This window comes from Chiloscyllium plagiosum, unplaced genomic scaffold, assembly GCF_037043375.1.
Source record: "Chiloscyllium plagiosum isolate Xiang-an unplaced genomic scaffold, Cpla_swu_hap1 HiC_scaffold_31, whole genome shotgun sequence".
NCBI classification, from domain to species: domain Eukaryota; kingdom Metazoa; phylum Chordata; class Chondrichthyes; order Orectolobiformes; family Hemiscylliidae; genus Chiloscyllium; species Chiloscyllium plagiosum.
Genome location: NW_028270169.1, coordinates 74,213,487 through 74,285,575, shown reverse-complemented (window position 1 = coordinate 74,285,575; position 72,089 = coordinate 74,213,487). Strand labels below are relative to the sequence as shown.

Genomic DNA, 72,089 nt, shown 5'->3' with positions numbered 1-72,089 from the left:
TGTTTTCAACCTCCGTCCTGTTGTATATATGTATGGTCGTAATAGCCGCTTTCCAGTCTGCAGGATCCTTTACAGAATATAAAGAGCTTTAACCACGCTCATATAATTAAGGAAAAGTCAGGAGAGAAGGACGCTATTGACCCATTCTGTCTGCACCAGCTCCGAAAAGAGTTATCCAGCAAGCTCAGTTCTCCAACCCTATCGTTGTAGCCCTCTAAATTCATCACTCCTCTGTTCCAGCAGCTTACCAACCTTCAACACAATGAGTTTTTCCAGGACTTCAGCTTTACTAATTCTAAACTTCCTGAAGTTCCTCGCTTTCGCAGTCACCCTGTTCTCTAGTATTTCCAAACAGATTTTCTCTTGCTTCTTCTGTTTGGACAGAACAAATGTATTCACCTCACCGAACAGAAATGGCCTCTGTCACCTCGTGAATACGTGAGAGGATGGGACTCAGACATAATGGATATGTCCCCATTCCTGCCTGTAAAGTTCCAAAATCAAAATGGTTGATGGGCAGTTTGAGTGCAGCCCTCTCTCTGGTGTGAGAATGCACAGCTCTGTGACCTCCTCATTGTTCAAATAAACTGGCTTTACTCTTTGCACCTGGGAAAGGTATACCATTGGGAAATAGTTGTGGAAATCATAGAGAAAATAGTGCAGTGCCCTGCTCCTCCCTACCCAGTCTCCGCAGACCCAGATACACTGTAAAATATATCCCAATACCTTGCACAGAGTAGGTACACCAGGCCCTCTAGTCTCCCTGAATGAATGCAGATGCTGACAACACAAATCCAAGGAAACCATCCAGAGAACCTACACTGACGTTCCAATGCCTGGAGCAAGTCAATACGTACATATATGGCACACGAACTCAGTGTTGAAGATGCCTACCTCTCCTCTGTTTCTATCCCTGGCTGATAAACTGTTGCATTTCAGTGCAATCCCTGAAATATGAATAGTTCTGCTCTCCATGGAAATAGTTGACAAATTAACTGCGCAATTTTCAGTACCTCAGTTACGATAACAGCAACACCGCTATTGATGGTGAAGATGCAAGGGAAGGTGATGGTCTAACAGCATTTTCTCTAGACTATAAATTCTGATATCTCCACAAATATTTCCCAATTGTATACCTTTCCCAGGTGATGACGCAAACCTGGACTTCAATCCCGCCACAGCAGATGGTGAAATTTGAATTCAATAAAGTATTTAGAATTAACTATCTAATAAAACTTTGATGGTTGTCAGAACTAAGAACATCTGGCACACTAGTGCCCTTCACGGAAGGGAATTTTCTATGTTCACTGGTCTGGCATACATGTGATTTCAGACGTCAGCAGTGGTAGACTCTCAAATGCTCTTTGCAATGGCCAAGTCTGATATTCAGTTATACACTACAAGGTCTCAAAGAAGTGAAACCAGACAGACCTGAGCACGGCCAGTCTACAGCACGTAGAAGTGCAGTGGTTCAGAGATGCAGTTCTCCAGCACTTTCTGAAATCAACTCGGAAAGAGAAATAAATGCTGGCCCAGCCAACAACACCCATGTCCCATTAAAAAGAAAAGAAGATGACCACACCCAGCATGGACAGATAGAGGGGACAGACCTCCCTTGAAACAGGGACTTGGATATATATATCTACATGGGCATGGGAAAAGGTGAAAAACAAGTGAAAACGATCTCTCAATTTATTTCCATACTAGCTGATTATTCACAGTTCCTTTGTTTTTTTTTCTGTCTCTATTTCTCCATATATCCAACTCAATCCACCAACACATATTACACTATTTCCCAGCTGATTTCATGACTGATGCATGGTGAGTGGACTCAAAAAGCTAACTCTGTTTTTCTCTCAACAGAGACTGTCAAACCTATTCCATTTCCTCAGCACTCTGTTTCCTTTTGGTTTAGAACCCCAGCATCTTTCTTTGTTTGATTTAACCTTTATTTTTCTTATTATATTGGACATTAGCCCATCAAGTCCACACTGACCCTTTGCAGAGCATTGCACCCAGACCCACCTCATACCCCATTCTTGCATTTCCCATGGCTTACACGACTTCTAACCCTGTCCCTGCGTCTCGCACAGCTGACACACCTAACTGCGCATGATGGGTAATTTAGTATGGTCTATCTACTGAACCTGTGTGCACTGTGGGAGGAAACTGAACCTAACAGAGGTGAATAGGAGCATGAGAGGCATGAGCAGAGTGAACAGACAGCAGCTGTTCCCTTTAGTCAAAGGGTCAAAAATAAGGAGGATCACGTTTAAAATGAAAGACAAGGCATGAAGAGAGGATTTGTGGAATCTGTTTTGAACCCAGGCGATGGTTTGTGTCTAGAATGCATTGCCTGAGAAGGCGGATAAGAAAGGAAACCTCACAAACTTTATAAAGCACTTGTATGGGCATTGGATGGTGCAGACTCGATGGGCCTTTTCTTTAATACAAGATTTCATGTGGTGGCAGCCATGAAAGCTCTGATATATCCTGAAGCAGCAACCAATGAGACCTTTTGGTTTGTCCCATCGAACTGTGCTCAGTAAATGGTGAGATTACAAACCAGAATCATCCCATAGAGTATCAGTATTTACTCAACCTAGGACTGCCCAGCCATCTCTGAAAACATCCATGTTAATCCACATGCTCAGTACAAGAATCGTCCAACGATAGCATCAGCATTATTTCAGCTGTTTGACACCATTATTTTAAGGACACCAATAACATAGAAACAGACTTAGCTTCATTATTATGCAGACTTCTCGTGTAAGGTTGTTATTTCTCTGAAGAATAATAAATTCCTTCTCATATATTCGCATTGTCAAAGATTTCGTTTTCCTGCGAGCGGTTTGTGTAACACTCCATCCATCAGCAGTAATATTTACTCCCAGTTAAACCAGTACATAAGGTGTACAGCTGGCACTCCCTCTCAACAGCCACTTGAATGGACCAACACCAACTGCACCATTAAAATCCCAAATGAACTAAAAAGACAATTCGATTTTCTAATACTTATTAAACAACGAGGAAATCTTATTGATCCAATGAGTGTGTCGCTGTCGTTGAAGTTGTGTGATCTATTTCCGTGAAACCATTTCGTGCATAAATTGAAAGAATAAAAGCTCAGGTCACATATACACGGTAATGCAACATTTAAACACAAGATGCCAGGGAATAGTAGGCTACAGATCTTCAGGAAAATGGAAATAATGTAGTTTGGTGTTTTCTGGCTGATGTAGTTGCATTGGGCTGAAGGGTCGGTTTGTATGCTGTATGACTGTCACTTTAGTAGTTGGAAACACAAAATGAAATCTCACTATTTCCATAGCTTGTGAGCATCAAACAGTGAGGAATACAATCTCCAAGGAAACACAGGATTTGAAGATATATCATTCTCCCTTCACTATCAAATTGTTAAGAACCCCGTTTCTCTCTTTGTAACATACCTGTTAGTGTTCCTGCACCACAAGAACCCCTGGCGTCAATCACCATATTCTAAATAGAAATTAAACACAGGCAACAGACTGCTGGCCTTGGTAATGAAACCCACCTCACAAGAACAACTGAAAGGAATCTGTTGTATTAAAGTTATCCATTCGACCCAATCTGATTTATAAAGCAGTTTCAAGCGAGGCTTTCCCTTTGCCCTATGCTCCTGACCTCTCTACATCATGAACCTTTCCTGAGTGGTTTAGAGTGCCGTTTAAAAGACACATATTGAAAGCTGTGCCCAATAATCTGAAAGGGAAAGTCTTCATGTTCATGAGAAACGTGTCGTAATTTTTTCAGTATCTAAAAACAACAGAAATGTAGAAACTAGCATCAGGAGTAAGGAATCAAAACAGCACCGTTATGCGATAAGGTCGTGGTTGATCTGATTGTGGCCTCAATCACACATTCCTCATTTGCCCTTACAATGTTAGTGCGTTATTCTTAGTCAATAGTCTGCCTGCCTCTGCTTTAGGAATATTCAATGTCTTATTCTCCAACGCTATCTGGGAAGAGAATTCCACAAAGACACAACACAATGAGATGATTACTCCAAATCACCAACTTCTTAACAGAGACATTTTTCAGTTTTATAATCCATCCACTCATGGTAATCTCTCACACAAGCTGAAACATTGTTTCAGTATTCAACTTAAAAGACTACTTGGAATATTCTGGGATTAAACAAGATCACATGTCATTCGCCTAAAGCTCAGCAGATCCAAGGCCAGTCAATTCAAGATTTCCTCCTAAAATATGCGCTCCTCCCAGGAGTCAGCTGTGTGAATCTTCTATGGATTGCATTTCATATCATTGTGGCCATCGCTCTGTTGATGTGCTTACACCACTACCTTGTAGATCTGTAGAAAATCGCCGCTACTTTTAAATGTATTCTGTTTCAGAAAGTTTCAACATTTATCTTAACTCCCTAAAACTTTGATGTGCATGTAACGTTTTTATTTTGTAACCCAGGTGCCTGGTTCCTCTGTGCCTAAAGCCAATCTCTCCACTGAAATAATACATTACGTTTCCATTCAACCCGCCAATATCTTTGAGCACAGACACATTTTTCCTACTATGTTCCATACACCAATATTTGCTTGATCACTTGGCCCAACCTATATCTCTTCATGGACTCATGTCCTCTTCATATCTTTTTTCTCCAACAGTTTCAACAATTTGTATTCTTCCCTAATACAGACAGAATATTTGGCCAAAGAAACATACTGTGGCGACATTTCAAAGTAATTTGAAATGAAATATTTTTACTCCATGTCTAAAGTAAAAATTTAGAACAAAGCTAAAGTGTGCTGCAGTCCTATCACTCAGTTCCCATTACTCAATGTAGGGTCAGATGGTGTGGAATGTGTGTGGGTAGAATTGAGGAACCACAAATGTGTAAAACCATAGTTGGAGTAATGTACAGGCCTTTGAATCATAGTCAGGAGCTGGAGCGCATGATAGACCAGGAGATAGAAAATATATGTAGGAAAGGCAAAGTTACAGTGTGTGGGGTGATTTCAATATGCAGGTGGGTTGGGAAAGTCAGACTGGTAGTGGTTTGCAAGGAAAGGGATTTGTGGAATGTCTACAAGATGGCTTTTTGGAGCAGTTTATGGTGCAGGCAACAAGGGAATGGCAATACTGGATTTAGTGTTGTGCAGTGAGTCAGACGTGAGAAGGAAGCTTAAGGTGAAGAAACCCTTCGGAGGTAGTGATCGTAATATGATTGAACCTAAACCTCAATTTGAGAGGGAGAAAGTAGAATCGGAGTTAATATTACAGCTGAATAAAGGCACCTACAAAGACATGAGGGAGGAGCTGGGTAGAATTGACTGGGAGAGGAGCCGAGCAGGAAACACAGTGGAAGAGTAATGGACGGAGTCTCTCCGAGCAATTTAGGAGTCACAGCAGAGATTCATCCCGAGGTAATATATGTATTGTACAGGGAATGCATGGCTAGGGTAAAAACAAAAGAGAAAGCAGTTAACATGGCAAATGGCAATGGGAAACCAGAGGATTGGGAAGCTTACAAAGAGGAACAGAGGGCAACAAAATAAGAAATAAGGAGGGGGAAGATTAAATATGAAGTTAGGCTATCCAGTGATAGAAAGGATGACTGCAAGAGCCTCTTTAGATATATTAAGGGCAAAAACAGGAAGAAGAAGTGGATATTGGGACACTGGAAAATGACGCGGGAGTGATAGTAGTGTGGAACAAATAATAGATGAGAAACTGAATAATTATTTCACGTCTGATTTCACGGCGGAAGACATGAATGATATCCGAAAAATTAAAGAGAGTGGGGAGGCAGAACTGATTAGGAGAAGTTGCTCGAAAAACTAAATGTATAAATAAACTGGATGGAGACATTAATGGTGATATTCCAGAAATCTTTGGAATCAGGGAGGTTCCCAGAAGACGAAAAAATTACGAACGTGACACCCTGTTTGTTTTTAATAAAAAGAATATTTTTGATTTTTTTTTACAAAATTACAAAAAATAGTACAAACTAGTGTATTCTGTTTTACAATATAATAACAACCCCAATATAAAATTTAAAAACAAACTACTAATCTATTCTCTAAACTAGCAAACCATAAAATAGGATATACCACATTACTAAAACTAAACAAAAGGAGGAAATAAAATAAATAAGTGAATAAATAACTAGATGCATATGTTTTAAAAATTATATTAAGTCATAACAGAACCCGTATTGATTCAGGAGTCCTCCCCACAGGAGCCCCCAAACCAGCCAGAACCATCCCCACGGCGAAGCAATAGCACTGAACAATTTGGCTGATATATCTGTGTCAATGTAGTTCATGAAGATCTGCCATGTTCTATAAAATAATTCCGTCTTTTGGTTCACCATATTTGTAAGGATGTCAAGTGGGATATATTCCATGACTATCCTGTGCCAATTTGAAAGCCCTGGGGCACCTTCGGATATCCAATTCACTAAAATGTTTTTGCCCGGACAAAAGAAAAGGATAATGAATAATTTCCTCTCGTATACATCCAAAGAAGGGAAATTTGGAGAGGCCAAAAGTAGGGGCACTGGGTCCCACCCAATCTCAGTACACAAAATCTTTGCCAAGGCATTCGCTACTCTGTCCCAATACACGCGGATCTTACGGCATGTCCTCAGACAATGGGTGAGAGTACTAACTTCTATGTTGCATGTAGGATACATTGGCGATGCTCCTGCCTTGAACTTTGCAAGTCACTCAGGTGCCATGTGAGCCCAATGAAGTATCTTCAATTGGATAGCCTGAGTTCTGTTACAGATAGACAACTTCCTGACTTTTCCAGGACGTCCTCCCGCATCTCTAAGCAGATTTCCATCCCCAATTCTTGACTCTAGGTTTTATACAACCGTTCCATGTCCTTTGATACCTTATTAAATAGTTTATGGTAGAGACTACTGACCACGGGCGGACCCATCGGCCGAATCACTCTCGTTCCCCTATCCGATTTATAAGGGTCAATTATCAACATGGTCTTTTTTTGTATAAAGTCTCCCATTTGAACATATCGAAAAAGATCTTTGCTATGCAGCCGAAAGTTCTGACGCAGCTGTTTGAAGGACATCATGACATCCCCATCGAACAGGTCTCCCAAACATGAGATACCTCTGAACTCCCAGGTTCTGAATACAGTATCATTCAGTCCTGGCTGGAATCCCAATATTCCCACTATAGGGGTATAGGGGGAGGATTTTTGTAGGTTACCCTCATCCTGTCGCATTATCGTCCAGGCTTTGATTGTATTTAATACAATAGGATTTTTACAATGTTACGTAATAACTTTCACCTTGCCCGTAAATAGTAGATTGAAGAGGGGATATTTTGCTTGGGAGGCCTCAATATCTAACCAGATTTATTGTGGGTCAAAAGAGACCCAATCAGCTACGTAGGATAATAGAGATAATAATTGGTACCTCCTCAATTCTGGAAAATCCAGCCCACCGCTTACTTGTGGAAACTGTAGCTTTTCTAATTTAATAAGGGGCCGTCTATGAATCCAAATAAAGGAGCCGAGCCAACCATAAAGCGTACGCAGCACCTGTCTCAGCAGCATCCAGGGGAGCATTCTCATAGCATATTAAAGGAGAGGTAGGATATGCATGTTGAACAAAGTTATTCTACTCAGGAGATATTCCCAGCGTTGAAGGTCCTATCATGATTTCGCCAATAAATGTGTATATTTGACTTTATATAGCTGACCAAATGCCTGAGTATTAAAATGTAAAGAAAAACCTCCAGTGACCACCGAAAACAAAATGGAATCCTGAAGAAGGGCTTATGCCCGAAACGTCGATTCTCCTGTTCCCTGGATGCTGCCTAACCTGCTGCGCTATTCCAGCAACACATTTTCAGCTCTGATCTCCAGCATCTGCAGACCTCACTTTAACCTGAGAACATGCCAAATAATTTAACCACTTGAATTAAGCGGGGCACAGATGTCAATGGAGAACTGAAGAAAAGGAGGACATCAACTGCATAGAGAGTAATTTTGTGCTTACCCGAGCCAACCTCCGGAGCCATTATATTAAGGTCAGCTCGTACAGATTCTGCCAACGGCTCAATCACTAGCGTAAATAATAATGGTGAGAGAGGGCATTCCTGACGAAAATCTCTGCCAACGCGAAAGCAATCTGAACTTAAACTGTTGGTGATCACCGCTGCTCTGGGATCATTATATAATACTGTAACCCATTTAGTAAAGACCTCTCCAACACCAAACCAGTCCAGCATATAAACGGGATATGGCCATTCTACCCGATCAAATGCCTTCCCTGCCTCGAGGGAGACAACTAATCCCGGTATCGCTCCCTGCTGGCAGGTTTGTACCATATTTAAGACTCTTCTAATGTTATGAGATGATTTGCGACCCTTTATAACCCCCATCTGGCCTTCTCTAATAATGAATGGCAAAACCCTCTGCAGTCTTAATGACAACACTTTTGAGAGAATTTAAAATCCACATTCAGCAAGGATATAGGTCGAAATGAAGAGCAGTCATCTGGGGCCTTTTCCTTGATAAGAATGAGACAAATATTTGCTTCTCTCAGAGAAGGCGAGAGGCAGCCCTGACTATGTGAATAATTATATATATATATATATATATATATATATAATGTGTGTGTGTGTGTGTGACCCGACTAATTCCCCAATCAATTCTTTATAGAACTCAGCAAAGAATCCATCTGGTGCTGGCGCTGTGCCACTCTGGAGCTGCCTCACTGCCACCTGTATTTCCTAGGTTGCTAGGGGGGCATTCAAGAACAACACCTGCTACCAGGTTAGGCCCGGGAGGGCAAGGTTTTTTTTAAGCAAAGACTCTATCTTCCTTGTTCTATCCTCACAGCCCTGTGACCTATACAATTCGAAATAGAATATTCTAAAGGTTGCATTGATCTTTTTACGATCACAAGTCAGGGTACCAGCACTCTTTCTGAAGACGTAATGGCTTGGGGAGCCTTTTTCTTTCTGGCAGCAAGGTATGCTAGATACCTGCCAGGCTTGTCGCTATATTCAAATAATCTCTGCTTCACAAGTAATAGCTCCCTCTTTGCTTTTTGAGTAAGTGTGGGATTCAAAGTTGCTCTAAGGGCTGTGATCCACTGTAGTTTAGCAATGGAGGGCCTATCCACATACGCTGCCTCAGCCGTCTTCAGGCGAGCTTCGAGCAGACCCTGTTGTTCTCCCTTTTTGTCTTTTCCGGGTCACAGAATATGAGATAACCAAGCCTCATCCATAGGCCTTACCAGTTTCCCAATCACCGAAGGCTTACTGGCCGTGTTGGAGTTGATATCCCAAAAGGTTTTAAACTCCTGCCAGAAATATTTTATGAACTTACTACCCTTCAATAGGAAAGGGTCCATACGCCAATGTCGGGAAGCTAGCTCATCATTACTAGTCTTAGCCTCCACATATACTGCGGCATGGTCGGAAATAGTTATATTACCTACTTTACAAAACAATATTGAGTTCAAAAGTGTCGACGGGACAGATGCATATCGATTCTGGTATGGTATTTTTGTGGATTAGAATAAAAAGTAAAGTCTTTACCCTCAGGGTGAACACCTCCACGTATCTACCAGCCCCAACTCCCTACTCAGATCCGCCAACTGCCTAGGTCTCATACATATGTCCGCAGAGATCTTAGTATTCTGTCCAGCCCTGGGTTGATGAAACAATTACAATCTCTCCCTATAATTGTGTGGTGCACCCCGAGAGCCATTAACTTGGAGAACGCTTCCAACACAAACTTAAAAGGGTGCGCTGGGGGAGCAATAGAGATTCAAAATCCCATATTCATCTCCATATGTTAGGGTTTTAATTATTGTATACCATACAGACTCATCTTTTATTGGCTTAGCATTTGGAAGGGAAGATTCGTCTGGATAAGAATGGCTACTCCTCTACTTTTTGAGCTGAAAGATGAAAAGAACACCAGGCCAAATCCACCCTGTTTCAGCCTCGAATTCTCCTTAACAAGTAAATGTGTCTCATGTAGAAGGGCTGCATCCACCCTTTCTTTTTTAAGACTTGATAATATCTTTTTCCTTTTGATTGCTGAGTGGCTCTCCTTGACATTCCAGGTGCACCACCTAAACGAATGACTAGCCATGATCGTCCAAGCAAGACCGAGACCCCCCAGGAGGGAGAACCCCACCCAAAAGACATTGAATAAAAACCAAAAATGATTCACACATAAAACACTCTATAAAACAGCGAAATCAAAACAGCTGAGAACTACTCCGAAAAACAAATTGCATAAAACATACTTAAAAGAAGACTTTCTCCCTTGTTCACAAGGGGCACTACCAGCTTCCAATAATCCCGTCATAACATCTCCCAGCCAGAACCATGCCCTCGGCTCAGGCATTACAAAGTCGAGCAAATAAATTCCAATATCTTTTTAGACAGACTTGAAAAGGGTGGGAGCTAAACACTACCCCCCACCCCGCCCCACACACACCATCTTCGCCTCATCAAATGCCTTCCTCTTTCGGACCACATATTCTGGAGCACTTGTATATCATGACATGGGGATTCTTTCCCAACACTCTGGAGGACTCGAGCAGCATATGTTTTTCCCTGTAATGTTGAAGTTGAACTAGGACTGGGCGGGGTCGCTGATCCAACCCGGGCTGACGCACAGCAACCCGTTGTTCCTGTTCAACCCGCACCTGGCCCAGCTCCGACTCCAGTTTCAGCAGCTGTGGGAGCCATTGCTTCAGGAAAGCAAAACGCTGGGCTTCCTCCTCCCGTTCGGGAAGGCCCAGCAACCGAATATTTTCCGGATGACCTCGATTTTTGAGGTTGTCAATATGTTCCTCTAAGGTCGGGACTCGATATCCCAGAGCCCAAGCCTGACCCATGGATAACTCAGCAGTGGTGTCGGAGGCCGTGGTCCATTGCTGTGCATCTCTGACACGCTGCCCGAGTTTCTCGATCTCTCTGTCATGTTTCTGCAGCATGACCGAGATTGACTCCCACCTGGACTGGGTCTCTTCAATGGAAGCATCAATCTTCTCTCGGAGTGTAACAAGCTCCGAGATCAGGCTCGCCCCTGCAGTTGAGTCCCCAAGGGCGGCCGCAGACTTCTGCCTTGCTGCCAGGTGGGGGTGGGGGGTGGGAGAGGGGTCCCTGCCTGTTGGGAACTGTGGGAGCCTTTGTCTTTGGGCATTTTAAAAAGCATCAAATTCTAAAGTTTGATGTAGAATGGCCAAGGCTGCTGGGCAAAAACTATTTTAAACAATTTAACAGGTGAGGTGAGGGTGGGTACCCCACTTTGACTGAGTCTTGGGCAGAGCTGTGCAGACTCATACCTACTGGGTCGCCGCCATCTTGGATCTCACTGACACCCAGCTTAAAAAGGGAATAAGGCAAAAGACAGAAAATTACAAACTGATCAGCCTAACCCCGGTTGTGGGTAAGTTCCTGGAATCCATTGTGAAGGATGGAATTTCTGAATAGTTGCCAGTGCGTGGTAAAGTATGGCGAGGTCAGTATGTTTTCGTCAAGGGGAGATCGTGGTAATGAATCTGTTAGAATTGTTTGAGGATGTAACAAGCAAGTTAGACCAAGGAGAGCTAATGGATGTTATCTATCTGCACTTCAAGAAGGACGTTGACAAGGTGCCTCACAGGAGGGTGCTGAGTAAGATAAGGGCCCATGGTGTCAGATACAAGGTACTAGTGTGTACAGAAACTTGACTATCTGGCAGAAAGTAGAGAGTAGGAATAAAAGGATTCTTCTCTGGATAGCAGCCGATGTCAACTGGTGTTCAGCAAGGGAACCAAAACTTTTTACTTTGTACATTAACAATCTAGATGAAGGAACTGAGGGCACTCCGGCGAGACTTTTAGATGATGGAAAGGTAAGTAGTGGGACAGGTATCATTGAGGAGACAGGGAGGCTGCAGAAAGGTTTAAACAGGGGAGGAGAGCGGACAAACAAGTGGCAGATGGAGTACAACCTGAGAAAGTGTGCGGTGATGCACTTTAGTAGGAAGAAGAGAGGCATGGACTATTTTATACCTGGGGAGAAAATTCAGAAGTCTGAAGTACAAAGAGTGTTGCGAGTTCCAGTCCAGGATTGTCTCAAGGTAATCGAGCAAGTTGAGTCAGTAGTTAGGAAGGTGGTGTATCTGTCCCACAATGTGCTTGAAATCTTATATTCATCAAAAGAACTGAGTCAACTCTTACAAACAATAATATTCGTTTATTGAACATAATTAATATTAGAACAATAAAACGTATTATAACGTAATGTAAAACACTACAAGTTATCTTATGGTTTAACTTAACTTTGGATGATCACATACCACCCATGAGAAGTTGACCGCATTCCACGTGGTGAAGTCTTCTTGTTCTTCTGATAGTCTTGGAGGTGTCTTCTCTTTCATTGGTTATTCTCGAGTTACCACTCTCTGAGGGGTTTTGCGGTGATTCTTATCCTTCCAAGTCTTCACTCCTTTTGGGAGGGTGTGGAGGATCTGCCAATGAAATGAACAGGTACATTAAATTGATCAATCAGACTCAACCAGGTGTTGTCACATTGATGGCCCTAGGGCGACATTCCATTATCCTGTTCAGGTCCAACTTCAGGTGTGTATTACATGGTCTGTTGCTTCAGGTTTCTTTGCAACCATCTGTGGGTAGCTGCAGCCTGTCTGGATTCTGCAGAATATGGATGAGCACATAGACTTTGGTCAAGGCTGGGTTCTACTTCCCAGCATGCTTTAATCATTGTTCGTTTTTGTAACTCCATGGTAAATTTATTATTGTCCATTGTAAGATTATTATTTCAGGTGGTCAATCTGGTCAGAAAGGCAAATACAGTGATGGCATTTATTTTGAGGAGACTTGAATATTACAGCAGCGATGGATTTCTGAGGCTCTATAAGACTCTGGTCAGAACACATTTGGTGTATTGTGTACCATTTTCGGCCTCATAGCTCAGTAAGGACGTACTGCCCAGAGCATGTTCAGAGGGGCTTCATAAGAATGGAATGAAAAGCTTAACATATGAGATCTCTGGGTCTATACTCGCTGGAGTTTATAAGGATGAAGGTGGATCTGATTGAAGCATACAGAATACTGGTTGACTTGTCAGAGTAGATGTTGGAAAGATGCTTCCACGGCTAGGAGAGAAAGGACTCAAGGACATAGCCTGAGAGTCAAGAGAAAATCTTTAGAACCCAGGTCACTCGAACATTATCTGGGTTTATCGCATCAGAATTCAGTGATAACACCACGAGACCACTGACTTGCCCAATCCTCCACAGTGTGACTAACATGTGCAGTACGATATGTACTGGGATTTGCCTTCATGTTATCCTTGACTTCCTTATCAAGATATGGATGATTTTTCTCCGAAATGAAATTCCTCTTCGGTCTTTAGTATCTCCCTAATTGTTTGCCAAATTTCTTCAGCTGTCCTGCCTTTGACTGTTCTTTTCTCCCCCCAGACCACCACAGCCAAATGCTTCCTTAGGCCAGTATAATTATCATTACCTAACACTAAAACTCTCATGTATGACTCAGTCTTCACTCTTTCAATCTGAATGTGAAACTCCAGCATGTTGTGGTTATTCCAAGGCAAATCTCATCCACCAATCCTTCCTTTTTACATAATATCAAATCTAAATTTGATGAGATGCCCTACAGTATGGAAACAGGCCCTTTGGCCCAACAAGTCCACACCAACCCTCCAAAGAGTAACCCACCCATTCCCATTTCCCTCTGAGTAATGTACCTAACTCTATGAGCAATTTAGCATAGCCAATTCACCTGACCTGCACATCTTTGGACTGTGGGAAGAAACCCACGCAGACAGTCCCCCGAGGCTGGAATCGAACCTGGAGGCCTGGTGTTGTGCTAACCACCGAACTACCGTGCCACCCCATTCTCTGGTTGTTTCCATGACATTCTGCTCTCAGAAATAATCTCTCATACACTCTATGGATGTTTATTCAAGGATATCACTGTCAAGTTGATTAATTGAGCCAATTTGCATGTTCAAACCACCCATAGTTACTGTTGTGCCCTGGTTACAAACCCTCACTCTTTTCGACCTCAGAAGTACTTTGGGGGGACAGTGGCTGAAAATTACTCTTTTCAAGCGGTTTCTTCTCTTGCTTTTTATTTGAACTGAGACGGATTTCAAATTTTTTTGGCACAAAACACTTTGCAAAGGTCTGAGTTCCCATTCGCACGAACAAATGTTTATTTTCTTTTCACGAGTTACATTTCACAGTAAATATCGATGATTTAAGAGGACTAAAAGTAGTCATGAGATATTGATAGCAAACAGGGTTGAGGAAAATCCGAAAGAATTATTTTCATATATAAGGAGCGAGGGTAACTAGAGAAATGTTTGGTCCACACAAGGACAAAGGAAGAAAGTTATGCATGGAGTCAGAGAAAATGGGTGAGATTCTTAGCGAATACTTTGCATCTGTATTCACCAAGGAAAGGGACTTGACAGATGTTGAGGTTAGGGATAGATCTCTGAGTACTCTGGTCCAAGTCGACATAAAGAGGGAGGAAGTTTTGAATACTCTAAAAGGTATTAAGGTAGTCAAACCCCAAGTCCGGATGGGATCAACCACAGGTTACTGAGGGATGTGAGTGTGGAAATAACTGGGGCTTTAACATATATCTTTGCAAGATGATTGAACATGGGTGAGGTCCCGGAGGACTGAAGAATTGCTAATATTGTCCCCTAGTTTAAGAAGGATAGCGGGGATAATCCAGGTAATTGTAGACCGGCGAACCTGACATCAGTGATAGGGAAGCTGCTGGAGAAGATACTGAGGAACTTGAGGAAGGCGTTTTATTAGGTTCCCCATGGTCGGCTGATGGAGAAGGTGAAGTCACATGGGGTCCAGGGTGTTCTATCTAGATGGATAGAGAACTGGCTGGGCAACAGGAGACAGAGAGTAATAGTGGAAGGGGATTTCTCAAAATGGAGACCTATGCCAGCAACAGCAATCTGTGCTGGGACCACTGTTGTTTATGATATATATATCAATGATTTAGAAGAAGGTATCAGTTTCCTGATGAGCAAGTTTGCAGATGACACTAAGATTTTTGGAGTAGCAGATAGTGAAGGGGACTGTCAGCTAATACAGCAGAACATGGATAGATTGGTGAGATGGGCACAGAAGTGGCAGATGGAGTTCAATCTGTGAAAATGCGAGGTGATGCATTTTGAAAGAACCAGTTCAAGAGTTAACAGCATAGTAAACAGAAAAGTCCTGGGGAAAATTGACTTACAGCGAGATCTGAGTGTTTGGGTCCATTGTTTCCTGAAGGTGTCAACACAGGTCATAAAGGGTCAAAGCAGCATATGCCATGCTTTCCTTCATTGGATCAGGTGTTGAATACAAGCGCTGGCAGGTCAAGTTACAGTTGCATAGGACTTTGGTTTGGCCACATTTGGAATACTGCATATAGTTCGGGTCAACACATTAACAAAAGGATGTGGATGCTTTGAATAGGGTACAGAGTAGGTTCACCAGGATGCTGCCTGGGTTGGACGGTGCTGGTTATGAAGAAAGATTGAGTAGATTAGGACTATTTTCATTACAAAGTCGAAGGTTGAGGTCTACAAAATCAAGACAGATATACACAAGGTGAATAGCAAGAAGCTTTTTCCCCAGATTGTGGAACTCAATTACTCGGGGTCATGAGTTCAAAGTAAGAGGGAAAAGGTTTAGGGCAGATATATGTGGGATGTTCTTTACACATAGGGCAGATGCAGCCTGGAACTTGTGGCCAGCGGAGGTGGTAGGGGCAGGAACGATAGCGTTATCTAAGATGTACTTAGACAGAAACATGAATGAGCAGGGAGCAGAGGGATACAGACCCTTAGAAAATAGGTGGCAGGTTTAGAAAATAGGAGGATCTGGATCAGCACAGGTTAGGAGGGCCGAAGGATCTGTTCCTGTGTTGAAATGTTCTTTGTTCTTTATCAGTCATTCTAAAAATAGCAAGTTTTCAACTTATTGTATGCTACAATTTAATAATGTAAATGATTTATTTATTTGATAGTGCATATCAAATTATTGTCATTTCTAAATTACAGTCACAGGGTCAAAATGATGTACAGCATGGAAACAGACCCTTCGGTCCAACTTGTGCATGCCGATCAGATATCCCAACCCAATCTAGTCGCACCTGCCAGCACTCAGCCCATATCCCTCTCAACACTTTCTATTCATATACCCATCCAGACGCCATCTGAATGTTGCAATTGGACTAACCACCACCACTTCCTCTGGCAGTTCACTCCACGCACGGACAACCCTCTGAGTGAAGAAAATGCCCCTTACATCTCTTTTACATTTTTCCCTTCCTAACCGAAACCTATGCCCGCTAGTTCTGGACTCCCCACCCCAGGGAAAAGACCTTGTCTATTTACCCTATCCATGTCTCTCATGATTATTTAAACCTCTATAAGGTCATCCCTCAATCTCCAGCGTTCCCGGGAAAACAGCCCCAGCCTGTTCAACCTCCAGCTATAGCTCAAACCCTCCAACCTTGGCAACGTGCACGTAAATCTTTTCTGAACCCTTTCAAGTTTCAACTGATCGATCAGGTCCTGGGGATTTTTGCATCTTCATGTTTTTCAAGACATCCAGCACTTCTTCCTCTGTAATATGGACATTTTTCATGATATCACCATCTATTTATCCGTATATCTACATCTCCCATCTCCTTTTCCTGAGTATACACTGATACAAAATGCTCGTTTAGTATCTCTCCCATCTCCTGCGGCTCCACACAAAGGCCACCTTGCTGATCTTTGATGGCTCTTTTCTCTCCCTGTTTACCCTTGTGTTCTCAATGTATTTGTAAAATCTCATGTCCCTTTTTTGCCTTTCTGATTTCCCTCTTTAGAATACTCCTCCTGCCTTTATACTCTTCTAAGGATTCACTCGATCTATCCTGTTTGTACCTGTCATATCCTTCTTATTCTTAACCAGCCCCTCAATGTCTTTAGTCATTCAGCACTCTCTATACCTACCAGCCTTTCCTTTTACCATAACAAGAATATACTGTCTCTGGACTCCGGCTATCTAATTTCTGAAGGCTTCCCATTTTCTAGCCGTCTGCTTACCTGTGATCATTTGCCGCCAACAGCTTTTGAAAGATTTTGCCTAACACCGTCAAAATTGACCTTCCTCCAATTTAGAACTTCAACGTTTAGATCTAGTCTATCCTTTTCCATCATTGTTTTAAAACTAATAGAATTGTTGGCAAATAACTGAAGCTGACACATTTCAGGTGAGAAATTAAATCGATTGATTATATTTAAATGTTATAATTCTATTTGATTGTTCAATCAAATGCTCACTCTGAATATTCAATCTGTCAGATGTCAACTATTTTGCAAATGATAGCGCGACAATATAGGCATTTGAATACTGAGATTCAATGTGTAATTGTGATCACCAGCATAGTCAGACAACATGTTCTTTTTCGATACAAAACAAAATGTGCATTCTTTACTTTTGGATAATAAAAGGTCATTCGGTGTTTATATTTTAATTCCATCAACATAGAATCAATTTTATTGTTTTCAGAGATGATGCAGATATTGTTCAGTTGAATAATTGTATTTCATACCTTATTATTGCACAATTCACAAACATGGGAAACTCCTGATTATTGTGCAGGTCAGTAAACCCATCACTTTGCATCATGACCGGCATTAAATGTGGATTCCAAAAGGGTGAATTCGTGTACAGTGATCCTGGACCTCACAGCTGCATGTAGCACTCAGAGAGACACTGGCCTGGCCCTGAATCTGTGAAGAGAGTTTCCAACTTGGGTCAGGGCAGTCATTCAAACATTCCCTCACAGAGAATCATTTGGAATCCACCTTGAGCAGGAGGAAACTAGCCAAGAGGCTATCACTGATCTCAGTGTAGGTATAAATACTGTCTAAATTAGATACTAATGACTGACCAGGAACCATGCCTCTTAAATTCAACCTCAGTCAGAGCCTGGCCCAGGGAGCAGATGTATGGACATGGAGTGTCAGAATCACATCGCACACGTTACTTATGGTGATGACATCTGGTATGTCCCCCAGACTCCATACATCTGCACCCTGGACCAGACACTGGGTGAAAACGTTCACAATTGACAGTCTATTGCAGCATTTTGTGTCTCACAGTGATCCCTCTGAAACTATATCCAATAAATGTACCTTCACATTCAACAGTATCAAAATAAAATTATACATGCCTGTGGATACTCAGATACTAAATCATAGGTCACCCAGCAGAATGCATCTGAAGAAGGCAGGAACAAACAGGAAGCCAAAAATCGTTTTAATAACTCAACTTGGTGGATTGATCGTGGTAACCACACATATTGTGCTGACACTCAGGTGAATGTAACAATGCACATCAAAACTGGACCTCTTGGTCTAACGCCCCTCCCCACCTTCCTGACCTCACACACCTCACTCCCTCACACATTCAACAACTGATGAGAATCCACAAGCTGAGTGAAACTTGGAACATAGAACAGTACAGCACAGTGCAGGCACTTCAGCTCTCAATGTTTTGGCAGCCTTTTATCCTACTCTAAGATCAGACTAACCTCCACAACCTTCAATGCACTAACTTACGTGTGCCGATCCAGGAATCTTCTTAAATATCTGTATTGTATCTGACTCTACTACCACCGCTGGAGGAAAGCCCGAGCTGCTCAAACTTTCATTGTAAGACATACCCTCCAGTTCAGGCAGCACCCTGTTAAGTCTCCTCTGCGCACTTTCTGAGGTTTCCACGTGTTTCCTATAATGAGGCATCCAAAACTGAACATAATATTCCAAGTCTGGTTGAACCACAGCTTTATAGAGCGAAGAAATAACGTCGCTGCTCTTAAACTCAATCCCCCTCATAATGAAAGACAACACACCGTATTCCTTCTGAACAACCAAATCAATTTGGGTGGCAACTTTGAGAGATCTATGGACAATGACCCCAAGTTCCCTCTGTCACTCCACACTGCCAAGAGTTCTGCCTTTAACCCTGTATTCTTTATGCAAATGCAACCTCCCAAAATAAATTGCTTCACATTTTTTAAGGTTGAACTCTAGGTGCCACTTATCAGCCCAGCTCTGCATCCTGTCAATATCCTGTTGCAACCTACAATAGCCCTCCACACTATCCACAACCCGACCAACCTTCGTGTCATCAGCAAACGTACTAACCTACTTGTCCACTTCCTCATCAAAGTAATTTATAAAAATCAAGAAGAGCACAAGTCCCAGAGCCGATCCCTGTGGAACACGACTGGTCACTGAGCTCCAGGCTAAATACTTTCCATCTGCTACCATCTTCTGACTTCTGTGGGCCAGCCACACCCGTATCCACAGAGCCAAATTTCTCTGCGCCCCATGCTTCCGTACCTTCTGAATGAGCCTACAATGGGGAATGCCTTGCTAAAATTCTTGTTGACCACATCTACTGGTCTACCTTCATCGATGTGTTTTTTACATCTTTAAAGAATTCAATAAGCTTTCTGACGGATGACCTGCTCCTCACAAAGCCATGCTGACTATCTGTAATCAAACTATTGTTTACTAAGTAATTGTAAATACTGTCTCTCAGAAACGTCTGCAATACTTTGCCCACCACTGATGCAAGACTGACTGTTCGGTCATTCCCAGAGTTATCCCTATTGCCTTTCCCGAACAAGGGAATAACATTTGTCACCCTCCAAACATCTGGCTGGCACTGCTCCAGTGGACAGTGAGGACGCAAAAATCATCGCCAAAGGCACGCCAATCTCTCCCGTCACTTCCTGGAGTAACCGAGGGTAACCCCATCTGGCCTAGGGGATTTATCTATTCTTATGTTTGTAATTCATTCAATCAGTGTATACTTCCCTTCAACTTTTCTACACCCTGACCAACCAACTGATTGACTGCTTTCCATTTCAGTGCAATATACAGTGCTGCCTTCCTGAGTAAGTACAGTTCACAACATTCTGGGAATCATGGAATGAAAAAATAAAGGAATGCATCAATGCTTTCCTGATGAAGAGTTTACGACCGAAACATCGACTCTCCTACCCCTCGGATGCTGCATGACCTGCTGTACTTTTCTAGCACCACACTTTTTGATTCTGATTTCCATCAACTGCAGTCCTCACTTTCTCCATTACTGAGGGCTGTCCCCTCTGGATACTGAGTGGGCAATTAACCATCAGAAACTCATTGTATGTGGAGCTGACTGCTCAGTTCTCGAAAGTTGCACTTGATGAATACATTTTTTTAAAAAAAGAAATTACAATTCTGCAGATATTCATTCAGTGCCAGAGTTAGAAATGTGGTTCATGGTTTCAGCAGCTGGATATCAAACAGGAAATGACTGAAAAACTCTGAGGTACAGGGTATTCCAGGTATTATATTGCAACTTACATTAATGCTGAGAGTATTTTCAGACAGGCTGACAGATGTGATAAGGGAATGAGTTGACATGTGGAGGTGTGACATTTTTTACCATCACAGAGGCGCATTTGAGGGAGGTCAGGGCTAACAATTCAAAACTCTATTGTACTGGAACTATAGACAGGACAGGGCAGGGTGTTAAAGATGAAGTGGTGTTGCTTTATTAATTAACAAGTCAGTTACTGGTGAAAGGATGGACAATATCTTGGAAGGGTCTTCAAATGAGGCTTTGAGGGTCGAGATTTGAATCAAAACGATGACACACACACTGCTTTTTTAAGCACACTTGAGCTTACAGTGTGTAAACAGGCCCTTCTGACCAACAAGTCCACACAGACCCTCCGAAGAGCAACATTAAGATTGACAAGTCGCCAGGCCTGGATCAGATTTGTCCTCGGCTGCTTTGTAAAATGAGAAACGTGATTGCTTCGTCACTTGCGAAGATATTTGCATCCTTGGTCTCCACTGGAGTCGTTCCTGAGGACTGGAGAGAGGCAAATGTAATTCCTCTCTTCAGGAAAGGAAATAGGGAATTCCCGAACAATGACAGTCCAGTAAGTCTCACGTCTGTTGTCTGCAAGGTGTGAGAAAGGATTCTGAGGGATAGAATTTATGACCATCTGGAAATGCATGGCTTGATTAAATGCAGTCAACACGGCTTAGTGAGGAGCAGGTCATGATGAGGGTCGAGCTGTGGATGTGGTGTATACGGACTTCAGCAAGGCATTTGATAAGGTTCCCCATGGTAGGCTCATTCAGAAGGTCAGGAGGAATGGGATACAGGGGAACCTAGCTGTCTGGATACAGAATTGGCTGGCCTACAGAAGACAGCGATTGGTAGTAGAAGGAAAATATTCTGCCTGGAAGTCAGTGGTGAGTGGTGTTCCACAGGGCTCCGTCCTTGGGTCTCCATTGTTTGTCATTTTAATTAATGACTTGGATGAGGGGATTGAAGGATGGTTCAGCAAGTTTGCAGATGACACAAAGGTTGGATGTGTCGTTGACAGTAAAGAGGGCTGATGTAGGCTTCAGGGGGACATTGACAGGATGCAGAGACCGGCTGAGAGGTGGCAGATGGAGTTCAGCCTGGATAAATGCGAGGTGATTCATTTTGGAAGGTCGAATTTGAAAGCTGAGTACTGGATTAAGGATAGGATTCTTGGCAATGTGGAGGAATGGAGAGATCTTGGTAGGCAGGTACATGGATCCCTTAAAATGGCCAGCCAAGTGAACAGGATTGTTAAGAAAGCATATGGTGTTTTGGCTTTCATTAACAGGGGGATTGTGTTTAAGAGTTGTGAGATCTTCTTGCAGCTCTATAAAACTTTGGTTAGACCGCACTTGGAATACTGCGTCCAGTTCTGGTCGCCCTATTATAGGAAAGATGTGGATGCTTTCGAGAGGATTCAGAGGAGGTTTACCAGCATGCTGCCTGGAATGGAGAGCTTATCTTATGAAGAGAGGTTGACTGAGCACGGACTTTTTTCATTGGAGAAAGGGAGGAGAAGAGGGGACCTAATTGAGGTATACAAGATAATGACAAGCATAGATAGAGTCAAAACCCAGAGACTATTTCCCAGGCCAGAAATGGCTAAAACGAGGTGTCATAGTTTTAAGCTGGTTGGAGGAAAGTATAGAGGGGATGTCAGAGGCGGGTTCTTTACACAGAGAGTTGCGAGAGCATGGAATGCGTTGCCAGCAGGAGTTGTGGAAGCAAGGTCCTTGGGGACATTTAAGAGACTACTGGACATGCATATGGTCTCAGAAATTTGATGGTGCATACATGAGGATCAATGGTCGGCACAACATCGTGGTCTGAAGGGCCTGTTCTGTGCTGTACTGTTCTATGTTCTATTTTCAAAGTCCTTGCACTTAATAATAACTTGGTCTTGGGTGTGGAACTGAGGCCCATCATTTCAATGCTCCATACTGTGAGTTGTGTACTGTTTTCACCATATTGTTATAAAGATGAACTGAATAAAGGAGGGATTTTGTGTTTATTGGACAATCTAAAAGTTGGTATTACGAAAGGATGTAGGACCTTCAGTAAAAAGACTTTGCTGTTAATGGTTAGAACAATGGTGCAAACATTTACACAGAGATTTCCAGCCCAACATCCAAGGATGTTGGGCTGGGATCATACTGGCCATCAATGGAGCTGCACAATTCTGTTTGGATACTGACATTGTGGAAATAACATACACTGGATATGGTTTATGAGGGATTCAATGTAAGATGCCATCTGCTGCAGGAACCCTTCATCTTTATAACACATTCATTCAGGATTGGGTCCAAGGTACAAAATTACAGAAGGGATATACTTGCAAGACATGGTTGTTTACTGGTAATTGTTACAAATGTTGAACTGCATCTGGACCAGCGCCATATGCTAGTCCATTGACCAGTCTGCCCCACACACATCTCCCTATTGTTCAGGTATGTCTCTAACCAGTCTATTGTGAGGGATTGTGTGACGAACTGTCCAGCTCAAGTTAGGAAGCTCACTGAACAGAGTTTGGAGATGGCCAGTGTTTTTGGAGGTCGTGGTGAGGGCCAGTAAAACTGTGCCTGAATGTCGGTTTTTTTTTCAATGTCATTTCCAACAGCTTTTCTGCCTGCAAGATGGTGTGTTCACTGAACTGGACATGAATTGGCTGTTTACTATAGTCACTGAACTGTAATACTTAGGTGTGCGCTCTGGTAAGTCAATTATTGTTCACTTCAATTGCTTTCAACTGAAAAACAATGATGTTTGGTTTATTTTAAAATATGTAAGAAATAAAGTGATATTAATTCATCATTATACAGAATGTAAAAGTGACCTGCTGTATATTTCCCACAGACTAATCAAGCAACAATCAGATATTGTCTGGAAAGCAAGATTATGTGAACAGGACTATGTCCCAGGCAACATCACCATCCTCTGTGGTAGGTTCTGTCCCACTGACAGGAGACAGCCAGGCAGAGGCGGACAGCTCCTTGACATATAGTCAATATGGGGAGGCATGGTGGCTCAATGGTTAGCATTGCTGCCTCATAGCACCAGAGACCCAGGTTTGATTCCAACCTTGGGCCACTGCCTGTGTGGAGTTTGGACATTCTCCCCGTGTCTGCATGGCTTTCCTCCCACAGTCCAAAGAAAGGCAGATCAGGTGAATTGGCCATGGTAGTGGGTTGCTCTTTGGAGGGGGTTGGCGTGGAATGGTTGGGACAAAGGGTCTGTTTCCACAGTGTTGGAAATCTAAAATAATCATAGTGCTCAGCATTGATGTTGGATCCTGTGGCGGCTAGACTGCTCTGCGGCAGATTATGGGGAACCAATAAAAGGGAAACCAAAAATTGACGACATCGTCACCGATCTGCCTGCTGCAGATACACCCCTCCATTTCATATATCGGTAAGAATGGTCACTGCACAATCTTAATGGGGAACAAGGGCTAACTTCACATTTTGCAGACCCTCCACACCATGATATCGACTGAATGGTACAGACTTTAAACAGATTAAGCAACCAATGACGATGCATCCATGAGGTATAATGGCCCATCGGCAGCAGCACAATCGTATTCTGTACAACTTCCTGGACAGACATAAATCCCACTATACAGTAACCACCACGGCCCGACAACTCTCCCACTGTACATTAACCATCACGGCCCGACATACCGCCCACTGAACCGTAACCATCACGGCCCGACATACCTCCCACTGTACAGTAACCATCCTGGCCCGACATATCTCCCACTGTACTGGAACCGTCACAGCTCGACATACCTCTCACTGTACAGTAACCATCACGGCTCGACATACCGCCCACTATACAGTAACTTTCACGGTCTGACATACATCCCACTGTACAGTAACCACCCCGGCCCGACATACCTCCCAATGTACAGTAACCATCACGGTCAGACATACTTCCCACTGTACTGTAACCGTCACAGCTCGACATACCTCTCACTGTACAGTAACCATCCTGGCCCGACATACCTCCCACTGTACAGTAACCATCCTGGCCCGACATATCTCCCACTGTAAAGTAACCATCACGGTCTGACATACCTCCCACTGTAGAGTAACCATCACGGCCCGACATACCTCCCACTGTACAGTAACCATCACGGCCCGACATACCTCCCACTGTACAGTAACCATCACGGCTCGACATACCTCCCACTGTACAGTAACCATCCTGGCCCGACATATCTCCCACTGTACAGTAACCATCACGGTCTGACATACCTCCCACTGTAGAGTAACCATCACGGCCCGACATACCTCCCACTGTACAGTAACCATCACGGCCCGACATACCTCCCACTGTACAGTAAACATCACAGCTTGACATACCTCCCACTGTACAGTAACCATCACAGCCAGACATACCTCCCACTGTACAGTAACCATCACAGCTTGACATACCTCCCACTGTACAGTAACCATCACAGCCCGACATAGCTCCCACTGTACAGTACCCATCACGGCCTGACATACCTCCCACTGCACAGTAACCATCACGGCCCAACATACCTCCCAATGTACAGTAACCATCACGGTCAGACATACTTCCCACTGTACAGTAACCATCACGGCTCGACATACCGCCCACTATACAGTAACTGTCACGGTCTGACATACCTCCCACTGTACAGTAACCATCCCGGCCCGACATACCTCCCAATGTACAGTAACCATCACGGTCAGACATACCTCCCACTGTACAGTAACCGTCACGGCCCGACACACATACCTCCCACTGTACAGTAACCATCCCGGCCCAACATATCTCCCACTGTACAGTAACCATCCCGGCCCGACATACCTCCCACTGTACAGTAACCATCCCGGCCCAACATATCTCCCACTGTACAGTAACCATCCCGGCCCGACATATCTCTAGCTGTACAGTAACCATCACGGTCTGACATAACTCCCAAGGTACAGTAACCATCACGGCCCGACATACCTCCCACTGTACAGTAACCATCACAGCTCGACATACCTCCCACTGTACAGTAACCATCACAGCCAGACATAGCTCCCACTGTACAGTAACCATCACTGCCCGACAAAAATCACACTGTACAGTAACCATCTCGGAGAGACATACCTCCCACTGTACAGTAACCATCACGGCCCAACATACCTCCCACTGTGCAGTAATCATCACGGCCCGACATACCTCCCACTGTAGAGTAACCATCACGGCTCGACATACCTCCCACTGTACAGTAACCATCACAGCCAGACATAGCTCCCACTGTACAGTAACCATCACTGCCCGACATAGCTCCCACTGTACAGTAACCATCACTGCCCGACATACATCAAACTGTACAGTAACCATCTCGGAGAGACATACCTCCCACTGTACAGTAACCATCACGGCCCAACATACCTCCCACTGTGCAGTAATCATCACGGCCCGACATACCTCCCTCTGTACAGTAACCATCACGGCCCGACATACCTCCCTCTGTACAGTAACCATCACGGCCTGTCATACCTCCCATTGTACAGTAACCGTCACGGCCCGACATACCTCCCACTGTACAGTAACCATCACGGCCCGACATGCCTCCCACTGTACAGTAACCATCAGAGACAGACATACCTCCCATTGTACAGTAACCATCACGTCCCGACATACCTCCCACTGTACAGTAACCATCACAGCCCGACATACCTCCCACTGTAGAGTAACCATCACGGCCCGACATACCTCCCACTGTCCAGTAAACCATCACGGCCCGACATACCGCCCATTGTACAGTAACCATCACGGCCCGACATACCCCACCTTGTACAGTAACCATCACACCCCGACACACCTCCCACTGTACAGTAACCATCACGGCCAAACATACCTCCCACTGTACAGTAACGATCACACCCCGACATACCTCCCACTGTACAGTAACTGTCACGGCCCGACATATCCCCCACTGTACAGTAACCATCACGTCCCAAAATACCTCCCACTGTACAGTAACCATCACGGCCCGACATACCTCCCACTGTACAGTAACCGTCACGGCCCGACATACATCCCACTGTACAGTAACCATCACGGCCCGACATACCTCCCACTGTATAGTAACCATCACGGCCCGACATACCTCCCACTGTACAGTAACCATCACGGCCCGACATACCTCCCACTGTACAGTAACCGTCACGGCCCGACATACCTCCCACTGTACAGTAACCAACACGGCCCGACATACCTCCCACTGTACAGTAACCATCACGGCCCGACATACCTCCCACTGTACAGTAACCATCACGGTCTGACATACCTCCCACTGTACAGTAACCGTCACGGCCCGACATACCTCCCACTGTACAGTAACCATCACGGCCCGACATACCTCCCACTGTACAGTAACCATCACGGCCCGACATACCTCCCACTGTACAGTAACCATCACAGCTTGACATACCTCCCACTGCACAGTAACCGTCACGGCCCGAAATACCTCCCACTGTACAGTAACCATCACGGCCCGACATACCTCCCACTGTACAGTAACTGTCACGGCCCGACATACCTCCCACTGTACAGTAACCATCACAGCTTGACATACCTCCCACTGTACAGTAACCATCACGGCCCGACATACCTCCCACTGTACAGTAACCATCACGGCCCGACATACCTCCCTCTGTACAGTAACCATCACGGCCAGACATACCTCCCATTGTACAGTAACCATCACGGCCCGACATACCTCCCACTGTACAGTAACCATCACGGCCCGACATACCTCCCACTGTACAGTAACCATCACAGCCCGACATACCTCCCACTGTACAGTAACCATCACACCCCGACATACCTCCCACTGTACAGTAACCATCACAGCCCGACATACCTCCCACTGTACAGTAACCATCACAGCCCGACATACCTCAAACTGCACAGTAACCGTCAGGGAGAGACATACTTCCCACTGTACAGTAACCATCACGGCCCGACATACCTCTCACTGTACAGTAACCATAACGGCTCGACATACCTCCTACTGTAGAGTAACCATCACGGCCAAACATACCTCCCACTGTACAGTAACCATCACGTCCCGACATACCTCGCACTGCACAGTAACCATCACAGCCCGACAAACCTCAAACTGTACAGTAACCATCATGGCCCGACATACCTCCCACTGTACAGTAACCATCACGGCACGACATACCTCCCACTGTACAGTAACCATCACGGCTTGACATACCTCCCACTGTACAGTAACCATCACAGCCCGACATACCTCCCACTGTACAGTAACCATCACACCCCGACATACCTCAAACTGTACAGTAACCATCATGGCCCGACATACCTCCCACTGTACAGTAACCATCACGGCTCGACATACCTCGCACTGCACAGTAACCATCACAGCCCGACATACCTCAAACTGTACAGTAACCATCATGGCCCGACATACCTCCCACTGTACAGTAACCATCACACCCCAACATACCTCGCACTGTACAGTAACCATCACACCCCGACATACCTCGCACTGTACAGTAACCATCACAGCCCGACATACCTCCCACTGTACAGTAACCATCACGCCCCAACATACCTCGCACTGTACAGTAACCATCACGTCCCGACATACCTCGCACTGCACAGTAACCATCACAGCCCGACATACCTCAAACTGTACAGTAACCATCATGGCCCGACATACCTCCCACTGTACAGTAACCATCACAGCCCGACATACCTCCCACTGTACAGTAACCATCACGGCTCGACATACCTCCCACTGTACAGTAACCATCACACCCCAACATACCTCGCACTGTACAGTAACCATCACAGCCCGACATACCTCGCACTGTACAGTAACCATCACAGCCCGACATACCTCCCACTGTACAGTAACCATCACGCCCCAACATACCTCGCACTGTACAGTAACCATCACAGCCCGACATACCTCAAACTGTACAGTAACCATCAGGGAGAGACATACACCCCACTGTACAGTAACCATCACGGCCTGACATACCTCCCACTGTACAGTAACCATCACGTTCCGACTTACCCCCCACTGTACAGTAACGATCACACCCCGACATACAACCCACTGCACAGTAACCATCACGGCCCGACATACCTCAAACTGTACAGTAACCATCAGGGAGAGACATACCTCCCACTGTACAGTAAGCATCACGGCCCGACATACCTCCCACTGTACCGTCACTGTCAGGGCCCGACATACCTCCCACTGTACAGTAACCGTCACAGCCCGACATGCCTTCCACTGTACAGTAACCATCATGGCCTGACATTCCTCACACTGTAGATGAACCATCACGACCCAACACACCTTCCACTTTATAGTAACAGTCACAGCTCGACATACCTCCCACTGTACAGTAACCATTAAGGCCTGACATACCTCCCACTGTACAGTAACCATCACGGCCCGACATACCTCCCACTGTACAGTAACCATTAAGGCCTGACATACCTCCCACTGTACAGTAACCATCACGGCCTGACATACCTCCCACTGTATTTTAACCTTCACGGCCCAACATACCTCCCATTGTACAGTAACCATCACAGCCCGACATACCTCCCACTGCACAGTAACCATCACAGCCCGACATACCTCAAACTGCACAGTAACCGTCAGGGAGAGACATACTTCCCACTGTACAGTAACCATCACAGCTTGACATACCTCCCACTGTACAGTAACCATCACGGCCCGACATACCTCCCACTGTACAGTAACCATAACGGCTCGACATACCTCCCACTGTACAGTAACCATCACGGCCCGACATACCTCCTACTGTAGAGTAACCATCACGGCCAAACATACCTCCCACTGTACAGTAACCATCACGTCCCGACATACCTCGCACTGCACAGTAACCATCACAGCCCGACATACCTCAAACTGTACAGTAACCATCATGGCCCGACATACCTCCCACTGTACAGTAACCATCACACCCCGACATACCTCCCACTGTACAGTAACCATCACACCCCAACATACCTCCCACTGTACAGTAACCATCACACCCCAACATACCTCCCACTGTACAGTAACCATCACGGCCCGACATACCTCCCACTGTACAGTAACCATCACACCCCAACATACCTCGCACTGTACAGTAACCATCACAGCCCGACATACCTCCCACTGTACAGTAACCATCACACCCCGACATACCTCGCACTGTACAGTAACCATCACAGCCCGACATACCTCGCACTGTACAGTAACCATCACAGCCCGACATACCTCCCACTGTACAGTAACCATCACAGCCCTACATACCTCCCACTGTACAGTAACCATCACGCCCCAACATATCTCGCACTGTACAGTAACCATCACAGCCCGACATCCCTCAAACTGTACAGTAACCATCAGGGAGAGACATACCCCCCACTGTACAGTAACCATCACGGCCTGACATACCTCCCACTGTACAGTAACCATCACGTTCCGACTTACCCCCCACTGTACAGTAACGATCACACCCCGACATACAACCCACTGCACAGTAACCATCACGGCCCGACATACCTCAAACTGTTCAGTAACCATCAGGGAGAGACATACCTCCCACTGTACAGTAAGCATCACGGCCCGACATACCCCCGACTGTACAGTAACCATCACTGACCAACATACCTCCCACTGTACCGTCACTGTCAGGGCCCGACATGCCTTCCACTGTACAGTAACCATCATGGCCTGACATTCCTCACACTGTAGATGAACCATCACGACCCAACACACCTTCCACTTTATAGTAACAGTCACAGCTCGACATACCTCCCACTGTACAGTAACCATTAAGGCCTGACATACCTCCCACTGTACAGTAACCATCACGGCCTGACATACCTCCCACTGTATTTTAACCTTCACGGCCCAACATACCTCCCATTGTACAGTAACCATCATGGCACGACATACCTCCCACTGTAAAGTAACAGTCACAGCTCGACATATCTCCCACTGTACAGTAACCATCATGAAGAAGGGCTTATGCCCGAAACGTCGATTCCCCTGTTCCCTGGATGCTGCCTGACATGCCGTGCTTTTCCAGCAACACATTTTCACCTCTGATCTTCAGCATCTGCAGACCTCACTTTCTCCTCAAAGTAACCATCATGGCCCAACATACATCCTACTCTACAGTAACCATCACAGCCAGACATACCTCCCACTGTACAGTAACCATCACGGCCCGACATACCTCCCACTGTACAGTAACCATCACTGCCCGACATACCTCCCACTGTCGTGTAACCATCACAGCTCGACATAGCTCCTATTGTACAGTCACTGTCACACGGCCCAACATACCTCACACTGTACAGTCACAGTCATGGCCCGACATACCTCCCACTGTACAGTAACCATCATGGCCCATCATACCTCCCACTGTACAGTAACTGTCACAGCTCGACATACGCCCTACTGTACAGTAACCATCACGGCCCGACATACGCCCTACTGTACAGTAACCATCACGGCCCGACATACGCCCTACTGTACAGTACCCATCACGGCTCAACATATCTCCCACTGTACAGTAACAATTATGGCCTGACATACCTCCCACTGTACACTAACCATCACTGCCCGACATACCTCCAACTGTAGAGTAACCATCACAGCTCGACATACCTCCCACTGTACAGTCACTGTCACACGGCCCAGCATACCTCCCACTGTACAGTCACTGTCATGGCTCGACATACCTCCCACTGTACCGTAACCATCACAGCCCGACATACCTCCCACTGTACAGTAACCATCACGGCCCAACATACCTCCCACTGTATTGTAACCATCACGGCCTAACATACCTCCCACTCTTCAGAACCATCAAGAGCTCAGTGCTTAGTACTGCTGCCTCACAGCACCAAAGTCCTAGGTTCAACTCCGGCCTTGGGTGTCTGTGTGGAGTTTGCACATTCCCCCAGCGTCTGCGTGCGTTTGCTCCAGGTGCTCCGGTTTTCTCCCACCGTCTAAAGATGTGCAGGTCAGCCGAATTGGCCATTCTAAATTGCCCACAGTGTTAGGGCACATAGTCAGGGTTAAGTGTAGGGCAGGCGAATGGATCTGGTTGGGTTGCTCTTCTGCTGGTTGGTGTGGATTGGTTGGGCTGTTGGACCTGTTTCCACAATGTCGGGAATCTTATCTAAACTCCAAGGTTCAAGTCAGGAATATGATGGAATAGTCACTTGTCTGAATGAGTGCAACTCCAACAGGACTCTAGTATGGACTTACGAGCAACAGGCAACACAGTTGTGTGGGGAATATCCTGTCTCACAAACGTGATGGATTATTTTGAGGAAATGACAAAATTGATTGATGAGGGCATGGGGCTTGATGTTGGCCGATTGGAGCTTAGCAAGGCCTTTGATATGGTTCCTTATGGCAGGGTCATACAGAAGATGAAGTGAAATGGGATCAGCGGTCAGTTAGTAAGATGGATAGAGAACTGCTTGGTCATAGAAGACAGAGTAGTGATGGAACAGTGTTTTTGTGACTGGAGATGTATAAATAGACTGGTGGAGTTGCAAATTATGAGGATGATTGCCAGAGAATACAGCAGGATTTAGGTCAGCTGCAGACTTGGACAGAGAAAACACGGATGTAATTTTATCTGGGCAGTTGCGACGTGATGTATTTTAGAAGGTTTAATGCAGGAGAGAAGTATAAAGTGGATGGAAAAATTACTGGCCGCATCAACATCCGAAGTGATCTGGGTGTACAGCTCCTCAGTCCCTGAAAGTAGCAACATGGGTGGATAGGGTGATCAAGAAGACTGACGGCAAACTTGCAGACATACACCGCAACATGCAGTATGAACATTAGCAGGTCATATTGCAGCTGTAGGGAAACTTAGTTCGAGGTACATTTAGAATATTGTGTACAGTACTGGTTGCCCCACCAGCAGAACGATATGGAAGTGTTGGAGATGGTATGGAAAAGTTTTACCAGGATCTTTTCTGGTCTGGAGGGTATTAGCCAGAAGGAGATATTGAACAAACATGGTTTGTATGCAGCTGGGCATCATTGGCTATGGGGATACCTGATAGATATTTACAAAATTATCAGAGGCATAGATAGAAGGGCAGTTCGGTTTTAGGTAAAAGGGAGAAAGTTCAGGAGATATGATCGGTAAGGTTTTTTTTCGCTGTTCCAGACAGAATGTGAAAGTGCCTGGAATGCACTGATAGAGGGGAAGAAGCCAATATAGCAAGGTTTAAGAGGCATGTTGGCACAAGTATTACTAAGTAGAGAATAGAATGACATAGAAGGTATCAGAGCAAAAACTTTTATTTTAACTTTAAAATGGCATCATGTGTCAGGGCGAGCTTGCTAGGATGAAGGGCCTGTTCCTGTGCTGGACTGTTCTTTAAAACAAGATTTGTGCGGGAATGGCAAGATGTTGACTGAATGATGACTGATGATCAACAGCCACATTCAATGGATCTCTCAACAACTTGCAGCTTCATACCCTCCCACCCACAGCAGAGAAAATCAATATGGAGAATTGGACGTGAAAGTCCGAGCTGGTAACTGGTGACTTCATCTCGCCCCTCGCTCCGACCACCTTCTATCTTGGACACCAACATCTCGGCGGACACTGCACAGACAGAAGCTGCATGTACTCCACACCCACCAATGCAGGCATCTTACACATGCCAGCCTCACCATGCCATCCCAGCACATTTCCGACACACTGACAGTACGCTTCTGTACTTCAATGCTGCAGCTCAGGGTGCACTGACAACTCTCCTTGCGATACTCCTGCAAGGACACTGTGCTCAGGGACACACACCCAGCTCATGGACTGTCCCTCTGGGCCTGCTCAGTCCGTGTTTGTACACACTCAATGCTGCTGCAAGGACACTGTGCTCAGGGACACCCACCCAGTTCATGGACTGTCCCTCTGGGCTGCTCACTCCGTGTTTGTACACACTCAATGCTGCTGCAAGGACACTGTGCTCATTGACACACACCCAGCTCATGGCCTGTCCCTCTGGGCTGCTCACTCGGTGTTTGTACACACTCACTTTGAACTGACTTGAATACTCACAGAATTATTGCCTTGCCTTACCCTGCCCCCAGCAGTGTTTCCCCTTAGCCAGAGCTACCAGGCTCACCCGCCTGCTGCATTGTTTTGGTGTTAAGCACAGACACAAACCCAGGAAGCTTGATATCATTGTCCACAGTCAGTCACGGTGCCCAGTGCAGTGAGACAAGAAGTGTCTCAGATCCCAGTCCGGGAGCTTGGACACGGTCAGTCAGCCTTTCATGGTTGTTAGGGTCAGGATCCTTCCCCTGTGATAGGGTGAGGAGCTGAATGTTGGGGAACCCCTATTCCTCTTGGCTCTTTCTGCTCTCGTGTGGGGTGGTTCCTTCCAGGGAAGTGGAATTGCTTGTAACAGTTGGTACAGACCGAGAGAAGGTGCTGCATTCAGTGACAGTGGGAGAACATGAGCCTTTGTGGGAGGTGGGTGCAGTAACAGAGAGACAGTGAGGGCAAGGTCACAAAGTGCAGATGGTGGCACTTACCATGGTGACGTGGAGATGGTCACTGACCTCCTTCCGACACTGCTTGGCATTCACTAAGAAGGCTGGCACCTCACTGACACATGGATCAACCTCCAACCAAGCTGGCAGGGTGTATTGTCATGGCCTCCCTTGCCAGTCCTGGAGGAAGATAATGTCCCTCTCTTGCACCGTGCCATCCACCAGAACCTCAGCGGCTTGGTCTCAAAGTGAAACCCCAGTTTTACCCCCTCTGCCATGTCCAGGCAAGTTTCGGATTGACAATCCAAGAGTATAATGACTTTTTAAAGATGGCCCCTGTAACAGGAAGGCTGGTGCATTCTGGGATATCCAGGCAGTGGGCAGTTGTTATGACAAAGGGAAAAATAAACATCTGCTTGGTGTCAGATGAGAGGAAGACCATGTGGGCAGGGAAGGTAGTCAATGAGACAGATTTGTGATGGTATTATGAGAATTTGCACTTCACCTTGTGGAGAGAAACCCTCCATGAAACCCGTCTAAAATGAGACTTGACCAAATCATTAGATGGCTTAGGCCTTTGTCTGTCTGAACTAAAATAGGGATGCAGTGCGAAATGTTGGGAGCAACAAACTTGGAGCGGAGAATTTTACAGGAGATTCAAATCCTTAAAATAGGGGTAACACAATGTTCCAGACTGTTAAAAGGAGCCGGGGAAAATCCCCTGCCTTATAGTTACCCACATTATCCAATCCTCACTGGATGCAGGGATGGTGCCGCAGGACTGAAGAATGGCTAACCCTGCAGCTTTGTTTAATGTGGAGCAAGGGAATGACTTAATAGGTCACAGCTGGAATTCTGAGACAGTGGATAAACGGTCACTGAAGAAGTCCCTGGGAGTCCAGGATGGTCAGTCTGGATTTGTTCAAGGAAGATCTTGTGTAATTAATCTAACTGTGTCGGTCTGAGGCAGTAACCTGTATCTGCATGTGACTTACTCGGATTTGACGAGAGATTCCATGGCAGACAGTTTAAAAACAGAAACTATAGGATCCAGGTGAATGGAGCAAACAACCCAGTGAAGTGCAAGGCAAGGCATTTGGGGACATCAACAATAGAGAGATATGTACAATAAATGACAGTATAGTCAGTGTGGGCAGAAGGAAACTGGAAACATTAATAATCTTGTTAATATAGCAAATGGCATTATTTCCTCTATCAGACAAAATACGGAACTTCAAAGCAGCAAGCTTATGCAGGAACTGTATAAATAATGAGTTCAGTCACAGCTTGGGCACAGAGTACAGTTCTGGTCACCCCATCACATGGAAGGATGGAATTGGACTGGACAGGGTACAGAGGAGATTCGCTATCCTGTGACAGTGGAAGTGCAGTTATGAGGAAAAATTGAAATGGTGGATGCTGACAGGAGATTTGATTGGGGAGCACATATTGTCAGGAGCCTGGTTAGAAAGGGAGAGAACACCTTGTTCCCGTTGAAGAGCTCAGTTACGAGCGGCGAATATTTAATGTAATTTGTTGAAATATTTGAGAAGTGGTGAGGAAAGTTGTTATTTCACCCAGAGTATGGTCGGGATCTGGGTGTCACACATGGAAGCCGAGTAGAGGCAGAAACTCTCAAACCATTTTAATAACGGTCTGCACTTGAAGTCCTACACTGTCCGGGGAGACAGAACTAGGGCTTTAAAAAACAACGTCACATCTTTACCAACACAGACAGTGGACAGAGTGATCTCCTCTATACTGTGCTATTTTCTGAAATTTTCAAAGGTTACCAATGTTTGACATAATCAATACGCAGGGATGAGCGGTGAGGGCAGGGAGGAGCAGTGTGTAAATTGATTAGAATCACGATAATAATGATCCCATTCTTTATCCACAATGCTACTTCACTGTGTTGGCCTATTTAACCTACCTGTAAAAATCGGGAAACCGTTTGTTTATTCAGTTCTCAGTCATGGTCACACTGCAGCAACATCTCCATAATCCCAGCTCAATCTGACCTGGTTCACTCTATTGAAAGCTGCAATTTCACTGGCCTTGTTGAAAGGTTCCCAGCTTCTTTCTTGCCCCATTGAAGGCTGCTCTCAGTCAACTAATGTTTCTCACTCTCAATTATTGCACATCATTCTCTACCATCACCCTGATCTTTACAATAAAATGATCGCTGCGCCCCAAAATGTTCCCCTACTGACACTGGATCCACTTGCCCCACCTCTTTCCCAAGGACCAGGTCCAACAGTACATGCCCTCTTAGGCTGGAAACATACTCCTGCAGTCAGCCCTCCTCGATGTAACCCAGGAACACTTGCCCCTCGTGACCTTTCACCACCAGTATCCCGGTCTATATCTGGAAACATTAAGTTTCGCAGTATAACCGATCTGTAGTATTGTCATCGCTCTCAAATGAACCTGCCTATTTATTCCCTCCATCCTTTCCAATGGTTCCTGGCTGACAGACTGTATCTCACAGTATAATTGTACACTTGTTGTTCTGTAGCTCCAGCCAAATTCATTCTGTTCTTGGACGGATCCTCTTTCTCTTGGACTCCTAAACTAACGCTAATCTAAACCAATACTTCTACCTTCATCCTTTCCCTTCCCTTTTATCATTTCAGAATCCCTTATACCCAGCAATATTTAACACCCAGTCCTGCCATTCCTTGAGCCAGCTCTCGGTGATCCGTCCATCAGATTTCCACAATCTGCATCTGGAACTCCGCACATTCCGAGTATTCACGTCCATGCAGAGTACCTCAGATTAAGGCTTTCGTTCTTACTCCATCTTCCACTAATAGACTTGTTGTTGTAAATTAGTACCAACTGCATCTCCCATTATTTTGAGAATCCTGGTAGTCTCCTCTACTATTCCTTTTTGGATCCTAAGCACACACCAAGTTATTTTCAATCCCTCCCACATACCCCGTAAGGAATTCAGTCCCAGCTCTGTCATGTTAGCCCATCCAGCTTGTACAGTTGCTGCCTTCTCCAGAACCAGTCCCAGGAATCTGAAGCCCTTCCTGCAGCACGATCGTTCCAGTCACACTCTCATCTACCTAAAACTCTGAGTCCTGTTCTCACTTGGACACGGCAATGGGAGTATTCCAGGGATTGCTACATTTGCGGACTGGCTTGCTAACCATCCACCTAGCTCCCTAAATTCTGACTCCCAGACCACTTCACCCTTCCTACCCAGGTCATTCCTACCAACAGGAACATGACCTTTGACTGCTCATTGTCCCCCAGACGAATGTCCTGCAGCCACCGTGACATTCTTAACCCCACTATCCTGGAATTACAGAAACACTGACACCTTCTTCACTTTCCTGACTCCCCTGTGCCTATTGCTTCTCCTTCCTTCTCCCTCCACTCCTGTACAGTCAGGCTGCTTGTGGGGCCACAGACATGGCTCTGACTTCACTCCTCTGAGCAGCCAATACCTTCATCAGCTTCCAAACTGGGAATCTGAATTGGGAGGGAGACACCAGGATATTCTTGTATTCCCTGACTGTTTCTCTCCGATTGCTTAGTTCCCCAGACTCTTCCTTCTTCCAGGCCGTCATGTCTGCAGGGTGATCTGCTCTGCGTGTGTGTTCTCCACCTAACTCTCAGCACCACAGATCTCCCATAGGGTCTCTCGTCACTGTCTGAGCTCCATGACCCAGTGTCCATCTAGGACACAAGCAGGGGGCTATGACTTCCCAATCTAACAGAACACATTTTCCATCTGATAGGTATGTCTAACCATGTCTTAAAATACAACATGTCTGGAGTAACTTAATTAATTACTTAGAATGAAGTTAACCATATTGCTATTTCCCGAATGTTAAGTCCCTTATTCAACTGTGGCTTACTGAGGGTAATTTATTATATTGGCTCACAATTTCACTTGTCCCTCTTATTTCTGTTTTCAACCCTTATTTCAGAAGTTCAAAAAATAAATTTGCTGACTTACAACAATTAACTGACAGTCACTAATAACAGTGTATTTATCAACCAGTGACTTCACAGCCTTTCCTGTGATGGCTCTTGCATTTCTTTCAAACTCAGTGCAGGTAGGTCCCAGCAGCAGAAAGTTATCTCTGTGACTCCCAGGTGTGTGTAATCTTCCAGCTCCCACTCCACTCTGCTCCCTCACAGGGTCACCATCTCGGTGACACCCAGGTACATGTCCTCCTCCAGCTCCAACTCCACTCTGCTCCCTCACAGGGTCACCGTCTCTGTAACTCCCAGGTACATGTAATCCTCCAGCTACCACTCCACTCTGCTCCCTCACAGGGTCACCATCTCGGTGACTCCCAGGTACATGTCCTCCTCCAGCTCCAACTCCACTCTGCTCCCTCACAGGGTCACCGTATCTGTAACTCCCAGGTACATGTAATCCTCCAGCTCCCACTCCACTCTGCTCCCTCACAGGGTCACCATCTCTGTGACTCCCAGGTACATGTCCTCCTCCAGCTCCAACTCCACTCTGCTCCCTCACAGGGTCACCGTCTCTGTAACTCCCAGGTACATGTCCTCCTCCAGCTCCAACTCCACTCTGCTCCCTCACAGCGTCACCGTCTCTGTAACTCCCAGGTACATGTCCTCCTCCAGCTCCAACTCCACTCTGCTCCCTCACAGCGTCACCGTCTCTGTAACTCCCAGGTACATGTCCTCCTCCAGCTCCAACTCCACTCTGCTCCCTCACAGCGTCACCGTCTCTGTAACTCCCAGGTGCATGTAGTACTCCAGCTTGTACTCCACTCTGCTCCCTCACAGCGTCACCGTCTCTGTAACTCCCAGGTACATGTCCTCCTCCAGCTCCAACTCCACTCTTCTCCCTCACAGGGTCACCGTCTCTGTAACTCCCAGGTACATGTCCTCCTCCAGCTCCAACTCCACTCTGCTCCCTCACAGCGTCACCGTCTCTGTAACTCCCAGGTACATGTCCTCCTCCAGCTCCAACTCCACTCTGCTCCCTCACAGCGTCACCGTCTCTGTAACTCCCAGGTACATGTCCTCCTCCAGCTCCAACTCCACTCTGCTCCCTCACAGCGTCACCGTCTCTGTAACTCCCAGGTGCATGTAGTACTGCAGCTTGTACTCCATTCTGCTCCCTCACAGCGTCACCGTCTCTGTAACTCCCAGGTGCATGTAGTACTCCAGCTTGTACTCCACTCTGCTCCCTCACAGCGTCACCGTCTCTGTAACTCCCAGGTGCATGTAGTACTCCAGCTTGTATTACACTCTGCTCCCTCACAGCGTCACCGTCTCTGTAACTCCCAGGTGCATGTTATACTCCAGCTTGTATTCCACTCTGCTCCCTCACAGCGTCACCGTCTCTGTAACTCCCAGCTACATGTCCTCCTCAAGCTCCAACTCCACTCTGCTCCCTCACAGCGTCACCGTCTCTGTAACTCCCAGGTACATGTCCTCCTCCAGCTCCAACTCCACTCTGCTCCCTCACAGCGTCACCGTCTCTGTAACTCCCAGGTGCATGTAGTACTCCAGCTTGTACTCCACTCTGCTCCCTCACAGCGTCACCGTCTCTGTAACTCCTAGGTGCATGTAATCCTCCAGCTCCCACTGCACTCTGCTCCCTCACAGGGTCACCGTCTCTGTGACTCCCAGGTACATGTAATCCTCCGGCTCCAACTCCACTCTGCTCCCTCACAGGGTCACCATCTCGGTGACTCCCAGGTACGTGTAATCCTCCAGCTCCCACTCCACTCTGCTCCCTCATAGCGTCACCGTCTCTGTAACTCCCAGGTGCATGTAGTACTCCAGCTTGTACTCCACTCTGCTCCCTCACAACGTCACCGTCTCTGTAACTCCCAGGTGCATGTAGTACTCCAGCTTGTACTCCACTCTGCTCCCTCACAGCGTCACCGTCTCTGTAACTCCCAGGTGCATGTAGTACTCCAGCTTGTATTCCACTCTGCTCCCTCACAGCGTCACCGTCTCTGTAACTCCCAGCTACATGTCCTCCTCAAGCTCCAACTCCACTCTGCTCCCTCACAGCGTCACCGTCTCTGTAACTCCCAGGTACATGTCCTCCTCCAGCTCCAACTCCACTCTGCTCCCTCACAGCGTCACCGTCTCTGTAACTCCCAGGTGCATGTAGTACTCCAGCTTGTACTCCACTCTGCTCCCTCACAGCGTCACCGTCTCTGTAACTCCTAGGTGCATGTAATCCTCCAGCTCCCACTGCACTCTGCTCCCTCACAGGGTCACCGTCTCTGTGACTCCCAGGTACATGTAATCCTCCGGCTCCAGCTCCACTCTGCTCCCTCACAGGGTCACCATCTCGGTGACTCCCAGGTACGTGTAATCCTCCAGCTCCCACTCCACTCTGCTCCCTCACAGCGTCACCGTCTCTGTAACTCCCAGGTACATGCCCTCCTCCAGCTCCAACTCCACTCTGCTCCCTCACAGCGTCACCGTCTCTGTAACTCCCAGGTGCATGTAGTACTCCAGCTTGTACTCCACTCTGCTCCCTCACAGCGTCACCGTCTCTGTAACTCCTAGGTGCATGTAATCCTCCAGCTCCCACTGCACTCTGCTCCCTCACAGGGTCACCGTCTCTGTGACTCCCAGGTACATGTAATCCTCCGGCTCCAACTCCACTCTGCTCCCTCACAGGGTCACCATCTCGGTGACTCCCAGGTACGTGTAATCCTCCAGCTCCCACTCCACTCTGCTCCCTCACAGCGTCACCGTCTCTGTAACTCCCAGGTACATGCCCTCCTCCAGCTCCAACTCCACTCTGCTCCCTCACAGTGTCACCGTCTCTGTAACTCCCAAGTGCATGTCGTACTCCAGCTTGTACTCCACTCTGCTCCCTCACAGCGTCACCGTCTCTGTAACTCCCAGGTGCATGTAATCCTCCAGCTCCAACTCCACTCTGCTCCCTCACAGGGTCACCGTCTCTGTGACTCCCAGGGACATGTAATCCTCCAGCCCCCACTGCACTCTGCTCCCTCACAGCGTCACCGTCTCTGTGACTCCCAGGTACATGTAATCCTCCGGCTCCCACTGCACTCTGCTCCCTCACAGGGTCACCGCCTCTGTGACTCCCAGGTACGTGTAATACTCCAGCTCCACCTCCATTCTGCTCCCTCACAAGGTCACCATCTCTGTGACTCCTAGGCACGGTAAGGCCTTGATCCTCAGTGCTGATTTATATCCTCCCACGTTGCTGCCTCTGTAACTCCCAGGTATGTTAGCCTCATGCTCCTGCTCCATGTTGCTCCCTCACATGGTCACTTCCTCTGTGACTCGGTGCTGATTTCGAGCCTCCTGCTCTGCTGCTTCTCTAACACCAAGTCCCAGCCGGCCTCGATCCTCGCTGCTGATTTTTATTCTCCCGCTCTGTGCTGATCTCTCTCAGGTTCTCTCCCTTTGTGACTCCCAGGTAATGGTAGGCCTCAAGCCTCAGCTGAGATTTATAACATCGCATTCTGCTCTACTCTCTTACAGGATCGCTGTTGTGCCTGGAAGACAGTGGGAAAGAGGAGGATTAGACAGAGCAGAGGGTTTTACAGTGATTGGGCGAGCTATATGGGATGGAACAAGTTATCTGGGGAGCTAGGCAGACCTGCAGCAACTAAAGAAGCTTACTGGAAGATACTGTGAGAGTTTCAGACACTGAAAAAGGCAAAGGAAAGAGAGAGATGGTGGCTTGTTCATGACGGAGCTTTTTCTGAACTGGTTACGGTGATGTGTAGACTTCAATAAAAGGAAATTGACATCCAGCAAATGTTGTCTGGTCCTGGAGACTTGGATGGAGACTTGGATGTGACAGACTTGCATGTGACAGAGTGAGAAGACTTGCAGTAACTGGGGGGAACATAAACCTTTGGGGCACTGGTGGTATTCAAGGACCCTCAGAACATGAGGAGATGCAGAGAATGGGGGCATTCCAAATAGTGGAATTGTAGGGGCTGGAAGTCCTGAGATGTATAAGGAGGAAGAAAAGCGCCAATTTAACACATACAACCATTATAATTATAGACATTTAGGAAGGGAACCTGTGCTGTCATTGATTACAGTGAGATGGAGAGTAACAGAAACTGAAGGAGTTACAATTTTAAAAAGGGAGAGATTTTTGGTGATCAGAAGTTTAAACAAGAATAAAGAAATTTTAGTGATCTCTAGCACAGATGGGAATGGAGGAGGTGAGATATTGTGAGGAACCGTCAGATTTATATGGCGGGGAGGATGTCAGATATGAAAGGGAGAGCTGCATTATCTGTATGCAGTTACAGACATGAGGAGTGTTGTAGCGCCTGCTGGAGGGTACACAGATAACAACAGCAGTGGCTCAGGAAGGCAGCTCACCACCACCTTCTCAGGGACAACTCAAACTCAACAATAAATGCTGGGTCAGCCAACAAAGCTCGTGTTCATTAATGAATGAAGGAATAAAAGATCTACAATTAGCACTGAGGTCAGAGCTGAAAATGTGTTGCTGGAAAAGCGCAGCAGGTCAGGCAGCATCCAGGGAACAGGAGAATCGACGTTTCGGGCATAAGCCCTTCTTCAGACCCTTTCGAATAGAGGTCACTCAGGCAGGGTCTTTCAACAGCCCTTCATAAACCTGGAACCACTATACCCTGGAAGGACAGGAGCTCCAGGTACACGGGAACACCAGCATTTCCAAGGTGCCCTCCAAGACACGCACCATCCTCCCAGCACTGTGTCTGTCCCTACACCCAAAGGACTGCAATGGGTCAGGAAGGCAGCTCACCACCACCTTCTCCAGGGAATTACAGATGGGAAGGTAATGGTGAAACTCTGCTGTTTATAGCCAGACTGAAAAATAAATCCAGCAGTGTGTGTGAAATGAAATTTCCATTTCAGAACAACATGCTTAGCATGGGTAGAGGATTTGTTTGATTGGCACAAGGCAGAGAGTGTGAAGAAAGGGGTCTTTTTCACGATGGGAACTGGTGATGAGGGGAGCTCCGCAGGGGTCAGTGTTGGGACTACACTCCACGCGTTATACATTAAGAGTCTGGACAAAGGAAGTGAATGGGTTCGAGAAATGGGTTTCCAAAAACAATCCCAGGGATGAAATTTGTGTCATATGCGGAGCAGGTGAAGTCTCTGGGTCTGCACTTGATGAAGTTTCATAGGCAGCGGCAGAATCTCATTCAAACTTACAGAATACTGAGGGGCCTAGATGGTGTGGACGAGGGCAAGATGTTTCCATGAGCAGGAGAGACTAGGGGCCAAGGGCACAGCTTCAGAGTGAAGGGACGACCCTTTCGAATAGAGATGTGGAGGAATTTATTCAGCCAGAGGGTGATGGATCTGTGGAACTCACTACCTCATGGGGCTGTGGGTGCTAAGTGATTCAGAGATAGCTAGGTTTTTGATGAGTAAGGAGATTAAGGGTTACAGGGAGTGAGTGAGAGAACGAGGTTGAGAAACAATTCAACCATAATCGAATAGTGAAATAGACCCGATGGACCGAATGGCCTAATTCTACTCCTATAAATGATGGTCGTATGGACTGCGCTTTTTCCATAGGTTTCTAACTGTGCAATTCGCATTTCTGGCATATTGTTTACCATACATTCCAGCACCTTCCTGATTATTGATGTCACTTCTTGGTTTCAGATCAACTGCAGAAAGCTACATCACAGAGTAACTTGGGAATCCTTGTGTATAAATCTCAGAAAGGTGGTATACAGGGCAAGCAGGACAAAGAGAAGAGCTGGCATTGATTCCAAAGGGAATGGAGAATAAAAATAGGGAAGGCTTGTAACAACTATAGAGGACTCCAGTCAGCCCACAGTGAGAATACAGTGAACTGGTTTGGTCCCCTATCTGGAGGGAAAATGTCCTTGCATTGGAGGAAGCCCAGAGAAGGTTCACCAGGCTAATCTTCAAAATGGAGGGATATTGATAAGAAGAGGTGGAGAAGGTTGAACTTGCCGTCATTAAATTTTAGAAAATGAGGCAAATTTATTGATACAACGAAGATTCGTGTGTTCTTACAGATTCAGTACTGAGACATTGTTTCCCTGAGCAAGGATCTGTAACTGGAGATAAAAGGGAATACAGTTACCAGAGAAACTAACAGAGAAAAGCTGGGTTGTAGAGACTGGAGAATGTTACAGAGCTCGGGTGGTTTGAGATCACTGTTGGTGATTAGATTTCTGATCGGTTGTCGGGCTGAAAGATGTCAAGGAGAGTTACAGGGTTATCAGTCCTGAAGGAGTTACAGAGCTCAGGAGGAATATAGGGACTAGAGGTTACTCAGATAGGGGTGGTCGTTGGAGATTCAGGAGATACAGAGACTGGGAGGGTTGTCGGGACTGAAGATTACACAGATATTGGTGGTAGTTGGAACTATAGAAGATTTTAGAGAAAGGGACGGTTGTAGGCACTGGAGATTAGACAGATTGGGTGGTATTTGGAGCTACAGAAAGGGAGGTTTGGACGGACTAGAGATTACACAGATTGGGGTGGTAGTTGGAGCTGCAGGAGTTTATAGAGACCGGGAGGATTGTTGGTGCCGGGAATTACACTGAAATGGACAGTAGTTGGAGCTGCAGGAGTGAGTGGGATAGGGAGGGTTGAAGGGGCTGGATCAGTTCACACAGCCAGGGAGAATTATAGGGATTGGAGGAACCAGAGATACTGAGGGTTGTAGGGCTGCAGGAGTTCAGAGAGATACTGAGGACTGTGAAGGCAGGTTTACAGCATTCTCATCAGTTACACAGAGATGTGGAGTGCTGTTCTGGAGGAGGTGACAAAAATCAACAGGGTTGCAGATACTGAAGATATTACAAAGACAGTGAGCTGTAGCATTTGAGAAGGTTACAGCAACAGGATGCATTGAGGAGTTGGAGGCTGCTACAGGTGTTAAACATGCTGTAGGAGATCAATAACCTTACATTGATCAGGAGGATTGGAAGCTCTGGAGATAAAGAATTAGAATTGCAGTAACTGAAGAATATCACAGAGATGAGGAGTAACATATGAGTTAGAGGAGTTATAACATGAGATGAGCTGTATTCATTGGAGTCAGGGAAGATACAGGGAGATCTGAAGGGACCACAGGTGATCAAAAGTACAGTGAGGCTTCTCAGTATAGGATTGGGGTAGCTTACGCAGACAGGGAGTATTTTATGGAATGGTGCTATTTACAGAGACTATGAAGTTTGATGGAATTGAGGGACGAACAGAGATATGGAAGGCTGTAGTTAATGAATTCATTTGTTGATGTCGGATGCTGAGGTTCTGGAAATTATATGGACCGGAAAGCTGGACAATCTGTCAGAGCTTACAGAGACAGGAACAGCAATAGAGCCTGGAGACACTAACACAGATAAGGAGTATTGCAGACACTGGAGGAGGTTTCTGCTTTAGGGATAGTTGTAGGGGAATGTAACGTTTACACAGATAGGGGTGTAAGAGCTGAAGAAGGTTATGGAGATGATTAGATTGATGGGGAGACTGGAGGAGCTTACATTGACAGGGCGGGTGATAGCGACAGGAGGATGTTACATAGATAGCCAGTCTTGTAGAAACTGATCGGGAGAGTCACAAGCATTGGAGTTGGTTCCACAGATCGGGGGTGTTACAGGAACCTGAGAGGATTACGCAGATAGGGAGGATTGTAGGATGTCCACATTTTCAGAATGTTTCAGGACTGAAAAGGGTAACACAGTGAAGGAGGGATGTTGGAACTGTGGGAGTTCACACAGACTTGGAGGTTTGAAGGGTTTGGGGCTGTTTATGGATAGAGGGATATATTTAGGGACAATAATATGGAATGCAGAGGGAGAGTTTAGATTAGAAACCCTACAGCATGGGAACAGGTACTTCGGCCCAACAAGTCCACACCGACCCACCAAAGAGTAACCCACCCAGACCCACTTCTCTCTGACAATGCACCTAACACTATGGGCAACTTAGAATGGCCAATTCACCTGACCTGCACATCTTTGGAGTGTCAGAGGAAAGCCACACAGACACGGGGACAATGTGCAAACTCCACACAGACAGTCACTCAACGCTGGAATCGAACCTGGGTCCCTGGTGCTGTGAGGCAGCATTACTCACCACTGAGCCACCGTGCTGCCCCAAATTGCAGATTTACACAGAGACAATGTTTGAGGTGCTGGGAGGACTATATGGAGTGGAGGAGCAAACAGAGATGTGCAGTGTTGTTGTGGCTTGAAAAGTGTCTGGAGGTGTTTATGCAGATAAGGTACTCAGTAAGGTTGGGAGCAGGTTACTGATGTCATGTGGTGCTATAGGCCAGTAGGCAGGAGTGTTATAGGGCCTGCACAAGGTTACAGTGATATTATGTTCTCTTGGGGCTTGAGGAAGGTACACAGGAGGGTATTTTGGTCCAGGCTGGAGGAGTGCACAGAAACGGGGGCACGTAAGTATTGTGCAAGACTACAGAAATAGGGATTATTGTACTGAGCGCAGGATGAGATTATTGAGATTGGGCATGTTATCGACACTGGAGCAATTTACACACAGGGAGAGTCGTCAGCATCGGAGTAGGTTTCAAATATACCGCGGGAATATGGTGGGGGGGGGTGGGTGGAGGTTACAGAAGCAGGACATTTTCTGGGAATTACAAGTATTCCAGACACTGGCACAAATGAGTTGGACCGAAAGGCATGTTTCCTTCCTGTATGACTCTATCACACGACAAAAGACAATGTGTGAATATAGAACAGAAAGATCCCAGGGTTCAATACCATCTCCTTGAGGGAGACCTGCTTTCCCGTCTGTTGTACTGATCCTCACTAAGACAGCACAGGCCTGGATTGATAACTGTCAACTTCTTATACTGACACAGGTAGGCTCAGTACAGCAGAGATGAAAGTAAACAAGAGGGTGGGGATTGAGCCTGGGACCATCATGCTCTGTGTTCGTGCTTCAACACTGTATCTGTGTCATGTCTTCTGGACCAAAGTTCGATGTATTAAATACACTCTGCTCTGTTCACTGAGTGATCTTACCTCACTGCAGGATTTACTGAAGGCTCCAGATCTCACTCTCCATCTCTCTGGCTGACCAACTGTCTTCAGTGTGGTGATGGACGAAACAGGAATTGGGAATTCTGCTGAGTCAGGAGCATCCTGAGTACCTACAGGAGACAGAGAAATGAACAGAATGGGAAATCAGACTGATGCAGTGAGGGTTACACATGGAGAATGGCACCAAGTCCCACCGAGACCTGGAAAATCCCAGTCTCCATCCCTGGCCTGTGCTGCTGCATCTCCCTGGAGTGGAGAATTCTGTTGGTTCAGGATCTGGAGTAGCTGCAAAAGGTGCAGTCACCGGCATCAATTAAACCCTCACAGTGACACATATCACATGGAGAGAGACTGTGTGATATCACCAGAGTGCAGGAAGTTATCAGGATCAAATCACGGTCAGGAAGAAGGTGCACTGGGATCAGTACTCAGGGATGAGGGAGCTATCAGTGGGCCAGGCAATGGCCTCGGGTTACTCTCACTAGACTGTTCATCCAGAATTTAATGCCGGTAGCAGGGATACCCATCTGACTACTTAATACCCTTTAAGTAAGGAAATCTGCTATAGGCTGCCAGTCTAGACTACATATGAATCCAGACCCAGAGCAATGGGATTGACTCTCAAATGCCCTCTGTAATGGTCTGGAAAGCCACTCAGCTCTAAGGCTGGTCAGAGTGGGCATGCGATGCTGGCCAGCCAGAGACAGCAATATCTCACGAGTGAATTAAAACTAACACTGCTGGGACCAGTGTCCTGGCCAGTCATGTCGGTAGGTTTATGGACAGGCTTTAAACTGACATGGAGGGTGCAGAGAGAGGGTACAGGTGAAAGGAGCTTTCCAAATCCAAAGGGAAAATGTGAAGCCTCGGAACAGCATGGGAATGTGGCTGAAGACAAGCAGAAAGAAACAGGAAGGGACAGAGTTTAACGAAAACTGTACATCAATGAATCAGTTTGTGACAGGACATTGTGGGAAAGAGGAAATTATCATTTTTTTTTGGAATGGGCAAAGTATCTACAATAAGGTAATAGACTTGTGACACAGAGAAAATGAGACTTAGTCACCAGACAGACGTGGTTACAGGTTGAACAAAAGGTGGAACATAAATATTCAACAGTAAACAACCTTACAGGATCTCAGGCAGAATGGAAAAGCAAGATGGGAACCCTGACACTAATGGATAACAAAGGGATTACAGAGAAAGCATTTGGCCACAGATTATGCAGCTGAATCAGCCTGAATGTAAATTCTGGGTGCTATGTGTCAAAAACATAAGCAGGAGAACAGTTTTTATGCTGCCTTGCAGTATTTCATTGCTCATCCCTGCATTAAACAGGAATTCATTAGAATTTGTAGCAAAGGTGGTGAGATAATTTTTGGAGACTTCAATCTTTGTATAATCTGGGACAGACACATTGGCAAGAGTGATATTTTCCAAGATCCTCCTTGAATGTTTTTGTCAGTGTTTCTTTGAATAACACATTGTGCAAATAGCTAGGATGTAACTATCTCAGATCGACCGTTGGGTGATGAAGCTGAGTGAATGAGTAATATCACACCAAGATCCTCCAAAAAATTACACCGGAATTCAAAGAGATTATGACATTTTAAAGTGACCATAAAGCACACCCAAGCATCAGTAACAAAACCAATTACATGATTTTGAGAGAGAACTGACCAAGGTAAACAAAATGTCAGTCTGTAAATAAACAGTGGAAAACATTTAGACCCAGAGAGTCCTAGAGAGGTACAGCACATAAACATACCCTTCGGTCCAATTTGTCCACGCCACCCAGATATCCTATCGTAATCTCGTCCCATCTGCCAGCACTTGGCCCATATCCCACTAAACCCTTTTTATCCATATACCAATCCAGATGCCTTCTGAATGCTGCAATTGTACCAGCCTCCACCACTTCCTCTGGCAGTACATTCCATACATAAGCACACTCTGCGTGAAAACGTTGCCCCTAAGGTCCCTTTTAAATCTTTCATCTCTCACCCTAAACCTATGCCCTCCAGCTCTGATCTCCACCACCAAGGGAAAAAACCTTGTCTGTTTATCCTATCCATGCCCCTCATGATTTTATAAACCTCAAGAATGTCACCCCTTAGCCTCTGACGCTCCAGGGAAAACAGTCCCAGTCACTTCAGCCTCTCCCGATAGCTCAAATCCTCCAACACTGGCAACATCCTAGTAAAACCTTTCTAAACACTTTCAAGTTTCACAACATCCTTCCAATAGGAAAAAGATCAAAAATGCACGCAATATTCCAAAAGTGTCCTAACCAGTGTGCTGTACAGCTGTAATATGACCCCCAATCTCCTATAATCAATGCTATGACCAATAGAGGAAAGCATACCAAACACCGTCTTCACTATCCGCTTACCTGCGACTCTACTTTCAAGGACTTATGAACTCCAAGGTCTCTTTGTTCAGCAACATTCCCGAGGACCTTCACATTAAGTGTACAAGTCCTGCTCAGATGTGCTTTCCCAAAATGCAGCACCTCACATTTATCGAAATTAAACTCCATCTGTCACTTCTCAGCCCATTTGCATATCTGATCCAGATCCCGTTGTAATCTGAGGTAACCTTCTTCACTGGAGAAAGTGAGGTCTGCAGATGCTGGAGATCAAAGTTGAAACTTTATTGCTGGAACAGCACAGCAGGTCAGGCAGCATCCAGGGAACAGGAGATTCGACGTTTCGGGCACAGGCCCTTCTTCAGGAATTCCTGAAGAAGGGCCTGTGCCCGAAACGTCGAATCTCCTGTTCCCTGGATGCTGCCTGACCTGCTGTGCTGTTCCAGCAATAAAGTTTCAACCTTCTTCACTACCCACTATATCTCAAATTTTGGCGTCATCTGCAAACTTGTTAACTGTACCTCCTATGTTCATGTCAAAATCATTAATATAATGACAACACATAGTGATACAAGCACCGATCTTTGTGGCACACCATCATCCTCCAGTGTGATTAATTAGATTACATTACATTACAGTGTGGAAACAGGCCCTTCGGCCCAACAAGTCCACACCGACCCGCCGAAGCGAAACCCACCCATACCCCTAACCTAACACTATGGGCAATTTAGCATGGCCAACTCACCTGACCTGCACATCTTTGGACTGTGGGAGGAAAGCGGAGCACCAGGGAGAAACCCACGCAGACACGGGGAGAACGTGCAAACTCCACACAGTCAATCGCCTGAGGCGGGAATTGAACCCGGGTCTCTGGTGCTGTGAGGCAACAGTCCAGCCACTGTGCCACCATGCCGCCCACAAACGCAGCCCTCCGCCACCACCCTCTGTCTTCTACCTTCGAGCAATTCTGTATCCAAACAGCCAGTTCTCCCTGTATTCCATGAGATCTAACCTTGCTAAACAATCTCCCATGAGGAACTATTTCAAGCACCTCACTGAAGTCTATAGAAATCACATCTAATGATTGGCCCTCATCAATCCTTTTTGTTACTTCTTCAAAAGGAGCAATCAATTGCTTGAGACATGATTTCCCACACACAAAGCCATGCTGACTATCCCTAGTCACTCCTTGCCTTTCTAAATACATGTAAATCCTATCTCGTAGGATTCCCTTCAACAATTTATCCACTACTGATGTCAGGCTCACTAGTCTGTAGTTCCCTAGCTTTCCCTTACCACCTTTCTTAAATGGTGGCACCACGTTAGCCAACCTCCAGTCTTCAAGCACCTCACCTGTGATAATCAATGATACAAATTTATCAGCAAAGGGCCCATCAGTAACTTCCCTCGCTTCCCACAGATTCCAAGGTACACCTGATCAGAGCCTGGGGATTTATGCGCTTTTATGCATTTCAAGACATCCGGCACCTCCTCCTCTTCGATATGGACGCTTTTCAAGAGGTCACCATCTACTTCCCCACATTCTGTATCCTCCATTTCCTTCGCCACAGTAAACACTGATGCAAAATACTTATATAGTATCGCCACCATCTCCTCCGGCTGCACACAAAGGCTGCCTTGCTGATCTTGGAGGGGCCCTATTTTCTCCCTAGTTACCCTCTTGTCGTTTATGTATTTATAAAAACCCTTTGGATTCTCCTGAGCACCATTTGTCAAAGCTATCTCACGTCCACTTTTTACCCTACTGATTTCCCTCTTAAGTATACTCCTCCTGCCTTTATATTCTGAGAATTCACTTGATTTCTCGTGTCTATACCTGACAAATGTTTCCTTCTTTTTCTTAACCAAAATCTTCATTCTCTCGTCATCCAGCATACCCTACACCCACCAGCATTTCCTTCCACACTAACAGGAATACTATGTACTGTCTCTGGAAAGCCGTTATCTCATTTTTGAAGGCCTCCCAATCTCCAATGATAAAGGTTTCAATCTCTTAAAATTGAATCACCCCAATTCCTGCATCTCACGAAACTGACACTTGAAAATAATAATAATAAAATAGAACATTCTAAACTAAGGCTTTGATGAGGTGAGCTCTGGTCAGTCCTGTCGATCTGGAGGTTACCAGATACACGGAGAGTACTTTCTACTAGAGCAGCACCAGGTCAGTGTCAGGCAAATATATTCACATCTGAACTCACATTTCCCAGCCTGGGAATCTGAAGCTGTGCACAGCCAATTCTGGTAAACATCAGCAAAACTAGGTCATCAAGATCGGCCCAATAGTCTAATAAAAAAAACAAATGAATCATTCAGACTAAAATATCCTTCAGGTTCCACAATGCAGTCACGGTTCCATCCTGCATGTTATATGAATCCCGCTCCCTCTAACCTCCTGCAGGATCTCCGTCCCTTCCTACATTTGTACCATCCTCCAGGTTCTGCAGCCCTTCCTACCTCCGTAACATGACCCGGACTCTACAACTCTTTCTTCCTCTGCAATGTTCCACAGAAGGGTACTAGATGATGGTGGGGCTTACAGAGTTAGGGAGGAATATCAGGATTGGAGGATTTTGCAGTTATTAGTAATATTAAAGTGGCTAAAATTGGCTTTGGTAGTTTTGAGGGTTCATGTCAATAAAGGAGGTTACGGAGCTTAGGAGGATTATAGGGGCGGGAAGACGTTTCACAGTTTATGAGTTTTGTGGGGACTGGAGGAAGATACCAAAATAGGGAGGGTTTAAGATTGAATGATTCTGCAGAAAACCTCTACTGGGTTAAAGGCAGGATTCTTCGTAGTGTGGAGAAACAGAAGAACCTTGGGGTCCACGTCCATAGATCCTTCAAAGATGCCAGCCAAGTTGATAGGGATGGTACGAAGGCGTGTGATGTGTTAGCTTTCATTAGCCAAGGGATTGAGTTTAAGACCTGTGAGGTTATGCTGCAGCTCCATACAGCCCTGGTTAGTCCACACTTGGAATATTGTGTTATGTTCCGGTCGCCTCATTATAGGAAAGATGTGGAAGCTTTGAAGAGGGTGCAGAGATTTGTAAGGATGTTTTCTGGATTGGAGGGCAGGCCTAATGAAAAAATGTTGGGGAAGCCAGGGTTTTTCTCATTGGAATGAAAAAGGATGAGAGCTGTCTTGATCGAGGTGTACGAGATGATAAGAGACGTACGAGATGATGAGAGGCATACACAGAGTGGATGGCCCGAGAATTTTCCCATTGTGAAAATGGCTATAAAGATGGGGCATAATTTTAAGGTACTTGGAGGAAGGTTTATGGGAGATATCAGAGGGTGTTACACAGAGGGTGGTGGGTATGTGGAATGCACTGCCAGCGTTGATGGCAGAGAGAGTTACATTAGGGACATTTAATTAACTTTTGGAATTAACATCGATTACAGTAAAATGAATTTCTCAAAATGGAGACCTGTGCCCTGTGGTGTTCCACGGGGATCCGTGCGGGGTCCACTGCTGTTTGTGATATACATAAATGATTTGGAGGAAGTTATCAGTTGCCTGATTAGCAAGTTTTCAGATAACACTAAGATTAGTGGAGTAGCAGGTAGTGATGGGGACAGTCAGAGAACACAGCAGTGTATATAGATCGATTGGAGAGATGGGCAGAGAAATGGCAGATGGGGAGTTCAACCGAGGCAAATGCGAGGGGATGCATTTCGCAAGATCCAATTCAAAAGTGAACTATACAGAAATGGAAAAGTCCTGGGGAAAATTGATGTACAGAGAGACCTGGGTATTCAGGTCCATTGTTCCTTGAAGGTGACAACGCAGGTCAGTAAAGTGGTTAAGGCGGCATACAGCATGATTTCCTTCATTGGACGGGCTATAGAGTGAAAAAGTTGGCAGGTCATGTTACAGTTGTATTGGATTTTGGTTTGGCCACATTTGGAATGTTACATACAATACTGATCACCACATTACCAAAAGGATGTGGATGCTGTGGGGAGGGTGCAGAGGTTGTCTGGCATGGAAGGGGCTAGCTATAAAGAGAGGTTGAATATATTTTATTGGAAACACAAAGGTTGACTGGGAACCTGATTGATGTCTACAAACTCATGAGATGTGCAGACATGGTGGATAGCAAGAAGCTTTTTTCCTCAGTGTGTGGAATGCACTTATTGGGGGTCACAATCTCAAAGTGAGAGGGGAAAGATTTAGGACAGACATACGTGGAACGGTCTTTATGCAGCGGGTGATGGGGCCTGGAACGCGTTGCCAGCGGAGGTGGTAGAGGCAGGAACGATGACGTCATTTAAGATGTATCTAGGCAGATGCATGAATGGGCAGGAAGCAAAAGGATACAGATCCTTAGAAAATAGGCAGCAGGTTTAGACAGAGGATCTGGATCAGCACAGGCGTGGAGGGTCGAAGGGCCTGTTCCTGTGTAGCAATTTTCTTTGTTCTTTTCTTCTTTGAATGGTCTGCAGGTTAGTTTGACCTTAGAATAGGATAAAAGATTGGCACATTATCAAGGGCCGAAGGGCCTGTACTGTGCTGTACTGTTGTGTCCTAAATAGGGAGGGTCACAATGGCAGGAAAGTGTTTCGGGAGGCTGGAGAGGATGGGATCTGAGTGAATAGATACAATTAGGAAGGTTTGTTCGGAGTGCACAGGTAACAGAAACACCAATGATCTGATCTGGAACAGACGACCCAGGCTGGGAGGGCTGTGGGGACTGGGGTGGTTTCACAGGAAGGGAGGACCATAGAACCACGAGGGTGTTACAGAAATGTGGAGAGCTGTTGGGCCTGCAGGAGTTCATGGAGCTGTGGAGGTTGGGAGGGATGGAACAGTTTACACAGATATGGATGTTGATAGGATGGAGTGGTTTACACAGACAGGAGTGTTTTAGGTGAATGGAGAAGTTTAGAGAGAAAGTGGGTTGTATAGACTGGAGGACCAAACAGAGATATGGAGGGTAGTCATGGATGATGTTTATAGATACAGGAAGGTTTAGGTTCTGCAGGTTAGTTAGATACAGAGGGTGTGGAGTCTGACAGATTTTCCAGAAGGGCAGTCATTTTGGTTGGATACAGTTTCACAGATAAGGGAGCATTAGTAACCTCCTCCAGAATGGTCAAAGTGGGAAGGGTTGTAGGGGAGAGTGGCGTTTACACAGATAGAGGTGTAAGTGCTGGAGAAAGTTATGGAGATGAGTAGTGGATGGAGAGACTGGAGGAGATTACATTAATAGTGGTGTACTAATGATGGGAGGATGTTACACAGATAGTGAGTCTGAGAGGAACTGAAAGCCATATGATTTGGGGTGGGATCTACAGGTTGGGAGTGCTGCAGGGACCTGAGAGGCCTTTTGGGTCTCCCCAGATTGATCATGTCTTTAGGACTGTCAGAGGTTACATAGATACGGAAACATTAAAGACAATGTTTGCCTTCCTCATTTTCCTGAACAGTGTGACGACACCTCTCATGGGCCAGGGATTCCTAAACCTGCTAGCTTTTCCCTTCACCCTAACAGGGACATACTGGATCCTTGAGATCACACGTTTAAAAGCCTCCCATTTGCCAGTCATTCCTTTTCATTCCAACAGACCGACCCAATCGATTTTAGTCATGATTTGGACGTGCCAGTGTTGAACCGGGGTGGGCAAAGTTAATAATCACACAACACGGGTTATAGTCCAGCAGGTTTATTTGCAAGCACTAGCTTTCGAAGCACTGCTTCTTCAACTGGTGGATGTGGAGCACAATCCTAAGGCACCAAATTTATAGAAACAGGAATGCAGTGTCATGGAATGAAATATTAAACAAGCTTAGATGAAGTCTTTTATCTTTTTACAATGACCACCAGAGCTTCTAAATCTAGTGCTTTCAAATATAAAGGGACCTCGACTATCCAAATATCAATTAACCCAATATCAGATTACTCAAAGGAGATCTTGAGGTCCCAATAGAAACATTACATCAAAGAGCCGTTTCAACCCTGATTGTGTTTTGTTTTTGTTTACACTGATTAAAACCGATCTCGGGTGACTGAATTGCTGCTGAGAACAATCCTGGACATCAAGCCCAGGGACCATCTCCAAATGACTGACCTCTCACTCTCTCGCCCTCCCCACACTTAGCCGAGAGTTAAATATAGGGATAAATCCTAACCCCCCCCCCCCCCCCCCTTCCCCAGATATTCTCTCGAACATTGTCCTGTATAGGGCAAAGGTGAAACCTTTTGAGATGTTGCAGTAAAAGGTTGTGTGTGGCTGTCTGAGCGTGTGTGTGCATGTGCGCTATTTCGAGACTTATCCCCCGCAAAGGCAGTAGATGTCTTACTGTTGGTGTCCACTCCAGCTGCCCAGAAGGGAGAGGGGATGATGGGGGCAGGGGGCCGGGGACACGGCCGTGGACATGGATTGGACAGTGGGTGTGGTAGGCGGAGGGCGGTGTTGGACGGGTTTGGGGACTGGCAGAGTTGATGTCGACCATGTTTAGGAAGTGGGGGCTAGCGGCCAGTGGAGGGTGATGTCCGACGGTTTTGGCGGCAGGGGCCGCTTTTCGTGGGTTTGGGACAGGTGGGGGGTGACATTGAGGGGCGGGTGGGGGCGGTGTTGGATGGGTTTGTAGGCGAGCGGGATGTGTTTTTGGGGTTTGGCAAGGTGTGGGGGCTTGCTCATGGCTTGCTGCTGCCTAGTAACCTGAACAGAGAGCAGACTGGACTGAAAACTACGAGCCCCAGAGGAAAGGCATTGAATCGATTAACTGAACACTCAATTATCCGAACGAAATAGTGCCCGCCCATCTCGTTCAGATAATCGAGGTTCCTCTGTAAACCATCTGGACTATCGCCTGGTGTTGTGTGATTTTTACCTTCACCCAATCAAACCCTGCTTGATCCTGCTGAATGGCTCCAATATTGGCCCAGTTCCAGTTTAATACCTAAATCTGTTAACCCATCTGATCTTTTTCCATAACTCTGTTAAAACAAAGACAGTTGTGGTCACTGGACGCAATGTGCTCTCCGACTGATACTTCAGTCACTTGTCTGACCTCGTTTTCTGAGGAGAGATCCAGTGTTGCACCCGCCTGAGTAGCGTAGAGCCGTCTACGTCTTGGTTTCAGAAACTTTTTTGGACACATTATACAAATTCTACCCTGTACAGGCCTTTTACACTCTGGGTGACCCAGTCAATCCAGGGGAGGTTAAAATCTCCATCTAATGCTATTCTATTATTTTTATAGATACCTGCAAACTCACGACACATTTTCTCCTCTAGTACCCACTGGCCATTTTAGGGTCTGCAGACCTGCAGACAGACCATCCCCTTTTTGTTTCTAACTTTTAAATATATGGCCTAATTTGATGGTCTCTAAGCACTGTTGTTATGTCCTTCCTAATCAAAGGGGCGGCTCCCTCCTCACTTACTTGTCCTTCTGTCACGCCTGTAGCCTCTGTATCCTGGAACAGTGAGCTGCCAGTCCTGCCCTCTCTCAGCCATGTTTCTGTTACAGCTATAATATCCCAGTTCCCAGAGCTAATCCATGCTCTGAGCTCATCTGCCTTACTAATCAGGTCTAGTATGTTGAAACAAATGCCCTTTAAACTAGCAGTCTTTACCCTCCCTCGACTATGCCCCTGGCTATCCTTGATCTTGATGGCTGATGTACTTTCCTCTGACTTTTCGATGGTTCACAACCCCCTGCCAAACTAGTTTAGATCCTCCTGGGTAACTCGAGAAAATTTCCTCCCTGGGATATTAGTGCCCCTCTGCTTCAAGTACAAACCATCCCCTTTGTACAGGTCACCTCTACCCCAGAAGAGATCTCAATGGCCCAAGAACTGAAAACCCTGCCCGCTTCACCAGCTTCTTAGCCACATATCAATCCGGCTTATCTTTCTATTTCTATCCTCACTGGCACGTGGCACTGGGAGTAATCTGGAGATCATTAATATCAATATCCTCCCTTTTTAACTTCTCCCCTAACTCCCTGTACTCATTTCACAGGACCCCATCCCTTTGCCTACCTCTGTCATGTGGACCGATGTGCAATATGACCTCTGGCTGTTCACCCTCCCCCTTCAGAATGTTCAGTAACCGCTCAGAGACATCCTTGACCCTGGCATCCGGGAGGCAGCACATCATCCTGGGGTCTCCTCTGCAGCCACACAGTCTCCTGTCTGTCCCCCTCACATCTGAGTCTCCTATCAGTATTGCGATCATTAGAGAGGATCTGGCAAACAGAGACTGGGAGGAACTCCCTGCAGTTGGGTCCATGTTAGGAAAGTGGAGTATTTTAAAGTGATGCAGTGAGAACGCAGGGCCGGTGTGCTCCTTGAAGAGTGAATAGTAAAGGCAGCAAGTCCAGCGAATACTGATCAAGTGATATCGTGAGTTTGATAAAGAAAATACAGTGCAATAAAATCAGGTGACGCCCTTCACAAGGATAGAGAGTGCAAGGGGATTGTGGAAAATGAGGGACAAACAATGGTCATTAAATATATTTGGCAGATATGATTGCGGAAAAGCCGCAAGTATTTTATCAGAATCGTGAGAGTAAGAGGATTCCCAGCGAAAGAGGGAGGCCTGTGAGAAACCAAAGGGACAATCTGTGCATGGAGCCAGAGGAAGTAGGTGAGGTCTTCAATGAATACTTCCCATCTGTATTCACACAGGACAAAAACATTGCAGCCAGGGATTTCAGTCAGGATGGTGAGGTTCCAGAATATGTTAAGATCAATAAGGAGGAGGTATTAAATATTTTCACAGGCATAAAGGTGGAGAAATCCCCAGTACCCAATGAAATGTATCACAGACTCTTATGGGAGGAAATGGAGGAGATTGCTAGGGCCCTGATGGATATATTTAATACTTTGCTGGCCACGGGTGAAGTGCTTAATAACTGGAGGATCACTAATGTGGTTCCTTTATTCAAGAAGGGTAGCAGGGAAAGGCCAGGAAATTCAGAGCAGGTAGTCTGACAGCAGTGAGAGGGTAATTGCGAACAATGCTAAGGGACAGGTTGAATCAATAACTGGAAAGGCAGGGATCGATTAGTGATACTCAGCACGGATTTGGAAGAGGAAGATAATGTTTGATGAAATCCGCTGAAATTTCTTTGAAATTACGATTGAAGATATTGATGAGGGCAGTGCAGATGATGTGGGTTCCATGGAATTCATTCAGGCCTTTGACAAGGGTCCACGTGGAAGCCTCATCCAAATGGGAAGAGCCCATGGGATCCAAGGCAAGTTGGCAAATTGGATCCAAAATTGTTGTGTGGGTTGGTTTTGTGGGTACCCAGCGGGTGTATCACAGGGATCTGTGCAGGAACCATTGCTGTTCCTTAGGGGCATTACCCACTTGGATGTGAACGCAGAAGGAATCATTAGTAGGTTTGTAGATGACATGAAAGGTGAGGATGTTGTCCAGTGAGGGGGGTGGTCTCAGGCTGCAGTCTGAAGGTTGAGGCTGGGACAGAATTTCAAGAGAATCATTTCAATCAACAAGCCTGGCAAGAGCACAGTAGGCAATGAGGGAAAACACATCAATTAAGCTGCATTTACTTTAATGTAAAGGGCCTAACAGGTTATACAGATGAACGCACGGCACGGATGGGAGCATGGGATAGGGATATCACAGGAATTACAGAAACACAGCTGAGGGAGGGGCAGGATAGGCAGCTCAATGTTCCCGGGACAGATGCTACAGGAAGGATAGAAGGAGAGGCAAGAGAGGAGGGGGATTGGTGTTTTTGATCAGTGAAAACATCACTGCAGCGCTTAGAGAGCATATTCCTGGGGATCGCCCAGTGAAACTGTAATAGCAGAACTTAGAAATACAGCTGGATGATCAGTTTGATATGACGGTACTGCAGGCCTGCAGTAGTCAGCGGGAAAATGAGCAGCAAATACGTCGGAGATCTCAAATATCTGTAAGAATGATAGAGTTGTAATGGTCGGGGATTTAACTTTCCAAACCTAGACTGAGACTGCCATAATGTTCGCAGCTTGGATGGGAGGGATTTGTTCAGTGTGTTCAAGAAAACTTTCTCAGTCAGTATGTAAGTGGTCCGACTGGAGAACGGAATGAAACAACACCTCCCCTCGGAAACAAGGTGGAGAAAGGGGCTGAAGTGTCTGTGGGGCAGCACTTTAACAAAGTCGCCACAATTCTATTAGTTTGAAAATAGCGATGGAAAAGGACAGGCCTGGTCCACAAGTTAAAGATCAACACTGGCCTTGCCCCAGTCCAGAAGGTAATCGGCAAGACTGTCCAAAAGTTGATTCATGGAGGCTATTTGAAATTAAAGGGATGTCGGGCAAGTGGGATTCTTTCAAAAGAGAGACAAATTAAGATTTCAGGGCCAGCATATTCCTGTTAGTGTGAAGGACAATGCTGACACGTGGGAAATGCTGGATGACTGGGGATATTGAGGCTCTGGTCAAGACAAAAGGGGACACATGTCCTATATAGCCAGCTGGATTAAGTCAATCCCTTGAAGAACATTGTGGGTGTAGTACTACTCTTAAGAGGGAAACCATGAGGGCCTAAAGGGGAACTGACAGAGCTTTGGCAGAGAAGGTTCAGGAAAATCCAGAGAGATTCTACAAGTATATTAACAACAGAAGATTAACTCGAGACAGGATGTGACCCCTTAAAGATCAATGAAGCCATTCGAGTGTGAACCCACAGGAAATGAGTGAGGTCAGAAACAAGAAATTCACGTCAGAATTTACTGTGGAAAAAAAACGCTGGGGAAGCAGGGAAATAAACAATGATATTTTCAAAAGAGCCCACATTGGAGAACAGGAGATGCTGAAGGTTTTCAAACACATTAAAATTATTCAACTCCCTGGGAACTAATCATGTATATCCTAGGACATTGGGGTAAGTTAGGGAAGATACTTACAATGATATTTCTATCACTGACACCCTCACGGGTGGTGAGGTGGAAGTCTGGAGGGTGGCTAATGTTGTGCCAGTATTTAGGATAGGCTGTGAGGGAAAGCCAGGGGCCTAAACACCAATTAGCTTGATGTCAGTCGTGCGAATGTTGTTGGAGGCGGACACAAACGGACACAAAATGGGCTTGACAGTAAGAAACAGAGGGTAGTGGGAGAGGGTTGTTGTGCAGACTGGGGGCCTCTGACCAGCGGTGTGCCATAAGGATCGGTGCAGGATCCACACATGTGCATTATTGACATAAACGAGAATATATGAATTATTGTTTGTAAATTTGTGGATAGTAAAATACATGTTATAGTTGGCAGCGAATACAGTTATCAAAGGTGATCTTAATCAACTGAGCCAGTGGGTCAAGAAATGAAAGATGGGAGTTGAATTCAGGTGTTGGGTGTTGTTAAGAGAAACCAGGGAGGCTAACACAGTTAATGGTTGGGCTCTGGACAGTGTTGTCTAGCAGAGAAAGACCAAGGGGTGCACTTACATTGTTCCTTGGAAGTGGCATCACAGGTGGGCAGGGCGGGGAAAGCAGATTCGGCACACTAGCCCTCATGGGTCAGAGCATTGAGTAAATGGGTTGATACAGCATGATACGGCTGTACAAGACATTGCTGGGTCTCCAGTTGGTGTACTGTGTATAATTCTGATCATCCTGCCTCAGGAAACTGCAAATGGAGCAAAGATTGACGAAGATGTTACTGATACTGGAGGGTTTGACAGAAACAGAGAGGCTGGATAAGCTGGAAAGCAACACGGGGGAATGAGATAGAGTTGGCAGATAAGGTTAAGGAGAATCCAAAGAGATTCTACAGCACACAAGTACAAAAAGACTACTAGAGAGACAATAGAGCCCCTCAAAGATCAATAAGGCCATCCATGCATGGAACCACAGGAAATGGGTGCGACCCAAAATGAATATTTCATGTTGGAGCGTACTGTGTACAAAGACTAGGAAACAAAAGGAAAGAAACAGTGATGTTTTGAAAAGAGTCCCCATTACAGAAGAGGTTGTGCTGGAGGTCTTAGAATACAAAGGTATAGAAAGTCCTAGGTCCTGAACAAGTGTATCCCAGAACATTGTGGCAAAGTCGCAGTGGGGACCGTGGCAGAGATATTTGTATCGTTATCCTTCATATTTCCATTAGGTGTAGGTGGCTGAGGGGTGATCTTATAAAGGTTTATAAACCATGAGGGGTACAGGTAAGGTGAATAGTAAAGGTCTCTACCCCAGGGTAGGGGAGTCCATAACTGGAGGGCAGAAATATGAGGTGGGAGAGGGAAGACTTAAGAGGGATCAGAGGAGAACATTTTTCACAGAGAGCATGGTGCACAAATTGAATGAGCTGCCGGGGGAAGTGATGGAGAGAAGCACAATGACAACATGGAAAAGACATTTGGGTGGATACATGGAGAGGAGAAGGTTTGAAGGGATACGGGCCAATTGCAGGGAAACGCGACTCGTTCAGGAACCGTGTTCAGCATCGACTAGTTGGATCAAAGCAAAGGTTCTGTTTCCGTGCTGCATGACTCTGCCATTGGAGGAGGAGACTACCGAGATAAGGCACACTGTAGACACTGAAGCAAGTTACAGAGATAGGGATGGTAGGCTGGAATGCAGTACATTTCAAATATGTGGAGGGACTATAGGGAAGGGAGAAGGTTACAGGGTCAGGAACTGTTATAGGAGTTAAAAATTATGGAAGACACCGGTCCATGCGACATGCCAAAGATACAGTGTTGGAGAGGGGAATATGGAAGAGAGATCCCAGGCAGCATTCCCACACTCTGTTGGGAAGTCTGCTTTCCCCTCTGTTGTACTAATGCTCACTAAGACTGCACAGGCCCGGATCGATAACTGTGACACTCCCGATACTGTCTCAGTACATCAAAACTTACAGCAGGGGTGGTGATTGAGCCTGAGGTTTGTCTGTACTCTGCTCCCCCTCCAACACTGTATCTATGTCATGTCTTGTTAGCCGATGCTTGGAGCCCTCTCATTGCTCTCTGCTCTGTACACTGTGAGTGATCTTACCTCACTGCAGGATTTATTGAAGACTCCAGATCTCCCTGCCCTTGGTCTCTCTGGCTGACCAACCATCTTCAATGTGGTGATGGACGAGACACCCAGCAACTGTGAAATCTATTGAGTCAGGACTTTCCTGAGCACCTACAGGAGACAGAAAAATACACAGAATGGGAATTTATACTGATGTAGTGAGAATTACACATGGAGAATGGTCCTGAATAAAACAGAGATCTGGAAAATCCCAGACTCCGTCCCCGGCCTGTGCTGCTGCGTCTCCCTGGAGTGGAGAATTCTGTTGACTCAGGATTTGGAGTAACTATAAGAGCGAGGTGCATTGAGAGAGGCAGCAATTAGATCCACATAGTGAGGGATACCACATGGAGAGAGATACTGTATGATATCACCAGAGTGCTGGAAGGTATCAGGCTCATACAATCATATCAGAAGTCCTCAGAATCAATCCATTGTGTGGGAAGAAGGGATTCTGCTTCATGATGGCATAACTGTTCAGGAAGGAGCAACCAGTGAGCAGGCGAAGTGATGGCCTAGTGGTATTATTGCTAGAGCATGTATCCAAAACTTCAGCTAATGTTCGAGGGGACATGTTTGAATCCCACAATCAGAAATGGGGGAATTTGAAAACAACACTTTTAAAGATAATAATTAACAATCCGTATATAAATATGAGACAATTGCTAATGTACAAAAATACAAACACTTGTCATTTCGAGAAGGACATCTGCCTATCCTCACGTGGTCTGCACACAATACCCACAGCAAAGTGTTTGTCTATCAATGACGCTCTGAAATGGCCGAGCAAGTTACTCAGTTCAAGGGCAGCTAGGGCTGGGCAAGAAAGGCAGGTCAGACTGAGATACCAACATCCTATGAGCTAATAAAATCAATCCCGTTGCACTGGGCCCCACTGGAACCATGGTGGGACCAGTGTCCTGGCCAATCATGTCGGTAGGTTTATGGACAGGGCTGTAAACTAACAGAGAGGATGCAGAGACAGGATTCAGGTGAAAGGAGCTTTCCAAATCCAAATAGAAAAGGGAAGCATTGGAACAGCATGGGGATGTGCCTGAAGACAAGCAGAAAGGAACAGGATGGGAAAAAGTTTAGTTAAAACCGTACATCAGTGAATCATTTATGACAGGAAATTGTGGGAAAGAGTAAATTATGTTTTGTTTGGAATGGACAAAGTCTCTGCAATAAGGTAGATGGACTTGTGACACAGAGATAAAAGAGAATTAGACAGCAGTGAGACATGGTTCCAGAAAGAACAAAAGATGGAACATAAATATTCAACGTTTCACAACCTTGTGGAAATTCAGGAAAAATGGGTAACGCTAACAATAATGGATAATAAAGGTATTACACAAAAAGCATTTGGCATCAGATCATGAAGTAGAGTCAGTCTGAATGTAAATTCTGGCTACTACTTGCCAAGGACACAAGCAGCAGAACAGTTTCAGCCACCGAACAGCATTTCATTGCTCATCACTGCGATAAATAGGAATCAACTGGAATTTTTAATAAAAGCATTGTGATAATTTTGGGAAGCTTCAATATTCCCAAAATCTGGGACATTCACACTGACAAGAGCGATATTGGAAGAGGAGTTCAGAGAATTTTTTTTTCAGTGTTTCTTTGAATAACACATTGTGCAACTGGCTCGGGATGTAACTATCTCAGAGCGACCGTTGTGTGATGAAACTTAGTGAATGAGTAATGTCACCTGGAGAGATCCCCTGGGAAATTGTGAGAAAATGCAGTTCAAAGAAATATGAAGTTTTAAAGTGAATCACAGAAAGGACAAGCTACAACTAGAAATAAAAATAGCCAATTACATGATTTTGAGAGGAGAACTGATAAAAAAAAACAAACAGGCGAAACAGACTGAAACGTGTGTCTGTAAATGAACAGTGGAAAACATTTGAAGGAACAGCGCAAATCATTCAAATAAAGGACATTCCATTGAAACAGACATAACTTCAACAAGAAATCCCCACTGGTCCCTTACTCAGGACAAAACGGCTCATACTAGATTATGAGGCTGAGAAGATCACCAAAAAAGTACTTAAAATCCTGAAATTAGAGAGTGTTTTAGGAATAAGTTTTAAAGGGTCTGCTACCAGGGGGAGGGCATTGGGAAGGGGTAATATTGTCAGGACATATTGAAGCGATAGGAACAGGAAGAATGGAAGGTGATGGAGCTGGTGAGAGTGTTACAGAGAATGGTCACGGCCTGAACGATGTTACAAAGCCAGTATGGATTGCTGCAGCTGGATGGGATTTCACAGGTAGGGAGGGACACATGTATTTTTATTTTTTCATTCATGGGATGAGACTGCCACTGATTGGACCATCAATCTTTTTCCCCCCACTGCTAATTGCCCAGATGGTAGCTCAGAGTCAGCCAAATTGTTGTGGGTCTGGAGTCACGTGTAGGCCAGACCAGGTTAGAGTGTCAGATGTCCTTCCCGAAAGGAGGTAAGTGAACTAGATGAGTTCATCCTGCTGATCAACAATGGTTTCATGGTGGTCTCACCAATGTCTTGTACAGATACACCATGACACCATTGGTCACCTCTCAATGCTCTGACCAATGAAGGTAACATCCAAACGCCTGCTTCACCAGTCTGTCTACCTGTGACACCACTTTCAAGGAATTGTGTACCTGCATCCCTGGGTCACTGATGGACAACACTACCCAGGGTCCAAACATTAACTATATACGCCCCACCCTGGTTTGTTTCATCAAAATTGCACACTGCACAGTTTTCTAATTAAACTCCATCTGCTATTCTTCAGTCCACTATCCCAGTGTACTGTCCATCCTGTTGTTTCATAGATAATCTTCATCACTGTCCAGTTTACCACCAATTTCAGTGTCAGCCAAAAAGCTTACTTATCACAAAACCAATATTCCCATCCAAACCATGTATCCAAATAACAAACAACAGTGGGCCCACTACACCGCTGGTCACATGCATCCAGTCAGAAAAACAAAATGTCTCCCATCATCCTCTGTCTCCTACCATCAAGCCAAGTTTGTATCCAGTTGACTAGCTCCTCCTGAATGCCATATCCTTTTACATTGATATGAGCTTATTACCCAATTTAACATACAGACACAGAACACAGAACAGTACAGCACAAGACCCTTCGGCCATGATGCCATGCCAACCTTTTATCCGACTGTATGATCAAACTAACCGACGTACCCTTCATTCTATTATCATCCATGTGCCTATCCAGAAGTATATTAAATGTCCCGAATGCAGCTAATTTTACTGCCACCACTGGCAGTGCATTCCACTCACCCACCACTCTATATGTAACGAACCTACATCTGAAATCTCCCCTTCACCATCCGTGAATCACCTGAAAATTATACCCCCTTGTAATAGCTATTTTTGTCAGGGTGAAAAATGTCTCTCACTATTCACTCTCTCTGTGCCTCTCGTCATGTTGTTCACCACTACCAGGTCACCACTCACCCTTCTTCACTCCAATGAGAAAAGCCTAAGCTTGTTCAAGCTTTCTTCATAAGACATGCTCTCCAGTACGGGAAGCATCCTTGTAAATCTCCTCTTTACCCACTCTAAAGCTTCCACATCTATCCTGTAATGAGGGAACCTGAACTGAACACAATATTCCAAGTGGGGTCTAACCAGAGCTCTGTACAGCTGCAGCATAACCTAACGGCTTTAAAACTCAATCCCCAAACTAATGAAATCCCACACAATATATTCCTTCTTAACAAGCCTATTAGCTTGTGTGGCAACTTTGAGGGATCTATGGACTTGGAACCCAATATCCCTCTTTTCCTCCACACTGTCAAGGATCCTACCTTTAACCCTGCATTCTGCATTCAAATTCAGTCTTCCAAAATGACTGACTTCATACTTTTGCAGATTCAACTACATCTGCCACTTCTCAGCCCAGCTCTGCATCCTGTCATTGCCCCATTGCAACCTACATTAGCCACTCCACCAACCTTTGTGGCATTGTCAAACTTACTAACCCACTCTTCCACTCACATCCAAGTCATTTATAAAACCACAAAGAGCAGAGGTCCTGTAACCTCTCCCTGCAGAAAGCCACTGGTCGCTGAGCTCCAGGATGAATGCTTTCCATTCATCATCACCCTCGATCTTCTTTGGGCCAGGAATTCTGTATCCAGACAGACAGGTTTCCCTGTTTCCCATATCTCCGTACTTTCTGAATGAGCCATAAAGGTGTTTTGTCACATCGTCAAAGGACTCAATAAGATTTGTAAGGCATGACCTGCCCCTTACAAAGCCATGCTGACTATCTCTAATCAAACTATCATTTTCCAATGAATTATAAATCCTGTCTCGGAGTCCTCTCCAATAATCTGCATACCACAGACATAAGATTGACAGGTCTGAAATTCAAAGCGTTATCGGCATTCCCTTTACTGGACAAGGGAATAACACTTGCCGCCCTGCAACCATCTGGTACAACTCCAGTGGACAGTGAGGGCGCAAAGGTCATTGCCAAGTGCACAGCAATCTCTTCCCTCACTTCGTGTAGTAACTTTGGGCACATCCCGTCTGGTCCAATAGACTTTTCTATCCTTATGTTTGACACAATACTCTGCACACCCTCATTTTAACATCAACCTGTTCACATATATCAGCCTGTTTCACGCTATCCTCACAAATGACAAGGTCCCTATCAGTAGTGAATACTAAAGCACAGTATGCATAAAGGACTTCCCCTACCTCCTGTAACTCCAGGCACAAGTTCCCTCCACTATCCCTGATCGACCCTACCCCCACTCTGACCATCCTCTTGTTCCTCCCATAAGTGGAGAATGCCTTACGGTTTTCCTTAATCCTTCCCAACAAAACTTTTTCATGCCCCCTTCAAGCTGTCCTAAGTCCATTCTTCATTTCGTTACTGGTACCTTCAGAGAATCCCTACAGTGTGGAAATGGGCCATTTAGTCCCACAACTCCATATCAACCCTCCAAAATGTACCCCAACCAGAACCATCCCCCAACCTAATTCTCTCCATTTGCCCCGACTTATGCACCAAACCTACACATCCGTGAACACTATGGGCAATTTAGCATGGCTGAGTCACCTGAAATGCACATCCTTAGGCTGTGGGGGAGACCGGAGCACTTGGAGGAAACCAATGCTGACACGGGGAGAACGTGCAAACTCCACACAGTCACCTGAGGCTGGAATCGAAATGGAGTGCGTGGTGCTTTGAGGTAGCAACGTTAACCACTGGGCCATCGTGCTATTCCATGTTACCCTCTAGAAACCTATCTGATCCTTGCTTCCTCAAACTTAAATAAGCTTCCTTCTTCCTCTTGACTAGATGTTCGACATCCCTTTCAACCTTGTTAAATGATTCGCTAAAGTCCACGTGGACAATGTTCACTGCTCTGCCTTCATCGATCTCTTGGCCACCTGCTTGAAGAGTCAATCCAGTTTGTGAAACACGGTTTCCCACTCACAAAGCCACGCTGACTATCTCTAATCAGCCCTTGCCTTTCCAAATACACATAGCTCCTTTCTCTCAGAATCTCCTCCAACAACTTCCCCATCACTGGGCTCACTGGGCTGTAATTTCCTGGCTTTTCCCTGCAGCCCTTATGTGATGGAACAGCATAATGTTCCCTCCAATCTTCCGACACCTCACTGCATCTGTTGATAATATAAATATCTCTGTAAGGGACACTGCAACCTCTTCCCTAGCTTCCCACAATATTCTAGGATAAACCTAATGAGCTACTGAGGATTGATCTACTTTTATTTGTTTTAAGATTCCAGCACTTTCTCTTCTCTGGTGAGGATTCTTTCCACAACATCACTATTTATTTCCCCAAGTTCCTGAGCTTCCATGTCTTTCGCCACGGTAAATACTGACAGGACTATTTTGTCTAATATCTCACCCATCTCCTCGGGTTCCACACATAGGCGACCTTACTGATCTTTAAGGAGCCCTATTCTCTCCCAAGTTACTCTTTAGCCCTTATTGAAACTTGCGTAAAGGCTTCTGATAATTCAAATACACCATATCCCCTATATCACTCCGCCCCTTCTACACCCTTTCAAACCTGCCATTTATATTCACAACAACAAATTAAATCCAACAGGCTCAAAAACAAATTCTCTTTTATCAAATGTGTTTCCAAGTGGCCAGTTATTGCATATTTACATATCCTTTCTAACAATGTCAATATGCTCCCGACTTACTATCAGGCTAACACTATTTGGTTTCAGACTGACAGCAGAAAGGGCTGAGGGAATTCTTGTTTATCAATCTGAAAAAGGTAGCCCACAGGTTCAGCAGGTAATAGAGAAGGCAAATGAAAAGCTGACATTTATTACAGACGTAATGGAGTCTAAACATAGGCAGGTCAAGCTAAGACTATGCAAGGTACAAGTCAGACCACACCTCGAATATTATGAACAGTGTGAGTGCCCGAAGGAAAGATATTGTCGCATTGGACGCAGTCCGGAGAAGGGTCACTCGGCTGATCTTGGGAATGGAGGGATTTTGTAACGAGCAGAGGTGGAGTAGGTTGAGGTTGAACCCATTGAAGTTTAGATAATGAGAGAGAAATGGAATGAACCATCCAAGATTCTGAGGGGCTCTGATCGGGCAGAGGCTGCGAAGTTAGAAAATAGAACAGCAGAGCACAACAACAGGCCCTTCGGCCCACCACATCTATGCTGTCCATGATGCTATTCTAACTTATACCATCTGCCTGCACATGGGTCCATAACCCTCTATTCTCTGCCCGTTCATGTCTAAATGCCACTTCAAAACTTTACTCACATTTCTGGTTCTATGACCTTGCTTGGCAACTTCCACTCTCTGTAAAAAAAAATTGCCTCACAAATCTCATTTAAACTTTCTCTTTCTCACCTTAAATCTCTGCGCTCTAGTATTTGAAAGTTACACATTGGAAAAGAGATTCTGACTATCCACATTATCTATCCCTGTCCTAATGTTATATCCCTGTACCTGGTCGCCTGTCAGCCTCTGATACTCTCACAAAGCAATCCAACTTTGTTTAATTTCCTCTTAACACCTAAGACACCCTTAAAAACATAACAGGTAACGTGCTGATAAACCACTTTTGTACCCTGTCCAAAGACTCCACATCCTTCCTGTTTTGTGGAGATGAGAACTGTGCACAGTACTCCAAATGTGACCAAACAAACATTTGATACAATTACAGCATCAAATGCAAACCACTTTACCCAACGTTGTGACCGATGAAGGCTAGTGCTCCATTTGCTTTCCTTCCCATCTGAAACACTTCTGTTGCCATTTTCTGGGAGTTACTGACTTGCACCAAGATCCTTCTGTATATCAATATCCCTCAGTATGCTAACTTTCTTCTTGAATTTGACATCAGCTCACACTTGTCCAGATTAAATTCAATTTGCTATTTCTGTCTACCTCTCCAACTGTTCTGTAAGCTCCTGCAGATTTTAATGAATCAGGGAAACAATGGTTTTGTGGAAAAGGCAGGAAAATAGAGTTGAACAGTATCAGATCAGCCATGATCTGATTGAAGGACAGAGCATACCCAATTGGCCAAATGGCCTCATTCCCCTCCTACATGTCATAGTCTGAGCACAAACTCAATATGTCCTGCATAATATAATGGGTCTCTGCTCACAAAACTCCTTTATAATGGGATTATTGGATATTTATTAGTACACAGCATTTGATCTACAAATATGATATGATGTTATAGAAAACCATCTCACATACAATCCAGGATTCTATCCATTACAGCACTGATACTCATTGCTGTATCAGTCGGCATGGAGACCACTGTCACACACAGTTACTGTACTGCCCTTGCCATAAGTACATTCAGTGTCCTGACTGTAACCATATTGACATTCCTATCACTGGTTGGTGCCTACAAAAGAATTCCTGCTAATGGTTGCTGCTGCTTGCTTATTCTCAGCTCCACTTTTCATATTCAGATCCACTTGACTGTCTCATTAATGCATTAACCTCATCATTCCTTCACAACTTGTTGGCTTTTTACCTAGTCTGCCTATTGGGACTAGATTGGGTTGGAATATCTGCTCAGCATGGATGGGTTGGATCGAAAGGTCGGTTTCCATGCTGTACATCTCTCTGACTCTATGGCTCTATCCCAACAAGCCTTCAGCATTCACCTCCCAGCGATGGTCATTCTGCAGCGAAATCTCCGAAATGACAGTTCCATCATATCTGTTCACTGTCATTCCATCTGCCTTATGGCGAATACAGGGAGTCATTCCTCAGTGGTGGGGAGGTTGAACAGATGGGTACAGGTTATAGAGATAGGGTGGCTTACAGGGACTCAAGGATGTTAGAGTTAAACAGAGTTACATCTGTTCAAGAATGTCAGCGGGACAAAGGGGTTTGGGGATTGGAGGAATTTACAGAGATCGAGGGAGCTCGATTAGATTCTGGAGATAGGGATAGGGATGGAGAAAGGAAGAGGTAGGCAGGCTGAGAGGCACAGACAGGGAGCTGTTTCATCTAGGAGAGTATTGTGTATATTAACAGAGATATGGAAGGTTGTCGTGACTGAAGATGTTTACAGATATAAGGCGGTTTCTAGGCTCTGGAGGCTACAGAGATAGGAAGGCAATGGAGAATGCCAGGTTACTGGGTTGGAGACAGTTACACAAATGGGGAGGGTTGCACAAACTGAAAGAGGTTCCAGTGGTCGCGTGGGGTATGGTGTCGGGAATGAGGGTGAAATTTAACAAGATAAAGATCAAAGAATTGGAGAAGGATAAGCATATTACAATTTTTTCACAGCTAAGGAAGTGTTGTAGGAACTGGAGAAGATTACCTAGGTAGGGACCGATGGAGAGGTTAAAGACAAATACAGTGACATGGAGGGTGGTATTGGTGGGAGGAGCTTACAGGGATAGACAGGACTGTCAGGGTTTACAGACATGAAAGAATTTAGTATCTACTGCAGAAGTATAGGAATTAGGGTGTTAGGGATTGGAGAACCTGACAGAGACAGAGAGAGAGAGAATGGTGTGGAGATTCCAAACAGAGGACGCATTATTAGATTAGATTAGATTAGATTACTTACAGTGTGGAAACAGGCCCTTCGGCCCAACAAGTCCACACCGACCCGCCGAAGCGTAACCCACCCATACCCCTACATTTACCCCTTTACCTAACACTACGGGCAATTTAGCAAGGCCAATTCACCTGACTTGCACATCTTTGGACTGTGGGAGGAAACCGGAGCCCCCGGAGGAAACCCACGCAGACACGGGGAGAACGTGCAAACTCCACACAGTCAGTCGCCTGAGTCGGGAATTGAACCCGGGTCTCTGGCGCTGCGAGGCAGCAGTGCTAACCACTGTGCCACCGTGCCGCCCATTGGGACTGGAGAATATTACAGAGATCACTTACACAGCATGGGCCAGGATTGATGCTTGCGATCCCCTGTGCTGTCGCATTGAGGACCATTTCAGCAGAGGGGAAAGCAGGACCCTCACAAGATGGTGGGAATGAAACCTAGAATGTTGCTGTTCCTTGCCCAGCTCTGTATCCATGTCCTGTCTCCCGTGTCTGAATATAGAAGTCTACTACCTCCACCCTGTACTGTTTACTGTGAGTGATCTTACCAGCTGCAGGATTTACTGTAGG

The 72,089-nt window shown here is 45.6% G+C and overlaps 1 long non-coding RNA gene across 2 annotated transcripts; it reads right to left on the bottom strand.

The window, feature by feature from the left end:
* Window positions 1-12,400: 12,400 nt before the first annotated feature.
* On the bottom strand, window positions 12,401-62,438 carry LOC148142014 (uncharacterized). 2 transcript variants are annotated; one of them, XR_015752295.1, is made up of 3 exons: window positions 62,412-62,438; window positions 47,035-47,162; window positions 12,401-12,507 (listed from the first exon to the last, which is right to left on the bottom strand). It is a non-coding gene; the product is annotated as an uncharacterized LOC148142014 (long non-coding RNA). The 2 variants fall into 2 exon arrangements; XR_015752294.1 differs by lacking the exon at window positions 62,412-62,438 and adding an exon at window positions 51,643-51,721.
* Window positions 62,439-72,089: the final 9,651 nt, after the last annotated feature.